At 41.0% G+C, this 60,948-nt stretch overlaps 5 protein-coding genes across 8 annotated transcripts in view; 2 read left to right on the top strand and 3 right to left on the bottom strand.

Moving 5' to 3' along the window:
• Positions 1 to 562: 562 nt before the first annotated feature.
• LOC146665574 (polypyrimidine tract-binding protein 3-like) lies at positions 563 to 16,411 on the top strand. 3 transcript variants are annotated; one of them, XM_085413298.1, is made up of 14 exons: positions 563 to 699; positions 1,394 to 1,457; positions 1,577 to 1,713; positions 4,946 to 5,089; positions 5,219 to 5,380; positions 5,489 to 5,599; positions 5,788 to 5,950; positions 6,511 to 6,570; positions 6,714 to 6,826; positions 12,171 to 12,204; positions 12,293 to 12,385; positions 14,429 to 14,651; positions 14,747 to 14,824; positions 15,234 to 16,411. In XM_085413298.1, the coding sequence occupies exons 2-14, from the start codon at positions 1,433 to 1,435 to the stop codon at positions 15,364 to 15,366; spliced, it is 1,476 nt and encodes a 491-aa protein (XP_085269424.1). In that variant the 5' UTR covers positions 563 to 699; positions 1,394 to 1,432; the 3' UTR covers positions 15,367 to 16,411. The 3 variants fall into 3 exon arrangements, with proteins under 3 accessions (XP_085269424.1, XP_085269423.1, XP_085269422.1); XM_085413297.1 differs by having other exon boundaries at positions 1,547 to 1,713; positions 5,788 to 5,944; XM_085413296.1 differs by having other exon boundaries at positions 1,547 to 1,713.
• An 899-nt stretch (positions 16,412 to 17,310) lies between these two features.
• ugcg (UDP-glucose ceramide glucosyltransferase) lies at positions 17,311 to 29,002 on the bottom strand. Its single transcript, XM_085413308.1, has 10 exons — positions 28,593 to 29,002; positions 23,384 to 23,528; positions 23,006 to 23,108; positions 22,787 to 22,888; positions 22,588 to 22,700; positions 22,328 to 22,506; positions 22,165 to 22,251; positions 21,710 to 21,817; positions 19,860 to 19,938; positions 17,311 to 19,400 (listed from the first exon to the last, which is right to left on the bottom strand). Exons 1-10 carry the CDS (start codon positions 28,688 to 28,690, stop codon positions 19,230 to 19,232), a joined length of 1,185 nt encoding a protein of 394 aa, XP_085269434.1. The 5' UTR covers positions 28,691 to 29,002; the 3' UTR covers positions 17,311 to 19,229.
• Positions 29,003 to 31,356: 2,354 nt separating this feature from the next.
• On the bottom strand, positions 31,357 to 33,485 carry LOC146665572 (molybdopterin synthase catalytic subunit). Its single transcript, XM_085413315.1, has 5 exons — positions 33,464 to 33,485; positions 33,182 to 33,293; positions 32,074 to 32,230; positions 31,850 to 31,973; positions 31,357 to 31,762 (listed from the first exon to the last, which is right to left on the bottom strand). Exons 2-5 carry the CDS (start codon positions 33,291 to 33,293, stop codon positions 31,655 to 31,657), a joined length of 501 nt encoding a protein of 166 aa, XP_085269441.1. The 5' UTR covers positions 33,464 to 33,485; the 3' UTR covers positions 31,357 to 31,654.
• On the bottom strand, positions 33,465 to 39,049 carry mocs2 (molybdenum cofactor synthesis 2). The gene is made up of 3 exons (XM_085413316.1): positions 38,938 to 39,049; positions 33,682 to 33,806; positions 33,465 to 33,603 (listed from the first exon to the last, which is right to left on the bottom strand). Exons 1-3 carry the CDS (start codon positions 38,947 to 38,949, stop codon positions 33,477 to 33,479), a joined length of 264 nt encoding a protein of 87 aa, XP_085269442.1. The 5' UTR covers positions 38,950 to 39,049; the 3' UTR covers positions 33,465 to 33,476.
• Positions 39,050 to 46,315: 7,266 nt separating this feature from the next.
• LOC146665570 (uncharacterized) overlaps positions 46,316 to 60,948 on the top strand; it is an 18,261-nt gene continuing 3,628 nt past the window's right edge. The window contains exons 1-10 of one of the 2 annotated variants that reach the window (XM_085413304.1): positions 46,316 to 46,555; positions 46,660 to 46,772; positions 48,380 to 48,453; positions 52,523 to 52,721; positions 53,195 to 53,396; positions 53,587 to 53,650; positions 56,031 to 56,124; positions 56,210 to 56,245; positions 56,348 to 56,401; positions 56,542 to 56,669. In XM_085413304.1, the coding sequence (XP_085269430.1) occupies positions 52,526 to 52,721; positions 53,195 to 53,396; positions 53,587 to 53,650; positions 56,031 to 56,124; positions 56,210 to 56,245; positions 56,348 to 56,401; positions 56,542 to 56,669 (774 nt within the window). In that variant the 5' untranslated portion in view covers positions 46,316 to 46,555; positions 46,660 to 46,772; positions 48,380 to 48,453; positions 52,523 to 52,525. Of the gene's footprint in view, positions 46,556 to 46,659; positions 46,773 to 48,379; positions 48,454 to 52,522; positions 52,722 to 53,194; positions 53,397 to 53,481; positions 53,651 to 56,030; positions 56,125 to 56,209; positions 56,246 to 56,347; positions 56,402 to 56,541; positions 56,670 to 60,948 lie in introns of both variants that reach the window. The other variant, XM_085413303.1, reaches the window with a different exon arrangement.

Below are 60,948 nucleotides of genomic sequence, written 5' to 3'. Positions count from 1 at the left end.
GCATTGCAATAATTTTTGCGATTGTTTTCAAATGTAGAATTTCAGATTTTTTCAAACACATATTATTTTACATGAATGAAGGCCTAATACATTTCAACATGTATTTTATTATAAATTACATTTTTATTTTACTTGAAGCAATTTTTATTAGTATTTATTTAAATTTATACCATATTTTGAATTTAAGGCAGAAATTAAATTTATTTAATGTGTTTAATGGAGTTATAATTGATAAGCAATTTTAAATTGATTTTATTTATCTTGCTTTGAAAAAAAAATAAACTAAGTACTTTTTATTTTATTCCATATTTCAGGAATTATTTTTCATTTTAATTTATGTTAATTTTACATACAAAACATGCATTTTCTTTTAAATGTCATTTTGTAAAATCTTTTTACATTTATCTGTTTGTAATAGTATTTTTAATTGTACATGTATTTGATATTGTTTTAAATACAATGAATATATTTGACTTATTCTTAAGTCTTTTAATTGTTACTATAATTATGTTTTATAATTATTGTATTTCTTTTTATCTGAGGTGTGTCCTCCAGACGCCATGTTCTGTCGTGACGTCACCAAACGGGAAGTGAGCTCGTTGTTCTCCTTGGTGGCTGCCTGGCTGCGAAGGCTCGCGGACCAAAACAACTCCTTCTCTGCTGCGCTTCCTCCTCTTCCTCAGCACGGACCATGGACGGGTGAGAACGGGAAACCGTCCCGAACCTTCTCGGAACCGTTCCCACCGCACTTTTACCTTCCTTCCTCCCTTCGTTTCCTTGGTGACTGAACCGCACCTGCGCGAGCCTCAGATGCGCCCCTCCCTGCCTGTTTGTTGTTGGTGTTTACTGAAATGCTCTCCCAGAGCCCCGTTTTCCTGTTGCTCGTGCGCTGTGCTGTGCAACTCTGCTCTGTTCTGTTCGGCTCGGCGTGAAAGTGTCACGGGGCAACAGTAGCGACAGCCGCGGTGTTTTATTACCTGAAATCTCGCGATATGTGCGTGTTCACGCAAAGAGCCTCTCTGTCTGTGTACAAACAGAGAGGAATTACTTTCATTTTCTGTTAATTAGTTCGACTTTGGGGTTCTAAAATGTCACCAGCAGAGCCCGAAGCTTCTTTAACTGATCCCGGGAGAAGGTTAATGGTTAAAATGTTAGCGGTAAAGTTAAACAGAAGCTCAGAGCTGAAAATGAAGAAGTCATCAATCATCTCCTGCAGTCTGTCTCAGGAAACAGGCTTTAAAGATCAATCACGTCTCAAAAAAAAATTGCAAAAGAAGACAGGATTTTAAATATGGAGGTTCATGTGCTGCTGATTTGATAAATTCATTAATAAATTGATGAAATGTGATATAACTTTGACATTTCAATAACTGATTATTGTGTTTGTTTCCAGGAGTCAGAGTTCAGCTCGTCTGTCAGCAGCTCTGAGAACATGAGCTCCTCTCACCTGTCCACAGGTGAGTCTATGAAAGTCTATGAAAGGGAAGCTCCTCCCACCTGAACCCTTTCCATCATAATTTACCTGTCTGTTTCTGTCTATCTGCAGTGGATGGCACTGATAGACTGTGTGTTTCAGAGCGTGCTCAGTGCGTCCCATCTCGGGTCCTTCACCTGCGTCAGCTTCCCCCTGACGTCTCTGAACAGGAAGTGCTTTCTCTGGCGCTTCCCTTTGGTCGAGTTAGTCAGCTGATCACACTGAAGACAAAGAATCAGGTGAGCGCTAACGATGCCAGCAAGGTGCGCAGTACACAACTGTCTGAATTCCTCTTAACCTGTTCTTTATTATTATTAAGTCATTGCTGGTGAAAGTGTGCAGGTTTATGTGGTTTAGAACCCTGAGCAATTCAGTTTTACTGTACAGCACATGTGCTCTTGTTAATTGGAGGAAAAGTGAAATAAAAATACACAAAATAAAAAGAAATCCACTAAATTGTTGAGAGCGGCGTTCGGCTGCGACTGCTTGCGACGTCATCTTGCATCCAAATTTATTACTAACACATTTGGTAGCTGTGTGGGGGTTTGTGAGGTTGTACTGAGTGAGTAATCACTGTGTGTCATTATATAGCTCTTTAGTTAGCCACAAGAAGGCACTTTGTTATTCACTTCAGTTCAGTTTTATTTATACAGCACCAAATCACAACATGTCGTAAGGTAAAGACCCTACAATAGACCCTCACTATCCTGTCTCCCTTCCCTCACCCCCAACGCGAGTTGTACCCACCTATCTTTCCTTCGTCTGGATTCACTTACCCTAACATCTGCAATCAGGATAAGCAGTCACACAAAGCTGCAAAGGGAGATAAAGCTGTAATATGAGAAAAATCTAACAAGATTGAACACAGTATACAGATGCCTGCTTAACGAAAGTAGTGGTGGAGGACCAGCGCTTTATGAAGGCGTGAGTGCTTTAAATGCTTCGGTCAGTTAGACTGGACAACAGCTTAGCCTATTTAAAGCCTGGAAAGAACGCCAGTTAAAATGTGACTGTGTGAATGTGCGACTGCAATGTTTTTTTCTGACGAAAACAAGGCAATATCTAAATAAAAGCTTGTGCAGAAACATGAAAATGATGATAAAATGTATCGAGACTTTTGTCAAATAATAAAAACAAGATGACATCCAATCAGAACAAATAAGTTGTGTACAAAGGCGGGACGAGTTTGGAAGGTATCTGTTTAGAAGATGGAAGGCTTTTGGAAATGGCACTGTTTCTCATAAATTCGACAAAATGTAACTGCTTAGGAGGAATAGAAGAGCAGACAGATGAACACGTGCCAGGCACTTTTGATGTCTAGGAAAATAAGACGTTTTGCAAACTGTGGAGCAGCTCTCACTGATAAAATCATCACAGATTTTAGACTATTTCATTCAACTGAATCAACTTCAGATTTAGTCCATTTAATACTATAATAACGTTGTTGTAACTTGTTTGCATTAAACAGGTAAAAAAAAAAAAGAAAAGAAGTAAAGCTGCATCTAACAATCTATGTTTATACTGATGCTCATTGGGGAAGCACAGAGACATTCAGTTTAGTTCAGTTTTATTTGTACAGCACCAAACAGTCACCTCACACCTCGCATATTGTAAAATAAAAACTCTACAATACTGCAGAGAAAACCCCAACAATTAAGCAACCCTATGAACAAGCACCTAAGCGACAGTGGGAAGGAAAAGCTCCCTTTTAACAGGTAGAAACCTCCAGTAGAAACAGGTTCAGGCAGGGGTGGCCATGTGCAGCGACCGGTTTGACAGGACAAAGACATGCTGTGGAGGGGAGCCAGAGATTAATAATAACTAATGATTAATTTCAGAGAGGTTTATTAACACATAGTGAGTGAAGAAGAAACACTCAGTGCATAATGGGAATCCCCCAGCAGCCTACACCTACTGCATCATAACTAAGGGAGGATTCAGGGTCACTTGGTCCAATCCTCTCCGCGAGAGAGACTCTGCGCAGCAGTCTGAGGGCTCTGCCAGGAGTGGCGATGCTGTTTTCCAGAGAATTGATTAGTCAGTAGGTGGGAGTTTCACACCTGTTGATGTGTAATCTGGAACATAGCCTGTTTGCAGCATAAGTAACCATAGCGATATATCCCAGTAAAAAGTGAACCACCTTTGAAAAACAGAAAAAAGAGTTAAACCTGAAGTCACATGGATAAGACCAAATCCTGCTTTGTAGCGCAGGCCTCTGGACATCAGAGTGAAAGAGCGGAGAGACGGAGCAAAATGAATTCCCGCCCACAACACCTCTTCGTTGAATTCAAATTTAGTGGGAAAATGGGCATGTCAGTTTTGTTTCTTAGTAAAAACAGTTAATATGATTGTACCCTGTATATGCAGAGCTCCAGCTGAGCCAACCAGCACACTGTTTATTTGTATTTTATCTTGTCTATGTCATCACGCCGCATGTGACTCAGATTGTCTTTTTTTAATGGCTTCTCATTGCTTTAGTGCCCTCTCAGGTTCTTACAGCTGACCTCTCATCCAGAGAGAAATAATCCTTCATTGATGCATTGGACACTACAAGTTATTTTAATAATCGTCTCATGGGTCTGTCACTAACAGTGACATGTTCATGGAAACAAGTAATGACATGTTTCAGGTGTGAGTCATGGCACCAGAGCTGAACTCTTATTTCAGCTTGTGTTGTAATATGGTGTTGTGCAAAAGTTTCAAGTCAGCCCTCATTTCTTTGTATTTTGATGGAACGATGGGAAATTGGTTCAGTGAAACGTGTGCAGAGATAAATGGTTCCACCTGCAGCTGCTCTGAGGCATGTGGAAGTATCGGGGGGACAGATACTGAACCCTAAATTACCCACGATACATCCATCAGAGTGCAACAAGTGTATGTGAATGTTAGGCAGGGTCTAAGCCACTCTTCCACTGAGTGGTGTGTTTTTATGACAGGCTGTAACAGGCGAGTAACAAAGAGTCTAAAATTATTTAAAGCTGGTTCCTCACTAAGTTTTCTGTTGTACATAGACACTTGTTACTCTTTGTGTTTGGAGCATTTTCATTCTTGAATGGCTCACAGAGAGCGGGTTTACAAACAAAAAACAGTCTTCCAAAACTGGTCAGAAATAAGGGGCGGTTCAAGACTTCTGCACAGCAGTGTGGTTCACTGTGTTGTGTAATTTGTGAGGTAGTGAAAGTCAAACACATGATGGCTGAGGCTTTGTGTTCTCTTCAGTCTCCTTTGTGGTCTGATCTCAGCGTGGATTAAAGTAATGAAAGGCTTTTGTACTGCTCCCTCACTGCTTTATTTTGTTTACACCTGTCACATGATCCAAGCAAATCTTTTTTTCCCTTCTGTGTGAATGGACAAATTTTCTACAGAGAGCAGCTCTAGCTAATGTTAGCTTAGAAAAGATGTCCCACCGTGACAGACTCACACAGAGAGGAACACATGACATTTTTAAGTAATCGTTTTTTTTCTTTTCAGGCGTTTTTAGAAATGGCGTCAGAAGAAGCCGCTGTTACCATGGTGAACTACTACACCTCAGCCACTCCCTCCATCAGGAGTCAGCCAGTCTACATTCAGTACTCCACCCATCGCGAGCTCAAGACTGACAATATGACCAATCAGGTGAGGAGCAGCAGCTCAGGCCCCACCCATGGTGTCTGTTTATTTGTTTGAAGTTTGATCTGTCATCTGTTTACAAAAAGCAGCGAGATGGTCCTTTAAACAATCAATAATATGTTTGTTTGCTGACAGAGGGCTCAGGCAACGCTGCAGGCCATGAATGCAGGAGCAGTACACTCTGGGAACATGGCTTCAGGTGGGGAGGGCCGGGGCATAGCTCCAGGTCAGAGTCCCGTCCTGAGAATCATTGTGGAGAATTTATTTTACCCTGTGACTCTGGAGGTCCTCCAGCAGGTCAGGACTGCAGATATCATCAGTGTTATTATTGTTATTATTATTGAAGTTTTTATTATCATGTCCTTTCTAACAGTTCTTGGTGGTATTAATAAAATTTTTCCACAGATCTTTAGTAAGTTTGGCTCCGTGCTGAAGATCATCACGTTCACCAGAAACAACCAGTTTCAGGCTCTCCTGCAGTTCAGCGACACCGTGCATGCTCAGCACGCCAAGGCTGTGAGTCATACACCTACACACACATTCTCACTCTCTCTCTCTCTCACACACACACACACACACACACACACACACACACACACACACACACACACACACACACACACATTTAGAAATCCAGCTCCAGTTCTAGGTCTGAACTGGTGCGGGTCCAGTCAGATCACAGTATGTGTCCTTCTGTCTGTCAGACTCTAGACGGTCAGAACATCTATAACGGCTGCTGCACGCTGAGGATCGACTTCTCCAAACTGAGCGTGCTCAACGTGAAGTACAACAACGACAAGAGTCGGGATTTCACCAGAGCCGACCTGCCAAGCGGAGAGCTAGAGCCCGCCGCCACCTTCGGTAAGAGTAAGGGCCTGTCTCAATATGCATACTTTTGCGTACTTGTGTTCTCGTGTACTCGTGATAAGTCAAGCCGTAAATATTCCCTGATGCCTCCGACGTCTTCGGAGACGTCTGTTACCCACCAGCTCCATAGCAGACTGGGAGGTCGAGGATCACTAGAGCCGGCGAGAACAGCGGATTCCCGGCACATCATTTTCAACCCCCCCCGCGGTCTTTTACTACTCAGGTTAAACATGATATATAGGTCTCTTAGATAACTTTGAAATGTTAATGTTTGGCTTTTTTCAGTGTTTTATTTGTTCCTGAGTAAATCGAGTTGGCTGAGATTAAAGTTAAGCTTCATAACATATTAGTCACAGTTAAATTAAGAGGGGACGGCCGAAAGAACTCTGGACCTGTGACATCATCAAGTACGCTGGTGTTTCAGTTGTACAAATTCATTACAACTCAATAAGCGCACACACCTCGACTGACCAGCAGCTGTCATTTCTATAACTCTATGCAGACCTCAGAGTCATTGTATGGGGGCGGGGCTAGTGAGCTAACCTGTATGTGTGTTTCAGGTGTAGCTTTGCCTCCGTATGGAGCAGCGGCATTCCCACCCACTTTCCACCAACACACAGGTGAGTTGCACATGAACATCACCTTTGACCATTGACATTTACATGTTTTAAGATGAGTCCATGTTTAATAATCCGGCTGCTGGATGCGCTGAGCGTGAATATGGAAACCACTGAAATAAAGTTTTGGTGTTTTCCGTCCTCAGGTCTGTCCATGGCGCCCGTCCCCGGCTCGCTAGTGTCTCATCCTCGCGTCTCGCTGCAGATGGCGCCTCCTGCTGTCCATTCGGTGCTGCTGGTGTCGAACCTGAACCCAGAGGTCAGAGGTCACACATGCTAGCTCACACAGTCACTGGTCGTGTCCAAATTCATGGGCTGCATCCTCCTGAGGACCCGGCCTTCGCGGTCTACGTGGGCCGGGTCCTCAGAAGGTCGGGTAGGCCGGAAGTAAACGGCCGTGAAATTGGACGGTCTAGCCTTCTGATTAGCGTCACCGCTGTCTCGGTGGAGTTTAATAAACTCAGCCGTCTGCTCCTTGCTATCTAAAATATAACGGGACACTGGCGTAAATTCTCGACTGTCTCATACTTATGTTTAATCAGGTTTCTGTTTGACGTTTAGTCAGCTGTGTAAAAACCAAGGAGGAACCCACCCGGGGGATTAATAAAGTTTTATTTTATCTAATCTTATCTAATAACTTTAATCTCAGCCAAACCGATTTACTCACGAACAAACAAAACACTGAAAAAAGCCCAACAATAACATTTTTAGGTTGTCTAAGTGACTTATATATTACGTTTAACCCGAGCAGCGAAAGTCCGCGGTGATCTGAAAATGATGTGCCGGGAGTTGTGCCCTTCTCGGCGGCTTCAGTGACCCTCGAGCTCCCGGCTAGCTGTCGAGCTGGTGGGTAGCAGACGCCTCCGAAAACCTCGAAGCACTTTTGCAAATATGCGATATCTTGATAAACCGAGCAGATATTTGAAGTTTACACAACTACTTCCTCGCCTGAAAATATGTTAAAAGTTTATTTTGTGACCCAGAAAGATTAGTATGAGTAATTTTAAAACTTAGTAGCGGCCGCCATTGTTGGAAACTGGAGTTTGGCTGGGCCGCGCTATGAATTCTGGGATATGGTGGGCCACGAAGGACACACCCGACCCATCCTTAAAATTCGGGGAAAAGGAGGACGCATTTGTCGGCTACATTCGGATGAGTCTACGAATTTGGACAGCCTTCGGCGCGTCGCTGTGACGTAATCGGTCTACAAATGCGGCCTCAGGAGGATGCAGCCCATGAATTTGGACACGACCACTATCCAATCAGAGCACAGCTCACTGAGCTAACTTGTTTTTTGTTTTTGAACAAAATAACAATTACAGCACTCATTTTACATGACAACAAAAAGTTACATACAAGTACAAGTGGTTAAGAACAAAGCAGCCATCGAATAAAGAACAAAAGAACAGTATAGGTCAGAAATACCATAAAGCAGCATACAAGTACAGTAAGGTGATCTATCATATAAAAGTAAAAAACAAAAGTACGCACATACAATCAAGTAAGGTGTGAGCTTTATTTAAGTTACACTTGTCTAATGAAGCCTTCCACAGCAGCACTTCATTTTTAAATCCAGCAAAAATCGGAGTAATTTTCAATAAGCGACCTTTGTGAATGAAAAATTTTGCAACTAGAATCTAATACTTGAAAGGTTAGAGAAGGGCAGTCAATATTTATGGAGGTTAGCCAGTACTGAAAATCATCCCCAAAAGATCTGGAACTTTCACATGAATAAAAAAGATGCTCTGTAGTCTTAATATCAGTATTGCAGAAAGTAGGGCTGCTCGATTATGGCAAAAATGATAATCACGATTATTTTCACTGAAATTGAGATCACGATTATTTGACGATATTTATTTAACCCTTTAAGACCTACTATAGAACCAAGTCCACCAGAGCTTATATTATTTTTTTACATGCTGTAGTGCCATTTGTGGGAGCATTTCAAGTTGCTATACATCAATACAACTGTTATAGCCCATATTTTAATAATATGTATGCATTAAGTCCATAGTAATTACATAAATTGCAAAAAAGTGCAATAAACTACAAAAAAAATTGAAAATCGCTTTTGTTTTGTTTACATATATTTCTACTTGGAGAAATTTAAGAGGTTTATCCCTCAAAACTTTAAATACAATAAAGTTGCAAAAAATAGTTTCCCACCACAGGAAATTTATTTTGAGTGTCTTCATAGTTTTATTTTGGAGATACAGCAATTTTTATATACTGCAGGAAAAACAAAAAACAATCCTATGATGCAAATTTGCAAAGAAAACAGCATGTGCATCATTTCACTGTGGGAAGTGTTACGAACAGCTGATAGGAACGGCAAAGCGTGTTTCTGGAATATTATGTTTTTGTTCCTGCAAGCGCTTTTTATGCAATTTTTGCAAAGCTATATGTGGAACGAAACCGTGACCGAGGACAAGCTGATGGCATAAGATGTAAGTACAACTCCTCCGGTTTCATATGCAAAACAAATTATTGCGCTAGCTTACATGGTTCAGGTTCTACAGGGATTTAACAATAGTTACGCAAAACGGAGCTTACTGCTCTGACCGGCTTTAAAGGGTTAACAATGACTTTAAAAAAATAATATAAAATAGTGTGCAACACCACTGAAGTTTTTTTTTTTTTTTAACTCTCTTTTCAACCAACGGCAGTCACTCTCCAAATAACTTCTGCTTAGCTTTCCGAGCTTCCCTCGGGTCCTCTTAATCAGCGGTCTCCAACCTTTTTTGCGCCACGGACCGGTTTATGCCCGACAATATTTTCACGGACCGGCCTTTAAGGTGTCGCGGATAAATGAGGGAGGGGCTAATAATCGGCTCAGTCATTTTTAATGATCGTTGAAAGCCCAGATCGTAATCGTGATTAAAATTCGATTAATTGAGCAGCCCTAGCAGAAAGTGCATGCATTCGTATCTACAGGGTGGGCCATTTATGTGGATACACTGTAATAACATGGTTGGTGATATTAAAGTCCTGTTTGTGGCACATTAGTATATGTGAGGGGGCAAACTCCTCAAGATGGGTGGTGACCATGGTGGCCATTTAGAAGTCGGCCATCTTGGATACAACTTTTGTTTTTTCTATCCGGTTGTTCAGTGATGACGCGACGAATCCTACTTCCGGGTCTAAAGTAGTCTGCGTTTAATATGGCTTTTGTGTTGTTAACATGTTTAATGTTATGTATTTTCTTCTATTTGATCTCAAAAAGCTCCTAAAACAGTCAGTGATCACTGTTGACCTCCCTCGGCTTTTATTACCGCTAATCATTTATTTAAGCTCAGTTTTTAAAACCTTAGCATGTAACTACAGCCCAGCCCATGCAGCAGTATATGAATGACTAACCTCATATTATGGATGGATTATCTCAGTTGTTCTCCTGGCTGAAGTTTGGTCCTTTTACAGCATCCTGCCATGTGATTACATTTGTTCCTGACCACCGAGAACACTCACGTTAACTTTTATCGAGCGGGAAAAAAAGTTAGCTTGTTTATATTATGCTAACATAGCTGTGTCGCTAGCGGTCTCGTAGCACATCATTATATACCAGCTAGCCAAACTTCAGTAACCCTACAAACGTCACTGCTGTTTAGTTTTCTGTCTTCATTTATGCTAGAAGTGATAGCAGAGCTGTACGTTTTAATTTGTTTCCAAAACCCCGCAGTGAGGACATGCTATATTGTATTTAGATAGAAGCTAGCGAGCTAACTCCCTGCTAACTTCTAACGCCGTTAAATGTCATAAATTCCGTTTTCATGGATGCCTGGATGTTAAACTCAATTGTTACACCTGGTAGAGCAGAACGCTGATCATTTTATTAAAGATGAAAGACTTTAGACAGTTTTTCAACTCTCAGTAATGCCATAGTGATCGTTTGATATATGGACCTGCAGCGGAGTTTAGACCCAGACACGGCTAGTGACGTCAGACTGAACAATCGGATAGGAAGAGGGCCATGTGACTCATCAAACCTATTGGTAATGTCACAAGAAAAACAATGGTGTGCTTGGTTTCAACGTAACTTTATTCTTTCATGTGTTATTTACAAGTTTCTGACCACTTATAAAATGTGTTCAATGTGCTGCCCATTGTGTTGGATTGTCAATGCAACCCTCTTCTCCCACTCTTCACACACTGATAGCAACACCGCAGGAGAAATGCCAGCACAGGCATCCAGTATCCGTAGTTTCAGGTGCTGCACATCTCGTATCTTCACACCATAGACAATTGCCTTCAGATGACCTCAAAGATAAAAGTCTAAGGGGGTCAGATCGGGAGACCTTGGGGACCATTCAAATGGCCCACGACGACCAATCCACTTTCCAGAAAACTGTTCATCTAGGAATGCTCGGACCTGGCACCCATAATGTGGTGGTGCACCATCTTGCTGGAAGAACTCAGGGAACGTGCCAGCTTCAGTGCATAAAGAGGGAAACACATCATCATGTAGCAATTTCAAATATCCAGTGGCCTTGAGGTTTCCATTGATGAAGAATGGACCCACTATCGTTGTACCCCATATACCACACCAAACCATCACTTTTGTTGTTCCAACAGTCTTGGAGGGACCCATCCAATGTGGGTTAGTGTCAGACCAATAGCGGTGGTTTTGTTTGTTAACTTCACCATTCACATAAAAGTTTGCCTCATCACTGAACAAAATCTTCTGCGTGAACTGAGGGTCCTGTTCCAATTTTTGTTTTGCCCATTCTGCAAATTCTGTGCGCCGATCTGGGTCATCCTCGTTGAGATGCTGCAGTAGCTGGAGTTTGTAAGGGTGCCATTTGTGAGTAGCTAATATCCGCCGAAGGGATGTTCGACTAATGCCACTCTCCAGTGACATGCGGCAAGTGCTACACTGTGGGCTCTTGCTGAATGAAGCTAGGACAGCCACTGATGTTTCTTAGTGAGTTTTCTTGCGTCCACATTTTGGCAAATCCAACACTGAACCAGTTTCACGAAACTTAGCAAGCAGTTTGCTAACTGTAGCATGGGAGATGGGTGGTCTCGTAGGGTGTATTGCATTCAAATCTGCTGCAATGACCCGGTTACTGCGTTCACCAGATATCAACAATTTCGATCCGCTCCTCACGTGTTAACCTCTTCGACATGTCAATGGCTGTGAACGAAGAGAAACTTGTAAATAACTCATGAAAGAATAAAGTTACGTTGAAACCAAGCACACCATTGTTTTTCTTGTGACATTACCAATAAGTTTGATGTGTCACATGGCCCTCTTCCTATTGAAAAAACAAAAGTTGTATCCAAGATGGCCGACTTCTAAATGGCCACCATGGTCACCACCCATCTTGAGGAGTTTGCCCCCTCACATATACTAATGTGCCACAAACAGGACTTTAATATCACCAACCATTCCCATGTTATTACGGTGTATCCATATAAATGGCCCACCCTGTATATTGAATTTCTTGTGAAGAAGTCATTGGACAGATATATGGCATTTAAATTTTTAAATTGATTTTCTTTTGCTTTCGGTGGAATTGGAAAGGAACGATACTTAGTCAAAAACTTCAAGTTATAATCTTTAAACATATATTTTCCACTGAACTAATTTTATTCACCTTCTGCAGAACGTCACGCCTCACTGCCTCTTCATCCTGTTCGGTAGGAAAACTCAGATTTTATTTCTTTAACGTATTTGAAAGGTGTTTCTGTGCTGATTCATTGACAGTTTTGTTTCATGTTTTTTCAGGTGTTTACGGAGACGTTCAGAGAGTGAAAATCCTCTTCAACAAGAAGGAAAACGCTCTTGTTCAGATGAGCGACGCCACGCAGGCTCAACTCGGTCTGAAACAATTCAGTTCATTTAAAAAAAAACAAAATTAATTCATTTTAACATTTTTTTTCTTCATTTTTAATGACGCTGTGAGCGATGATACAGAAGGTCAGAGCTACTTTAGTTTTTAATTCCAGTTCAGTGAATTAATCTGTGATGATGATTAATTCAGCATAATCAGGGCTCTAGACTAACTTTTTGCCATGGTTGCACTGGTGCGCCTAAAAATAAAATTTAGGCGCACCAGCACAAAATTTAGGCGTACCCAAATTTTTTAACTGCATTACTTAACACCGCAGTTTTACATGTTCACGTTTTTTTTTTATTTGTAAATGATTAACTAACAACCTTTCAAAATGATTAACTTGACACCCCCTTTGCTGCCCAAATCAACAGCAGCTCCATCAGCCCCCATAGCAATGATTTTATCCAACCAGTTACTGCACTGGTCCCCAAGAGCAGCAAATGCTTTCTTTGAGGCAGCATAAATTCCTAAACAAATTAAAAAAAAAATACCATTTACTTATCAGATCAAGAGTTTACAATGCAGTCTTTTTCAGTTTGAGTTTCTATATTCATGTATTATTGCTATGTTTAATTTTCAATGATAAGAACATGCTAGATATGGTTAATTCAGTAACACGACGTAATATTATTAATCATATACATAGGCTACGTGACATGACATGGCTTACCTTGGGCATGGGCATGCTGGACCTCAATGTGTCCAATCAGTATATTCGCTGGTCTTCCTTTTTGCAAGATACGAGCGTACACAATGACACATTCTTTTGTGGCGATGTCTGTGTCTCCATCGATCAGGAAGGCCATGTATGTACTGTTCGCAATTTCCACTGACGTCTTTTTTTTCAGTGTGTCAGCGATTACGCCTATAAACTGGGCGCACGCAACATCATTGCTGTATGTGGGGTTTATGTCCAAGCCATTTTTCCTGTGAAGAGTTATTTCTGACTTGAACTTAGTAAACGGAACTTCTTCTTTTGCAATATTGTAGGCGATGTTAAACTTAATGATCATCTCGGCCTCCTCCGATGACCTGTTTACACCTGCCTGCCGCTGAAAGGCAGTGGGGAGCGGGGACATTTTGGCAGAGCATTTATCGCGGCATATAATGTGTCTTCTCGATGCTGTATGCTTTTTCAGCGTTTCAATTCGAAACGTATTAGCACCAGTGACAAATGCTGTGTTGCCGGCCATGGTCTTTCCACACTCGCGACAATAAATGCAGTGCATCATATTGTCAGCTTGGCTGTATCTTAGCCAGGGAAACTGGTCAAGCCACTCGATTCGAAATCTATACATTTTCTCACTTTTACTTTCAGTGGACTCCGGCTGGGAGTCGATCGTATGTGGCTCATTTTCTGATGCCGTCTCCGGACCAGTGTTTGACAAAAACGGAGAGGTTGATGGCTCCGTGTCAGAGCGCTGGCTCAGAATTTTGGACTGATCAGGCCTTAACTTAACGAAAAAGTTATCAATTGTTCTTTTCATATTTTCTCAATACCAACTTCATACACTTCTGACCTGGGCTACTCACCCTTCTCTATCTGCCCGCACTTTCAAACGTAAACACAAGTAGGTCTGCAGGAATATCTGGACCACGGCCAATCACAGAGGTCCCCGCCTCTGAGTATCTCTGATTGGTTTAGAACACGACATGGGCATAATGTGTGTCTGTTGTTGAACACACGGAGACTTTCAGGGTTGCTGAAACGTTTTTTTTCCGAGAAAATACTTGGTTGCACCGGTGTGACCAAGTATTTTTTTTACTTGGTCGCACCGGTGCAACCAAGTATTTTTTATTAGTCGCACCATGGAGAAATTTGGTCGCATTTGCGACCAAATTGGTCGCACTCTAGAGCCCTGATAATAATAAATATTGTCATGAATAATGACTAAATGCACGGGAGTACAGTGGTCAATTGAATTATAATGAATGAAAAGTTCGGAATTGTATTTTTAATGATTTTAATACTGTAATGGATGAGCAGAAGACAAATTCTTGTTTATCTCTTTGTTCTTCAATGACAGCGATGAGTCACCTGAACGGGCAGCGTCTCCATGGTAACGTGATCCGGGTGACGTTGTCCAAACACCCGGTGGTGCAGCTGCCTCGCGGAGGGGCTGGGCAAGAAGAACAAGCACTGACTCGGGACTTCTCAGGCTCTGCCCTCCACCGCTTCAAAAAGCCGGGCTCCAAAAACTTCAACAACATCTTCCCTCCGTCAGCAACGTTGCACCTCTCCAACATCCCGTAAGACCGCCTCGCTTCCTGTTTGATGTGTTTGACTCTTGGAGACTGATATGCATTTAAATATCGTTGTCCTTCATTGTTTCCTTGTTTCCTAGCTCTTCAGTGAGCGAGGAGGCGTTGAAGGATTTATTTTCTTTGAATGGATTTGCAGTAAAAGCTTTCAAGTTTTTCCAGTAAGTAACAAAGCAACTCCGTTCACTGATTTGTGCTTGTTAACCAATCAGAAAAAGGCAGATTATTATGATTTATTTAAAAAGAAAAATACTATTTAAATGAAAACAAAAAACATATTTTTTAAATACAGATGTTACTGAATAATTTTAAATTTAAATTTTTATAAAATATTATTTAAATCTATAATTGTTTACTGTATGAAATGTTTACTTTACGAAATAATGAAAAAAGAAAAAAAATAATGAAATAAACTGTTTAAAAAGTTCAGTTTTCTCTTCAGTTTCTAATGTTAAAAAAAAATATTAAAAATTCTTTAAACTTTTTTTTTGTAAGTGTTTATGTACTCCTTTCCTCTCCCTCCTTTCTGATGGGTTGTGGGTGATGATGTCACTTCCTCTGATGTCACAGGAAGGATAGGAAGATGGCGCTGATGCAGCTGGCTTCGGTGGAGGAAGCCATTGAGGCTCTGATCGCCCTTCACGACCACCAGCTGGACCACAACCAGCACCTCCGGGTGTCCTTTTCCAAGTCCACCATCTGACCTTTGACCTCTGAGCGGCCGCTCAGAGCGCAGGGCTTCTGATTGGCCCGCGGCGCAGACAGACAGACCACGGGGATATCTTTCTGTGCCTACAGCAAGCCTCGTATCATGGTGGCAAATGATGTCACAACCGAGGGTCATGGCCATGGCTACAGAGGTTACAGAGCACATTCCGGAGCAGACTGAGTAGCAGTGCATTGTGGGTAATGAAGTCCATCATGGAGGTGACGTCAGTTTGTGTTTGTTAATGTGATGCAGGAAACGAAATCAGGAAGTAAAAAAAAAAAAAAAAAAAGAAGGAAAAAAACCTGCCTTTTATCAAAGGTTTACTTTAAATTTATCTTTATTTAAAATTACCAAATGAGCATTAAGTAAATTATTATAGATATTATTTTTAAATGAAATGAAATGATTTGACCCTTTTTTATGTTTAAAATTCAGATTCCAACGTTTTTCTTTTTACTTCAGGTTTTTATTTTTCTCGTTCTTCACAAACTTCCGCCTTGTTATTTTTGAATTTTCAGCCTCTCTGCACACTGCCGTCTGATTGGCTGGAATTATGTTAATGATTATTATTTTTAATTATTATTTTAGGGTTAAGCTGCGATCTCAAATCTTCTTCTGTGCCTTATTTTCTGAATTATTATGCTGGGTTCTGGTTTTTTACGTGGTGTTTGGAGGTTTTGGTGATGGATTGTTTTGTGTGTCTTTAGATTTTTTTTTTTTTTTTTAAGTAGAATTTTTCTACTTCATTTAAAATATTTTTGTTGGTGGTCAACATTTTGGGTGGGTTTTTTAATCATGAATGTATTTATACTGTACAACATGTAAGGCTTTCTGTGTGTTTGTGCGTGGGTATTTATGTGTGTGTGTGTGTGTATGTGTGTATATTAAGCTGAGTTGTGAGTGGTTGAGCTTCAAATGTCCCATCTTTTACTGAATTAATTTTATTAATTTCACTCCCTTATTTTAATATTTTTTTTCATTTTCTGTTTGGATTCGATTTTTTTTTTTTTTTTTTTTAAATGGGAAAAAAGCCACAAAATACAGGAAGCTGCCGATTCCCAGTTTGCCTTCTGACCTCAGACCTGCCTACCGCTGCCATTTAGTTCATTTTCTGTTCAACTTTCCCCATTTTACATTTTTAATTTACTTCTTTTAATATTGGAGTTTTTTTCCACTTATTTAAAGATTTTAAGCACTTTATGTGAAATTGTTACAAGCGTTGTGGGTGGGTGGGGTCAAAACAAGCCAAAGTTCCTGTGCCTTTTAATTGGACAAATCCATTTGCCCCCATTATGAAATCACTTCCTGTTTGAATGGCCTAGAAAACTGTTTTTCTTCATTTAAATTTAAATGTAAACCACACCGTTTTTAAAAAAAAGAATTTTGCGATAAACCCACCTACTATTGCCTTTCAAAATAACATTCCCTGCTAATGTTTTGAAAGCATTTTTGTTTACAGTTGTCTACATATTTATTCTAGCCTTGGTTAATTAATTAATAAACAGTTGGGATTAAAAAGCGTGTATGTGAAAACATGAAATCTTCAAAATATATTTTCCCTTTCAGAATAAGGTTAGAAATGGTTGTTTAAAATGTTGGGATTTTATTTTGATTTTTATTTAAACTTTTTGTTAAAACAAACTGTTTTTATACCTGAATGTATCAGCTGATGTAAAGTAGTTGTGGTGCATTGTGGGAGCTGGTGGGACTTTATTGTTATTATATGAAATATTTTTAACATGGACCAGTGCATGATGGGAGGGGGCAGCGCTAAGCTAAGCCGCACTCTGCTCCAAAACAAAGTTTGTTAATTTTTATTTATTCTGAAACTTTGACAGGAAGTTGTAGCATGAATCACTGAATAATTAAATAAAATCATCTGACTGCCAAAGACTCCCCCCACTCAATCAACTGAGCCTGTCACAAAACACTTACAGATTTTAGGTTGAGATAAAACTTTATTGTTCCTATCGTGACACAGTTGTGAACTGTGATTGGTCTGTTCCACATTAGATAAGTCTTTAGAAAAAATAAACAACAACAACAATAAACAAACATGATTCATCTGACTGGCCACGAGGGTTCATCCGACAGAGTGATGTCATCAACCAAACCGCAAGTGGCTACGGTAACAGCTAAACGCTAACATTGAGCTTAAAGAAACACTTTCTCTCATATCCTCACACACATACACAGTGTTCAGACTGAAAACTTCAGAAATGTGGATTTTTGGTCTTTTTTTTTTTTCTTTTTTTTTTTTACATTAAGAGAAATTCTTGAAATGCTACGACCGTTCCTTACAAAAAATACTGGAATTCATTCAGTGCTAGATTCCCAAGTGTTTTCCAGGGTCAGAGATTAAATCAGGGGAGAAAAAGACATTTGAGCTCCCAGAAAAGTTATTGTCTCATTTGGTAATTTAGTTTTTTAATTAAGACAACTCTTTTCCCACTGTAATTTTTTTTGTTTCTGGATTTTACTCAAGAAGACAACAATCCCTTTAGAAGTTTTCTAATCTTTTCAGTTTAAAATTTAGATCAATTTTATACTTGTGTTGTTTTAACAATTTAAAATGAAATGGCAAAGAAATATTTAATTTATTTTTATTTTTAATAATGATGTGCATCTCACATCGGACTAAAGAGTATTTTACCGTTTATGGGTTTTGCAGCTGAACTGATGATTGAACTTGTTGATTTTGTGACAATAATTTGTCACGTTTCCGTACCTTTGCACCTTCACAATGACAAAATAATGACATTCTGACGATTTCATTTCATTACAAGGATTTTTTTTCTTCAAATAACTTAATGATGAATTAAGAGAAAACTTCACTTGTTCATTGTTCACTTCATTTTTTTTCCTAAACGACAGTCAGCGGCCTCAAGTCCTTCAGCTGCTCATGTTTGCATTTTTTTTTATGTTTATCCTAAAGCTGCACAGATTTTATGGACAGAAGCAAAAACCAAGCAGCTGCTTTCCTGTAGTGACTCACAAGGCTCAGAAGCTGAATATAATTCACCTTTCACGTAAAGATGATTCCGGAGCTGAAGATTAGTTTCAGCTGAAGTCTCTTTATGACTCCAGAACCAGAACTGGACGACTTCAGCTCATCCAGTCAGAACCACCCAGGACAGATTTTCCTCTTTTATCCAAAAGGTTTTTTTTGTTTGTTTACTTTTGTAAAACAATGGAAACGGATAAAAGTCGTGATAATCAGAAGGTTTCAGATATTTTACTCTGAAAAAAGCACAGTCCTCCAGCTCCAGCTTTTCAAAAACCACCGAAGAAGAGAAGGCTTTGCAATAGAAAAACAGTGAAAGCTGACTCTTGTTCTTCTGATATGTGAATGTGACGAATGTCACATTCAAGTTTGTGCTGCAGTCTCAAATTAAGTAGTTTTTTTAAATATCTGACAGCACAGAGGACTTTCAGAGTAAAACGTCTGCTCTCGTTCATGCCTATTTTATGCCCGTCAATACCTTCCATGCAAAATAATATCAGCCAATCAGGTGGGAGTATTGTGTAGTCCTCTGTCCTGATTGGCTCACGGTCGTCCTGTTTTCTTGCTCTGATCAGAGACCAGATGATTCAGTGCATGTGTCGCTCACATATTTCCTTGCTTCCTGCTCTCTCATTGGCTTGTTCTGGCGTCTTTCAGCTTTTAGCACCAAAAGAAAGATAAATAGTTAAAACACGCACACACACAGACACACACACGCACGCTCATGTGCACACGCACACATGCACACTCTTCAGTTTTTCCTCATAAAAAAAGAGAAAAACAAAAACAAACATCAGTCTCTTCCTCTCCTCGCTGTAATGAGGAGGTGAGGGTGGAGGGGCAGATGAGGTAACTAGACATCGAGGATCTCCTCAGCGGTGCCTCCGCAACGTAGCCGGTAGCGTCCAGTCCTCCAGCTGATGGTTGGGTCCCACAGAGCCGACAGGAAGATCTGCACCGCCATCGACTCCCTGATGAACCAGGCGACTGCAAAGTCGAGCTTCGAGAAGCACAGAGGGCCGCCCTGTGGTGATGTCATCAACCAGTAATCAGTCACACTTTTAAAAAAAAAAATCTCCTTATTTTTCAATTTCATTTAAATTTATTAACTTTCTTACATTTGTTTGTATTGTTTTTCATTAAAAAAAACAACAACTTTTAAATCTAAACATTTTTACGATTATTTATTGAACTGAACCTTCAAATATTTTAATCTTTTTGTTCCAGTTTTTAATGTTTTTATTTTTTAATTGGCTTAAGTTTTTTTTTTAAATTTAATTAACCTTACTTACTAAACTGTCATCTTTTCTATTTAAAGGAAGAAAATTAAGACAACATTCATATTTTTCATATTATTATTAAATCAATCGGAAAACATCAGTAATTGGCAGCTTCATATTTGTGTTTCTGAATTCTTAAAAATGAAAAAGTAATTGTTGTTGAAAAAAAATATTCCTTTTAAATTAGAAGTATGTGATATTACCTGGACCCCGGTCAGCTGAATGTAGTCAGATATAAACCAGGCGAGACAGTGACACATGAAGAACACCATCATGTCCCATCTAAAGCACACACACACACACACACACACACACACAGATCAATATACAGTGGGGCAAAAAAGTATTTAGTCAGCCACCGATTGTGCAAGTTCCCCCACTTAAAATGATGACAGAGGTCAGTAATTTGCACCAGAGGTACACTTCAACTGTGAGAGACAGAATGTGAAAAAAAATTCCATGAATCCACATGGTAGGATTTGTAAAGAATTTATTCGTAAATCAGGGTGGAAAATAAGTATTTGGTCACCTCAAACAAGGGAAATCTCTGGCTCTCACAGACCTGTAACGTCTTCTGTAAGAAGCTTTTCTGTCCCCCACTCGTTACCTGTATGAATGGCACCTGTTTGAACTCATCATCTGTATAAAAGACACCTGTCCACAGCCTCAAACAGCCAGACTCCAAACTCCGCCACGGCCAAGACCAAAGAGCTTTCGAAGAACACCAGGAAAAGTATTGTAGACCTGCACCAGACTGGGAAGAGTGAATCTACAATAGGCAAGCAGCTTGGTGTGAAAAAATCAACTGTGGGAGCAATCATCAGAAAATGGAAGACATACAAGACCACTGATAATCTCCCTCGATCTGGGGCTCCACGCAAGATCTCATCCCGTGGGGTCAAAATGATCATGAGAACGGTGAGCAAAGATCCCAGAACCACACGGGGGGACCTGGTGAATGACCTGCAGAGAGCTGGGACCAAAGTAACAAAGGTCACCATCAGTAACACACTACAACAGCAGGGAATCAAATCCCGCAGTGCCAGACGTGTTCCGCTGCTGAAGCCAGTGCATGTCCAGGCCCGTCTGAAGTTTGCCAGAGAGCACATGGATGATACAGCAGAGGATTGGGAGAATGTCATGTGGTCAGATGAAACCAAAGTAGAACTTTTTGGTATAAACTCAACTCGTCGTGTTTGGAGGAAGAAGAATACTGAGTTGCATCCCAAGAACACCATACCTACTGTGAAGCATGGGGGTGGAAACATCATGCTATGGGGCTGTTTTTCTGCCAAGGGAACAGGACGACTGATCCGTGTTAAGGACAGAATGAATGGGTCCATGTATCGTGAGATTTTGAGCCAAAACCTCCTTCCATCAGTGAGAACTTTGAAGATGAAACGAGGCTGGGTCTTCCAACATGACAATGATCCAAAACACACCGCCCGGGCAACAAAGGAGTGGCTCCGTAAGAAGCATTTGAAAGTCCTGGAGTGGCCTAGCCAGTCTCCAGACTTCAACCCCATAGAAAATCTGTGGCGGGAGTTGAAAGTCCGTGTTGCTCGGCGACAGCCCCAAAACATCACTGCTCTCGAGAAGATCTGCATGGAGGAATGGGCCAAAATACCAGCTACTGTGTGTGCAAACCTGGTAAAGACCTATAGTAAACGTTTGACCTCTGTTATTGCCAACAAAGGTTATGTTACAAAGTATTGAGTTGTATTTTTGTTATTGACCAAATACTTATTTTCCACCCTGATTTACCAATAAATTCTTTACAAATCCTACCATGTGGATTCATGGATTTTTTTTTTCACATTCTGTCTCTCACAGTTGAAGTGTACCTCTGGTGCAAATTACTGACCTCTGTCATCATTTTAAGTGGGGGAACTTGCACAATCGGTGGCTGACTAAATACTTTTTTGCCCCACTGTAGTTTCTCTGGATGATGTCCAGGTGATAAATGTTTAACCTATTTTTTGGTGATTGAGGCTAAAGAACAATAAACGCCCAGTCAACCAATGACCTCATCCCTGTGTGGTCAACTGTGTACCTGAACACATAATGAGCGGCCCAGCCGATGATGAGACTGGCGAGGAAGCATTCGGAAACAGGCTCAAGCACGGTGCCGGGAAGCATGTTGATCCTCAACTTCGTCCACCTGCAGACATAAAACTTGATTAATATCAGCTGCTTTGAGGATTCAGGTCAAAGAGGAGATTCAGAATTATGAGCTATGGTCCAACAGCTACAACCACTCTTTAGTCAAAAGCCCACGCCCCTAATAACGCTGCTTATAACTAATAATAAAAACTAAATGCTAATGGCTTATTGTGAAAAACAAAACAGGTAAGAAATTAAAGAACACAATAAATGTAAATAAAATTATGTCTTGCTGCAGGTCATGGACCAAAAAAAAAACCAAAAAAAAAAAAAAAAACAGGCAAAATGGAGGGAAAAACATTTAAAAACCATCACTAATCAATCAGTAATGAGTACTGAGGTCACCTGATCATGCGGGACTGGAACTGGCCAATGGAGTAAGATCCAGAATTCTGCAGCGCCACCTGTGTCGCCATTGAGAATTTCCAGCCTCTGCAGAGAGATAGGATAAGTGTGAAGTGAAGCTCTGACAGCAACATCGACAGGGTGCTAATGTTAACGTGCCAACCTGTCAGCAATAGCTTTAGCCATGAAGTAATCCTCAGCAATGTACTGGGCGAAGGCGACCAATCCGCCGGCCTGATCCAGAACATCCTTCCTCATCAGACATGACATACCCGTCACGCACTTTATCCCAGTCACATTAGCCGAGATGTATGAGCGGGGGTGGGATGTCCCAAAGTACACCTGGAAACAGGTTAGTGTTAGCATTTGTTAGCATCAAGACAAGTAAAGAAAATAATTCCCATTACATTAGTGTGACTTTACCTGTTCCAGTGTGGCAGCGAAGCCTTGGCGGTCGGCAACGTACGGTAACCCATGTACCAGTCCCACCTTCTCTGTCATCTGATTAGTCATATCTGTCAGGGTGTCCGGTTTCACTGCAACACACAAACACAAAGGGAGTTAGCTTTAGAATCAACAATGAAAACAATGATAGCCATCACATCAGTGGTGAAGAACTGACCTCTGATGCCACTGTCGCAGATCCACACCAGGCCATATTTAGCTCCTTCGTAGCCCGGCATCAAGTTATTGATTTTGGGGTTAATTCCAACTTTCTTCCCTCCTGAGAACCAGAGACATCACATGCTAATGTTAGCTGCTAACAGATGAAAAACATGTAAGAAAAAAAAAAAAAAGAAAAAAAAAAAAAAAAGCATAATTTAAAGTAATTTTTTCTCACCAATGAATAATCGAGCGTCTACATTCGGGTATTTTCCCAACAACTTTTTGCAGACGTCAACAGCTGGATCGTCTTGATCCTGAATGCACAGCAGGATTTCAAACTGTAAAACCAGATGTTTCAATTAGTCTGAGAAGCGGTACAACAGCAGACAGATGTTTATTATTGGAGCTCAAAGGTTAGTAAATGTTACAGGGTAGACTGAGGCAATGGAAGGTCAGTCTGTGGAAGGACAGGGATGGTAGCCCAGGACAGTGGGATGGTAACTGGGACTGTAGGGTGGGACAGTAGGAGTCTTGGTAGTCAGGCAGTCATGATAGGTTAGCTGGGGGGGAGTACTAAGGGGTAATTATCTGGGTTGGGAGTATTTGGCTTCACCTTTGGGTAATCCAGTGTAAAGAATGTCTCCAGGTTGGAGATCAGGTTCGGGTCAACTCCTTTTAGTGGCTTCAGCAGAGAAACTCCAGCTAGCTGCATGAACGGCTGTTTGACCTCTGGTCTTTTCTTGTGGAGGTGAAGACGTCTGAAAGAAAGAGGTCAAAGGTCAGCAGGTAAAAATCAAAGAAACATTTGAAAAAACAAACAAATAAAAACATTATTTAAAGAGAACATCATAACCAACATATTTTAAAATCTATTTTGAGTCTCTGGGTTTATCAAGAATGGAAAATCTGCAGCACCTGGGTGAAAAAGTTCCTGTTAGCATAATCTGACTGTGATGTATCACTGGGCTAAAAAAATAAAATCATTCATTCATACAGATTGCGTTTTATCTAACGGGTGACCTTTGATTTATTTCAGTGTTTTATTTTATTATTAGGAAATCAGTTTGGCCAAAGGAAAGGTAAAGATTTATAGCTCCAGGTTCTATTTAACTTTATTGTTGTACTGGAAGTAGGGCTGTGCGATATGACCAAAATCTCATATCCCGATATAAGAATTCTATCATCCTGATAACGATATAAATCACAAAAATGTAACATTTTCTGTAAATTCTGTGAATCTCAGGCAGCTCGACTTGCATGAAGTGTTTCCTGCTGCAAGTCATGTAGCTGGAGTCGAGTGTTTTAACCGACGCATGAAACTATACATTTTTAGACATAAGTTGTAACGGCCGCCGTTTTCTTTGTGAGTATTTATTACACGGCGTGCTGTGGAGAAAAGCCTGTTTTAACGTTTGAGTCTACGGTTTAGTTTTTAGCACCTGCCGGCTCTTTTTTACTTCTCATCTGTAAATAATCTGCTCTTTCACGTGATTCAGTTTATTTTGAAAAGTCTCAACAGGATCTTGAGCTTTATGTGAAAGGTTTATGTGGAACATAAAGAAGCGGACACGCGATGCTGTTACCATCGTTGTTGCTAACCACAACGCATAAAAACAGGCGCTTGTCCGTCTCTAGTGTGGTTATATTAAATATAAGAGAAAGAGAGAACTTTAAGAAATTAATATAGCCCCTACAGTGACCACCAAAACGATGAAGAAATATTGCCGTAAACAGTTTATTTTGCGACACCACAAAACAAATGATAGCGTAAAATGCAACGATAGACGTTTTTATATCGTCATCTGATATATATCGTTATATCGAACAGCGCTAACTGGAAGGGAGCTAGTATATTTTCCTGTGTCAGACCTGCTCCAGCAGCTTACTTTAACTATTAAAATTAATGCAAAGTGTTCTGATCCAGGGAGGACAATGATGGCCTTTTAACTGGAAGCACAAACACGATATCCAGACTGAGGTTTTCCTAGTGAGCTCAAACTAAGCCTGTTAAGAGATTTTAGTTACTAAAATAAAAACAAGAACCAGACTTCCAAAGAAATAAAAACTGGGAACTAACTGAACCAAAAACACATTTACAAAATTAGAAAAACAAATTGAAATGAACTTTGTAAAGGACACAAAGAGTTCCTCCCTTCACATCACAGCGTTCAGCGATCCTGTAAGAATGGAGTGGTGAAAAAAAGCAGGTGGAGGTGTCTGTATTTATATTAATGACAGATGGTGCAACAGCTACACACTATCATAGTGATGTTCTGTCCTTGTCCTTTAGACCCATCTATGGAGATTGTAAAGTTTTTTATAGCTTATTTATATTAATCAGAGAGCAAATACTTGGGCTGCAGCAGAGATAAGATACGGTTAGGTAAGTAGGTTACCAAATGTTGTTTCTAATACCCTGTAAACTCTACTGAGGAACTTCAGAGCATCCTACCAGAGAGGAGAGGGACCTGGATTTATATTTTAGCAAATATAAACAAGGCACTACAGGGTTCAGAACACTTCTCTACACACAGCCGCTTAAAACCAGCAAACCTGAGCTTCAATCAGTGAGATAAGAATAATGACAGTGCACTGTCTCACAGAAAGCTACGGCATCTTCATAGGCTCTACAGTTCTCTTTTGATAAGGGAAAGTTTTGACACAACATAGAGATTTTTAAAAGATAAACTATGGGTAGCTGGAGAAGTAAAAGCAGAAACGAGGAAGCACAAACAAGCTGTCTGCAGGGGAACAAAGGCGACTCGCTTCTTTCTCCTCAGAAAGAGGAAATTAGACAATAAACAAACAGATTTCAACACAGACCATAGTTGATATTGTGGAACAATCCTGGCCAGGAAGTAAATGTAAAAGCAGAGGAAGTTTCTCAGACTTTTAAAATTATTAATATTCGAAAAGCAGCAGGAGTGAAAGAGGGTCTTCTTCAGTCGCCTGTTCCAAATCTGATTCATAAGACCTCATATTTGAGGTTCATAAGAACATTCATAAGACCCATCGAGTTCCCAGAGCCTGAAAGTCCTCATTAACAGTTCCTGTACCAAAAATATCAAAAGCACAGGCCATACAGGAAATGCTCTTTTACATGTACCGCACAAAATACACAGTCATCTCGACCAAACCTGTGTGTGCCATGTTTCATCTGCATTTAGTAAGAGCACATATCAAAGGCTGCACAGCACAATCATCAGATGTGCTCAATCCTTTTTAGCTGACTGATCACTGCACGTTAGAGTGAAAGCTGCAGTATCATCTGTTGCCACGACGGCCCTCCGGGGTGTACTGCAGTACATCTCCATTCATTACTCTGTGAATGCAGTACATTAACTCATCTGAAGTCTTTAATTTACTGAAGGTGCAATGATTGGTGGTTTGATGAGAGAAGATGAAACAGACTTTGTTACTCTGTGTTTTCTCCATTTGAAAACAGAAGAGATAATTTTTGCTTTTAGAGCGAGCGGGATGGCTTTGAGTCATTTAGAGAAGGATTACAAGGTTTGTACTTGATGTGGAGATGGTTGGAGGTGGACAGAAGTACAGAGTGTGTTTTGTGCAGACCTTAATATGTCTGTAAACACTGCAGGTTAGGAACAACATGGTATGATGCAACTCTGGGAGTTCCAAGTGCTGGAAAAAGGTGTGACATCCTCAACAATGTCTCACACCCTCCTCATGGTGAATATATCCTCTACCATCAGGACGGAGTTACAGGGCACCACCCTTACAAACGCCTCACACCCAGAGGTCTGTGGTACAGGCGTCACTCGCACATAGCTGTGCATAGAAGCACTTTCTTGCTGTTGATATGTTTATCTGACAGTCAATATCAACATTTTATCGAACCACTCTTTCTGTCATGCTTAAAAGCTCCTTTTTACTCCTAAGTGATACAGTTCATTTAGATTAAAATATGATTCATTTTCTCTCAGCTTCTGTCAGTGATGCTTTCTGTCAGCTCAAGGCATCACTTTAGGTTTAAACTATGTGATGAAGGAGTTTAGCTGGTGTTTTCCTGTGAAAACACTGCCTGTGAGACAAAAGGCTCTTCATGAGAGTCCGTTTCACATAGGCTGCTTCACTCGTCATGCTGACATTGAGCATACGTCCTGTTAATGGTCATGAATAAGACCAAAGGCAGTGACTGTCTGTTTGATCCAAGGATAAGAGTGAGGGAAAGGCGATCAAGGTGAAAGCACATGGCTTTGCTGTCCTTACAGATAATTTTATGTTAAGATAATAAACAAACTAGCTCAGCTTTTAATTAGCCTTCCCAATTATTTCATCCTCATGTTATCTGTATAGATTCACATGTTGTCAAAGTGAACATATAACTTTATTTTCTGGCAATACACATCTTTAGAAGAGCGCATGTGTGATGTGTCATTTTCATTCCAAATATTAATCCCATTGAAAGCAGGCATGAATGCTGCAGTCCTCCCTACATCTTCCAGGGAAGTGTGAACGTGTTGAACACACTGTATGTATGAACATACTGTGACAGATTCCCGGATTTCCAAGAAACTTTGGAAGCATGTTTACCTCCAACAGTTCCACATCCTTGTGCAGATCAACTCGCGTTATCTTTCACCTTTAACAGCCAACTAAAACACATTTCCCATGTTTGTTTGAAGTATGCTCCAATTTTCTTTCCCTACTGAAAAAAAGGAAGCTGTCACATGACTTCTTAAGAATTTCAGGGGAAGCAAATCTCACAAAACCTTCAGTAAGTCAGCTGAGCTGCTTTTTGCTCTTTCAAAGATCTGGAGGGGTTTAAAAGAAACTTCTTTAAGTTTTCTAATCTTTACGAAAACCCGGCAAATTAAAGGGTTTAAATCCTAGACTGCCTGGAACTTTTACTATAGCGGTGGAGATGAACGAACCATGTTCAGACCAATGAATAGGAGCCTAAACTTTAAAGTCCATTTACAGGATATGTTGTTTTGTTTTGGCCAGGTCAGGTGCTGCTATAAGACCTGCAGCATGAATTCACTCTGTTGAGTCCAAATCATTAAAAAAAATTTTAAGCTGCAAAGATAAGTTCCACAAATTCCACAGCACCAAAGCCCATGCTCATTTTCAGCTTCCCTTATGGTGCTGCACAAAGGTATGGCTTCTATGTACGATGCTTATCTTCTGTCCTACTAAAAGTTAACTGATTTAGTCATGCTCTGTGTACAGAAGTATAAACATGACCAAAAACATAGAAATTCATGGAATTAAAAAGTAAAAGATAAAATGGGTTACAGCCGAATTAAACAACGGCTCACAACACTTAAATACAACACTAAACATACACTCCATAATGTAAGAAAAGCGGCTGCTGAATGAAAATTCTAAAATCCTATTTTAATTAAGTGAGATTCTGCGTTAAGAGGAAGCAGGAAATTAGGTGCGTAATAAGCTACAGAAACGTCACCTAAACATCTACCGCCATTTAAAATGTTCTGTACGATGAAATACGGTTACTTCAGGTTCCTTGTTATCGATTCACGGTTTATAAAACTATAATTAATGACGTGATTTAGTTAACTACCACCTGAAAGGACCGCAGTAACCGGAATATCCCGTCCGAGCTAACATTACCCGGCTAGCGGTAACCAGGAAAACGCCCAAGAGCTAACCGTCCAGGCTGCAGGTTCACCTCCTGTCATACATCCACAAACCCGTCCCCAGGAGCAGGGGGTCGGCTTATTTCCGAGTTTAACCCCGTTCACACATAATCACACGGGGACAGACAGAAATAAAGGAAGGAGCTGTGCCGAGGCTAGCTGTTAGCAATGTTTAGCCTCGCTCCGCGATGCACTCACACATAGATGATGGACATGAAGTGCATGAGCCACAGCACGAAGAACAGGATGAAGCCGAACACGGCGAGGCCCTGCATGGCGAGGTCCAGCAGGGCCATGGCTGTCAGCGGAAGCTGCCTGGGAGGTGGGCCGGCTGGAGTCACACGGGCTCGGGATGGAGACGACCAGATGAGCGGTCACGGAAGACAGGGAGAATCCGGCTGTTTCCGCGACTTTGGCGTGTTTAGGCTAACCGTTGCACTTCCGGATCACAGCGGAGGGTGTCAGGTGGCTGCCCGAGAAAGGAGCTCCGATAACATGGCCAGAGCAGGGTTCGGCCCGGTGACGGTAGTCTCCCAGTATCAGTGCAGACTTGGAGGGTTTGACAGTCAGCAGACCGACTCTTGGTCAGCTGACCGGAATAGCGGAGGGTTGGGGGATAAAAACTGTTACCAGACTTCCGGGACAATTTCAAAGTAAAGCTGTTCATTTAAAAACATCAAACGCATTCGTTTTTACTCGTTGTTGTTGGTATTTTTATTTAGACTTGTAGTTGCTGAGCTGTTACATTTAACCTAGCTTTTCTACTTCCTTGAGCGCTTTTATTTGTAGTAACATCTACTGAAAAGTTAATCTAGTTTATTTTTTTTGTTCCTGGTTGTGTTTCCTGTTTTGAGTTGCGGAATTCGGGAATTTCCCATTTTAGGGGTAACTAAAGTTTATTTGTTTATGGTGTTTTAGCAATCATAATTATTTATTATAATGGTTTCATATTGTTGTTCTGTTTAATTTCTATCTCTATAACTTAACAGAAATAACTAAATCCAAACATTGTCCACTGTTTGCTTCAGAAACATTTAATTTATTGCTGAATCGTTTTATACATCATTCATATGGGGCATGTTATCCTCTGAACATGTTAAGAAAAAAAGAGGTTAGATAAAAGGTGCACGATCATTTAACGGCCAACGTAAAGGCTCCTGTGAGAAGCAGGCATGTATTAATTGATCAGGTTAGTTACAGCAACCCAATGCTTGCTTCATTTTCCTCACCCATTTAGCAATGGGTGAAATGAGAGGCGATGACCTATGGAAACCTTTTCTTAAAAAAAAGAAAAAAAAAGAAGAAGTAGTCTAGTTTCACCTTCATCAGGTGACTCAACAGGTTCAGAGCCTGTTGAGTTTGATCACCTGAGCAGGTAACTCGAATGTCTACTAGTTTTCACACACAGCCAGTGAAGGAAAGAGTGAATCACTGAAGGGTAGAGATCAGGTTTCGTTTGAGGAAACATAAAAATTTAAAGACACAGAAATGTTATCTCCTGCTTTCTGCTGAAATTGTAATCCCTAATTTATATTCCCTGCATTTTGTTGTGGAGCAAACGTCTCTACTCACGTAAAGGAAACACAAGCATCAGTTTAACATGATCTGGAACGTAACACAGTGACATACTTACCCCCAGTAGAAGACAGATTAACCCTCTTGAAACACCTCTGGGCACTTATCATGGCGGTATTAAAAGAAACTGAATTGGACATAACTGAATACACAAATGTAATATTCTGTCCAAAAATAACATCTTAAGAGCTTTTTTCTTCCCTGGAACTCGACCTCTTACCATGATTCTGACAGAGGTTTCAATTTGTTTTTCCTGTATTTATAAATATCATAAAAACTGCTCCACTGTGGTAAAATGCAGCTGGTGTGCTGTATGCTAGAGTGTGAGCACCAGCTGTTGTGCAGATTTATTATCTGCTTCACTGTTACACGCTTTACTTCATGTCCTTTTGTTTTTATCTCTGGTGACCACGTGCTCTAGATTTCTTAAGCTTCTTGGATGACGTCGTTGGTTTTACAGGAGATTTTATTGTTTGACACGATCGCAAACATGATTCACATGCAGATACACTCCGCCTGTTAGTCATCATGATCTTATCTCACTGCAGGAGTGCCTGCAGGCACAAGAATGGTTCTTTTAAACTTGCCACAATTAATATTTCCCTTGCTGAGTCAAACATTCAGACCTTCTACTGTCTTTATGGTCTCTTGGTTTCAGAGGTGACGACTGATATCAGGTCATTTTTTATGCTTTTTGTTTGAGAAACCAATTAATCTACGATAAATTCAATCATTCACGTCACACGTGAGTATTTGTAAAATGTTTTTACGAAGCCTGCGTCGCGTCTGTTTGACGCCCGATAACGAGGACAGGAAACATCTTCAGATTAATCAGCAAACTGACAGGAACAAATCTTCACCTCAAGGCACAGCAGTTCACATCTTATCAGATTTTCAGCCTTTTGTCCTCTCTCTAGTTCACGTTCACCACTCGCAGGAATTCTTGGTTCATATTTTGTGCGTGAACCAGACGCCCTGCTTCCTGCTGGAACACCAATACACCAGACTGACCCTCCTCCTGTGGACTACAGAGAAATCTTTCAACCTGTGTGCTTGCCTTCATCCAGAGGAAGATGATGCTTTTCAGTTTAATCTTAACTGCAAAGTTCAGATTGAAAATTTTACCACCAGAGGGCAGCATTTTATCAGCAGGTGTGCGTACTGTTTTTTTTTTTTTTTAACCTTTATTACATCTTCAGATCCTCCGTCTCCCCAAGATTTACTTTTCCCAGCCTTCCACTGTAGATACGAATATAATCTAATAACTCACGTGGTTCACTCAAGGTTACACAGATTTAACCTTAATCACTGCTCCACCTTGTGGTATAAATTGGTATCACACCAAATGACAGCACAGACATGCTTTACCTTCAAGATAACACACAGATATTTTGGACACTAAGTTTTACAGCAGTTTTTTCTTCATGTTCTGATGATGGTTTTTAGTTCATTTTGGAAGATTTTACAGCATTCATACATTTAGTATCTTAGGGGGAAAAAATCTATGTGACCGTCAGACTCAGTCAATACAAAAATACAAATTTAAAACATTTTAAGCTTTACATGATCATTAGTTTTTTGAAATATTGTGTTTTAAATGAAGAGAATTAGAGTTAAACTCAAATGGTCTAAACATATAATTATGGCTCCGCCCACCACAAGTATCTGTGTTTTATCACATTTTTTTATTTAGGTTTTCCCTCAGACAATGTGTTTTCTGGCGGTTTCTTCTGATTGGACCACGAACACTCAGCGTTCTCCTTCCAGTTCACCTCCTGCGTGTCATAAACTTCCTGTTGATCACAAGCACACAATCAATAATCAATAATCATTGACATGATGTGTCGATCGCGCTGATCAGACTGGCTCCGAGGTATCACCTTCTTCCAAATGGGGACATTAGCCTTCAGCTGGCTGATGCAGTGCTGGATCGCCTGCTGGCCGTCATGGCGGTGAGGAGATGAGATCGCCATGACAACACTGGTTTCGCCCACCTTCACCCACCTGATGGTGGAAGCTATGTGTCATATTTTTTATTTAAGTTAAAAACTACAAATGTAACACCAGCGTGGCCCCGCCAACCTGCCACATTTAGCGTCCTCACCCGAGCCTGTGGTGGACGCAGATGTGTGTCACGCTTTGCCAGCGCGCTCTGATGTCAGCACACAGCTTGTTGAACTCTGATTGGGCCATGGGCTCATATGCCTCGTACTCCAGTCCAACCACCTTCCTGCCGTCTGCCTCGTCCTCGCGGGTGGTACCTGTGTACACACATAGCACGCACAGGCGCATGCACAAATTTGTATAGCCAGCAATGTGAGGACTCATGTCTTCCCCTCATCCACACCTGGTCCTGAACCACTAAACAGCTCTTTGTAGTCTGACACACAGTGAGGAGGAGCTTGATCTCAAAAGGACGACTCATTGCTGTGACTGTTACTGGTTATTGATCTGCTTTAACAAACCTCTATATTATTTTTTTTAAACTTTAAATACAAAACACTAATAATATCTTTGAGAAATACTTGTAGAAAATATTAAGACTGAGCAGGAAATCTGACTGTCATGCTTCAGAAATAAAAGCTGAGTATTTTAACCCTCCGGGGTCGACGTACTCACCAGCGTGTCCAAATCAAACAACAGATTTAAAATGACATAGCAACAAGATGTTATTATTAAGTAAAGTATTTTTATCTGGCTTTTGCAACAGTTACTCCAATTATTGTAAAGCATTACCCTGAAGTGTTGTAGTTTAAAAGAAAATAAAAGAAAACATACTTTGTTTTGAAAACAAAGTAACTAGAAGAGCTTCCTAAAATAATGGAACTGCAGCTTTGTCCTCAAATGTTTCTACTTTACCTTCTTTCTTAAATACTGGCATTTCACACAATTTTACATGAAATGTTGAAATGCTGTATTGGAACATTAAATAAAAATTCAGCTTTTGTTTTTCTAAAATGCCTTTACACAAATTTGAGTAGTTATAAGAAGTAAAATTTTAAATATTTTATCAATATGCTAGATTTTCTTTTCCTCTCCAGCATTTGACACTTTACATCCCCATCCTATATTAAATATATCACTTTCCCCTTTATCAAATGCTTCTGACTTATTTTCCTCTAAAATATTTAAAAATAAAAGAAACGTGCCATATTGCTTCTTGATGCATGCTCAGTCATCCAGGTAAGTAAATAAAGTAAATGGGAACAAACCTATAAATACTGAAATGGCTCCACACGAAGGGCTGCTGACAGAGTCGACCACTTCCTGCACAGACAGCCAATCACGGCTCAGCTTGAAGACATCGCTCAGCTCCTTCGACATCTTTGAAAAGAAATGGTGGTTTAGATCAAACTTGTTGACTCTTTATCATTAATTTATTGGATTTAAAGTCACAACAGGAAAATATGCTTTGATTTTTAAATTGTGCAGTGAAGCAAGAGCAAATACCTGACATGGACCTTTTTCTTGATCTCTGATCAGTAATTACTTACAGTCTCAAGTCTCTTAGCCCCCGCTGAGCGGCGGCACTACGGCGACTTCGTCTCCGTCTCCCAGAGTCAGCACCTGGTCGCCGATGGGAACGTACTCCTGACGCACTGCCAACACGACGCCGTCCTGCAGCTCGCACAGTCTGGACACACAAACACTTGTTAGACCTTGACTCGTCTTCACACGTATGTTCATGTGCGCTTTTTTTTTCTTTTTTTACCTTGGGTGCCGCTGTAGCAACAGCTTCCAAAGGTCGTGGCTGCTGATTGGTGTTGGCACGGCAACAGTCTTCTCTTCCTTCACACCTGCCAGCTCAACGCTTTTCGCGAAGTACAACACGCACACCTGAAGGAGAAAAACTATGAATCCATCAGATTATTTACCGTTAAACAGTGAGTTCTGAGTCATTCTCAGGGTTTCAAACTTCCTGTTTCCTGTGTGGAGTTCGTGTTATATTTATTTATCTGAAGCTCACAAATGTGCTTCATAAATAAAACAGGAGCTTCATTAAAAGATGTTTTTCCATCACATGAAGCTGTAAATGGAATTTGCCAGCTCAAAATGAAGACTTTCTTAAAGATACTGTGATGTAACACTGAGGCTACACGTCCCAGGAAACCATGAACAGGAACACTTAAACGTTTGGGAAATCTGTTCATTAATCTATTTATTGGAGACTAAACATCAAAAAGCTTCAGGATCAAAGCATTTCTAATATTTTTCCGATCATCAGCGTGTACATTTCTGCTAACACGGGAAAACTCAAACTGCTTCCTGTTTGTGTTTGGAGACATGATGAAGACTTCCTCCTCCTACTCTTCATCGTGACAGCTGATAATGAATAATGATGATGGAAGATATTGATATCAAAGTCAGCTTTGAACCACACAATTCTGACTTTTGGCAGTTTTTTTGTGTTTTTTTAACATTTTAGTAAATATTTATTTATTTTTTGTTTTTTAACCAAAAACTGTCATTCTGAATTTATTACATACTTTATCCCCCAAATACTAAATAAATATTTTTTGAGACTTTTGTGATTTGGTTCCCTTAAATACCCTCTTAACTCATCAATTCTCCAGATTTATTACAAATTCTGAGACTTTCGCTAAAGAAGCATCATAAAAACATAAACGGGGGTCAAGGCCCATCCAAAAAAGTCACTGTGGCCTTCAGCTGATTTCTAATGATACCCTTCAACTGTAAATCACATGAATTCATACAGTTTGGTCATGAAAAAACTTAAACGCCCACAGAGTTAATGCAGTGTAAGCTCAGTTGAATTTGTAGTAACCAGCATGAGTGAGGAGGCCAGAGTGGCTGGGCCTGTGCAGCCCAGACTCTGGGAAATACCCGTCGTGTCTCTCTGAAACTGAAGAGGTCGTTCTCCAGCCTGTGCAGCTCATCTTAAAGCATGACAAACTCAAACACTGCAAAACAAATGGACACGTGTTGGGAATTTTCTACCCTAAACGTCAGCTTTACACCTGTGGCTACAACTTAAAGAAGTCCAGACGCTTTTCTTTGCAAGCTCCTTTGACTACGATGACCTGGATGACTGAGAACCTTCACAGACATATTGCCGTACATTTTTGGAGGAACACCCTTCAACTGGTGCGGGAGTATGAAAGGGAATCAAGGAAACTAGCGGATCATAGGAACCATCTCCGTTTCAACCTAAGATGCAGACAAAGCAGAGTTGTTTCTAAGAGCCTGCGCCTTGGATCCACTGTCAGGGGATACAGAGCAGACTTGATTCTACAGAGAGCACAAAATCACTTTTTAAGTGAAAGGATAAGACAGGTCCATTTCACCATAGATGCCCTCCAGATCAAGATCAGCCAGACTCTGCAGGAACTGGAAACCCTTCTACCCTCTCCAATCTTAGAAGAGGTTTACAAGTTTGTGGACAAGGCTCAGCGGGCCCAACACTCTAAAGGAAAAGAAAGACAACGCAGGAAATTTCACACCTTGCTTTCAAAAACACACACTCCTCATCCTGAACCTACACAACCCAGAGAAGAAAACACACCTGATGCCAGTCAGGAGAAATGGGTTAAGAACTTTTCAGACAGGATTCTCACTGAACCTGAAAAGAGAGTATTAGCCAAAGGACTCAATTTTGCCATTTCTCCACAACAGTTGCCCATAGTGGACCTCATCACAGCCACAGAATCTGCCATACGGATTAATAAATTATCACAGACAGAAGCAGAGCAAATCAGGATGAAAGTCTCAGCCACGCTCTCCAGTGCCAAAGTCCCTCCATCCAACCTCACAATACAGGAAAAGAAGGCCGTCGCTTCCCTGAGCAAAGACCACAACATCACTGTTTTACCAGCTGATAAGGGAAGATGCACCGTGGTCCTAAACACTACAGATTACCATACAAAGATCACTACTCTCCTCAGTGACAACAATACCTACGAAGCCCTAAAGCGAGACCCCACAAGCAGCTACAAAAAGAAAGTTATAGCTTGCCTTCAAGACTTTGAAAGGGACAAAATTATTGACCGCCTTACATATCACCGCCTTTACCCAGGGGATGCCATACCCTGCATCTATGGACTTCCTAAGATCCACAAGGAAGCTGTCCCACTCAGACCCATAGTCAGTAGCATAAACTCAGCCACGTATAACATTGCAAAACACCTTGCTACCATCCTTGCTCCTCTCGTGGGGAACACCCCACACCACATCAAGAACTCCACCGACTTCACCGACAAGGTCCAGAAACTTACCCTGGATCCAGATGAAACCATGGTGTCCTTTGATGTAGTCTCTCTCTTCACTTGCATACCCACCACGGAGGCCATGGAGACTGTCAGAAAACGACTACAAGAAGACAGCTCCTTGGAGGACAGGACCAACTTCACACCCGATCAGATCTGCACACTGTTAGACCTCTGCCTCACCACTACATATTTCAAATACAACGAAGGCTTTTACAGACAAAAACATGGCTGTGCCATGGGCTCCCCCGTGTCACCTATTGTAGCCAACCTTTACATGGAGGAAGTGGAAAGGAAGGCTCTTGGCTCTTTCAAAGGAAGAGTACCCAGCCACTGGTACAGATATGTGGACGACACCTGGGTCAAAATCAAGACACAAGAAGTGGAATCCTTCACTGCGCACATTAACTCTGTGGATAAAAACATCTAGTTCACCAGGGAAGACACAAAGGACAACTGTTTGCCTTTCCTGGACTGCGCTGTGCACATTGAACAGAATGGCAACCTCGACATCGAAGTTTACCGGAAGCCCACACACACGGACCAGTACCTCCTCTTTGACTCCCATCACCCTCTGGAACACAAACTTGGAGTAATTAGGACCCTACACCACCGGGCAGAACATGTTCCCTCTAAGAAGGAACACACACATGTAAAGAAGCACTCAAAACGTGCGGCTATCCTAAATGGGCGTTCTTAAAGTCAGCAAAGAGGCACAGAAAAGAAGACCAGACACCAGCGAGGGAGGATAAGAAGGACAGACGCAACAACATTGTCATCCCCTATGTAGCCGGTGTATCAGAGAAACTCAGGAGAGTTTTCTCCAAGCATGACATTCCAGTGTATTTCAGACCCAGCAACACGCTCAGGCAAAAACTGGTTCACCCGAAAGACAAAACGCCAAAACACAGACTTAACAATGTGGTGTATGCTGTACAGTGCAGCGAGGAATGCCCAGACCTCTACATTGGAGAGACCAAACAGCCACTTCACAAGCGCATGGCACAACACAGAAGAGCCACCTCCACAGGACAAGACTCAGCAGTCCATCTGCATCTTAAGGATAAAGGACACTCTTTCGAGGATGCCAATGTTCACATTTTGGACAGAGAGGACAGATGGTTTGAAAGAGGAGTGAAAGAAGCCATCTATGTCCACTGTGAGCGACCATCTTTGAACAGAGACGGGGGTTTACGACACCAACTCTCTGCCATCTATAATCCAGTTTTGAGTTACCTCCCCAGACGCCTGAACGCCCACTCACATCCTGGGCCATCTTGAGCTCGCCCGAAACCCTGGCTGATTGGGACCCACGCCCAGTTTCACACCTTGGCTCAGGCGATTAGAGGATCATCAGGGGTCCTTTTGTCCCTCTGTGGGGGGGTCACTCCCACTAGGTTTATATCTGGGACTCTCCACCATTTGACCTTAGAACTGAAGAAGCTTCTCGGATGAGAGGTGAAACGTCTTCAAGCAACTTAAAGAAGTCCAGACGCTTTTCTTTGCAAGCTCCTTTGACTACGATGACCTGGATGACTGAGAACCTTCACAGACACCTGTGGCTACATTTCTCTGAGGTGTACTGTGTATACATTTTTGCTTACATACTGGTTTAAAGTAGCTTGTTTATCCTTAAATAAGCCTGTAAATTTGACCCAGAGTTCAGGTTTAGTAATCATAAAGGACTGTAATCTTTAAACTGTGATTGCTGACCCCTTTTTAAAATAATACAATAATAATAATAGTAAAGTCCCCTTATCCAACCCACCCTTTAAAGGGGCTCTGGTGCTGATCCTGCAGAATGTCTTTTAAAATTACATTTAATCACAAATGAACCTGAAAATTAAAGTTAAAAATCACATTAGGCCTTTGTTGTTTACCGAAACTGTTACAGACGTGTTTATTCATTCAGTGCGGCTCGCATCTGAGCATGCCTCAGATATTGACTCCTACACTCTCGTATGTTCAGCAGCAGGAGGGAGGACAGAGCATGGAGGTATTCAGGAGACGCATGTTCCTGGAAGTTAGCAAACCGGTATTTAGGTCAGATTCTTCATTCAGCTCAGCAGATACCCAACACTTATGGTTCTTATTCTACCGACAATGGGAGAATAAATCACTTTAATGCCTTAGATGTTTTTAAATATTAGAAATGGTTTAAATATTAATGACAGTTTTCCTTAAAACCATCTAAAAACTCGTAAAAAATACAAATGTTACAACTTTTTACCGGATATGTTTTTCCCCTCAACATGACCTGATAAAATACTCAAACTAATTTTGTGTCTTTATCCTTTTAATCCTCTCCCTTCATCTCCAGATTTCACCATCAGCGCAGACCTGCAGACACACGGAGGACAGACACCACCGCAGGTGTGCTGGCTGAAAGGGGGAGGAGCCTTTTGGAGGATCAAGTTTGACCTTTCGTTGTTTGATTAACCTTTTCCTGCTGATCAGCCATGGCGCCCTTAGTTCGCCTCCAAAAGTCCGTTTGAAAAACATCAAATCTGAACATTTTTCACCCCAAACATACGCGTTTCAGTCTAAACACCGCTGATGACGTCATCGTGACATGAGCCGGAGTTCGGCTTCGGTTCGGCTTCGGTTTCCGATCACATGTCTGAGTTTTGTTTGAATGTTTGTTTCCTGCAGCTAGTCTGAACTTCTGTTTCTCTGACAGGTAAATGTGATACAGTCAGCGTGGTGTAACGTCAGAAAACTCGCACAGGTGAGAAAAGACTCACCTGCGCAGTCATGAAGAAACGTGCAGAGGTCAAGCATGTGAGGAAGGTTTCCAGCTGTCGGTGAGCAGCAGGAGACAGGAACGCGTTTGCTTTCCGCAACTTCCTCTTCAGCTTCATGAGCGGTCTGCAAACAGCACAGAGCTGCAATGCTGCCACCTGCAGGTGTAGATGCGAACATAGAGCTTGTCCTGATGGAGGTGCTGTCTCTAAAACAGCAATAAGGATAATTATTAGGCCATATGTAAATAACAAAATAACTTTACAACTTAAAGTAAAATTGGGAAACGTAAAGTCTGGAACAAGTCTTTATATTAAGGGCCATCAGTCAAACAATATTGTTTTGTCTCTGGGCCTAAACAGCGCGTTGTGTGTGACGTCTTCTTTTTGCGCATGCGGCCGCTTTGAGGGTTCACACAGGGCTCAAGACTAACCTTTTGCTACGGTTGCACTGGTGCACTGGCGCACCCAAATTTTTTAACCACATCGCTTAACACCGCAGTTTTACATGTGCACTTTTTTGCGGGGAAAATTGCTGTCCATAAAGACAATATTGATTTATAAATGATTAATTAACAATCTTGTGCTTGTGCATTGGCACTCTTTGATAATATTGTGGGTAATGTTAAACTTATTCATCACGTCGGCCTCCTCTGACGACCTGTTTGCTGCTGCCTGCCGCTAAAAAGGCAATGGGGAGAGGGGACACTTGGGGAGTGCATTTATCGCAGCGTATAATGTGGTGGAAGCAAAAATGCGTCTGGACGCTTTTCTTTTCAAGATCCTTAGACTACGATGACCTGGATGACTGAGAACCTTCACAGACAAAAATGCAAAAGTAAGAAGGAATTCATGAGGATGTTTATCAAATGTGAAGCGTAGTTTGCTGCTGGTTCAGTGAATTTTGGTTGGAGAGAGACAAAACCTGCTGCTCAGAAGCTAGCCCAAAAAGAGTATAGCGTGGACCCGACGCACCACAATCAGTGAGCTGTCGGCTTTCAGCCCCGACGGCGTGTCCGTGTACGGCCATCGGGTGAGAAAGCCGAGAAAGAGAAAGGTAATTCTGATGCGTCGGGTCCGCGCTCTGTGTTTACGTCCTTGTGCAGAATCCATTTACCTGCTCTCATTTACTGTTTGTTGAAATTGTTTTGTGAGCTTTAACCTGAGATTCTGGTGTTTCTGGCCAAATACATTATATTTAAAAGTCAATTCAGGATTTAATGAATCGATATGGCTTTATTCAAGTTACTCACCTCTCTATCTGCCTGCACTTTCAACTGGACCACGGCCAATCAGAGAGGTCCCACCCCTGACTATCTTTGATTGGTTTAGACCACGATAGGGGCACAATGTGTGTCTGCTGTTGACCACACGGAGACTTTCAGAGTCTTTTGTTTTTCTTTTTTTTTACTCGAACATTTGGTTGGACTCTAGAGCCCTGTCACACTAGAGCACGTTTGCTGTCACATTTTATTTGTAGTGTGAACAAGCAGACAAAAAAAATCGGATTTGATCAAAAAATCGGAATTGAGCATTAAGACCTGCAGTGTAGCCTAAGACTCATCATGATTCTCTGTATTAGAGCTCCTGAGATCCCGAGGAGTCCTCGGACCAGATACAGCATCCAGGCACTCATCCCAGTTTGGCGTGCCTGGAAAAACCTCCAAAGGAAGCTCCACCTTTCACCTGAGCACCACATTAATCCACCTTCAGTGTTAAGATGCTGAGACTCTTCAGCTACCTCGCTTCAGGCAACTTCTAAGACGTGGAGGGCCATTTACCAGTAAATAAGTCATGTGCAAAATATGTTTACTCTCCCCCACTATTCACACGAAAAGCCCTGCCTACTGCTAACTGGAGAAATTAACACTCACTGCCTTATAATATTCATTTATTTATTTATTTTTGTGTGTCTAATTTTCACAGCGCCTCCCTGCAGATTTGAATCTACTCTGAAAAGTCAAATCAGATTGTCTGAAGTAAAAAGGAGGCAGAGGTATTGATAACCATTTATGTAGATTAGAAATTTCACTTGTATATAGTAAATAGTTCCCCCCACACACACACGTTTTCCTTTTTTTTCGTGACATAACTCTAACTCACCTTTTCTTGCTGACCTCTGTGCTTCTGTAACACGAGTGAGTTTCACCTGTGTGGCATTAAGTCTACATCTATCCTCTATGCTTGTTTCTGTCCAGCAGAGGGCGCTGACAGGTCAATGCAGCAGCTAAACTCTGTGGAAATGAACACCAGGAGAAAAGTAGCAAAACCACAGCCTGATCACAGGTTAATTTCAGAGTGCACAGATAGATGAGGACACTGACAGACCTCTAGCTCCTTAGACTGCGATGACCTGGATGACTGAGAACCTTCACAGACGCTCAGACTTGACCTTCAGAAGCAGAGCTGAGGTTTCTGACAGAACCTGAATTGAAGAAGACAAAAGTCTGAAGAAGTCAAAGCTCAGTAACACGCAGAGTATAAAGAGAATTTTATTGTTTCATTCTATTTATTATTTAGCTTGGCTCTTCATCGTAAAACCCATTACAGACAGAGAGTAGAAAACTATAAACCACAAATGATAAAGATCTAACAACAAGGCAGCAGCACGACTATGAAACTAATTCATTACTTCATGAAGTAAAACAGTAAATAACAGCAAGACAAAAACACAAACATATAAACAATAATCAAAACCTGAGCCAGATGAGCAGAGCTTAAAGAAACTTTCACTTTACAGGAACTGGGCCCTGTTTCAGGAAGCCGGTTTAGTGGAAAAACTGAGTAAGTATACCCTGAGTTAACGAAAACTCTGGGTTTTCGGTTTCACAAAGCGAGTTCAGCTGCAGCCTGAGTGAGTCACTATGACGACACACTCCGTGAAGCTAACCTGCCCCCTAGCAGGTTTACTACAACTAACCCTGACTGTCTCCGCCCCTTTGTCGGAAACCTGACAGTAGGAAGTGTCGGACATGGCGTGCCACTTCCTTGAAGAGCCAGTAGATCGTGAAGCCCAAATTCTCCGCAGAGCTCTCCGCCGGGAGAGAGTGATCAGAGCGCGTTTGGACATTTTATCATTTCCTGATGATTTTCTGTGCGAACGTTACCGTTTTTCAGCACAATCTATAATTTATTTGAATAACATCCTCAGGCCATATATTACGCATGTGACACATCGCGGACATGCTCTCAGTTCATTGCATATTATTTGTATTGCACTTCGGTTTCTTGCAAACGGGAGCTTTCTGTATAATATTGGTGACGCTGAGCACGTTTCCAAGGCTACCGTCTGTCGGGCAGTCAGGAATGTTACAGTTGCACTGAAACGTCTCCTGTACTCGTCTGTGGTGTTCCCCGGTCACAGACCCACAAGATTTATCAAAGAGGGATGCCACAAAATTGCAGGTATCAGGATGAACAAAACTTAATTTATGATGTGGTGATACTTGGACTACTACTTAAATTGCACATTTATTTTCAGGGTTTCCAGGCGTGATTGGCTGTACAGATGGCACTCACATTCCAATCATTGCTCCTTCAGTAAATGAAGGAGACTATGTGAACAGGAAGTCTTTCCACAGCATTAATGTGCAGGTACATAGTTCCCTGTAGCATGTCAAACTAACAAATTATTTCATTATAGTAATGGATGCTAATTTGTGTTCTCTGCACTGTGAAGATCATATGTGATGCTGCCAACATTATCACAAATGTGGAAGCCAAGTGGCCAGGCTCTGTTCATGACTCACAAATATTCCGTGAATGTACACTGAGCACAAAATTTGGACATGGTGAGTTGAGAATACTTTAAAATATATAAAGACCAATTGCTTCAGGGACATTTGAACTGAAGTGTACCCTTCTGTCTTAGGAGAGTTCACTGGCTACTTGCTTGGTGATAGGGGGTATCCATGTTTACCCTATTTGCTTACCCCTTACCCTGACCCTGAACCGGGCCCACAGCAGCGATATAATCTGGCTAATTGCAGGACAAGAGCCAGAATTGAAATGACTATCGGAATGCTTAAGGCCCGGTTCCAGTGCCTGCAAAGACTCAGGGTCACCCCAGAAAGGGCATGTGACATTATTGTGGCATGTGTGATTCTTCACAACATTGCCACAATTAGAGGAAAACACTGTCCTTCTGAACCAAACATCAGCAGTGATCCAAACCATGAACATCCTGACCCTCCCACGGACATACAAGATGGAAGTGCAGTCAGAGACACCATATGTCACAATCATTTCTTTTGACCCATCACCTCAACATGTTGAAAGAAGAATAAACAGATTTTTTGTTCAACTGGCTTTATTGGTCGCCTGTATTTCCTGTACACAAAGTATTAAAAGATGTAAACCTCATAAAGTGTCTCTGTTGCTTCCTCCTCTGTAACAGCTGTCAATGTTTCTTCATTATTTTCCTGTAGTAAAGAAATAAACAACATTGCTGTTCTACTGTAAACTCATATAATCTGTGGAGTATTACTCACAACTGCATGTTGGTCTGGCTCAACAGGAGGCTGCACCAGATGCAGTACACCACCACCATCAACTGATAGAATATGAGGTTTATACAGGTCACTTATAACTTACAAGGGACCAAATGGCAATTAACAAACATACCAAGCACCTTACACTTCATTGTCATTATGCTCTCAAAGACAACCAAGACTGAGGGAAGGCAAAATCAGTCGGAAAATAACTTCACTACAAAATAATCCATTATGGTAAAGAGTTTATCAAATGAATGAGCAGCACTGCAAAGGTGACTGTGAAGAAAGGATGTATGCACATCATGTATTATTTTGAATTTACCCCTTATGTAGGCACTTGTGTCTTGCGGGGTTATTGCCTCAGAGGATGTCCCCGCAGAGATGCCTTCGGCCACAGGGCGCCCACTGTTTTGGCTGAGGGCCAACTGCTCAGCCTCTGTGAGTGGTGGTGGTGGAGGACCCCCACCTGTTTTTCGGGCCTCCGCTTTTTTTCTGTTGGCTATAACGGGTCACATTTGAGCATACAGAGTAAGCAAATATGTACTTGTAATGTGCTCAGATAATTTCAATAAGTGCTTACAGAAAGAAAATTAATGTAGCCTCTAACTGCAATTGATTTACATCGGACAAACAGACCAAGCACTATGGCTCATAATACAATTACACCTTACCTGTTTGGACTATATTTTTATATTTCATTTTTACTTGCTGCCAGGCACGTTTGGGGCCTGTTGGGTTGCACCTGCGCTCACATCACATCACAAAATAAAATGTATAAAATAACAAATAAAATAACATATGATAAAATAACGTGTTAAATGGGTGGAAATCCCTCGATCAATGTTTAAATTAACACTCACGCATTGACTCTGTCGGCTATGTTTTGCCATGCATGCTTTTGCAGCTGAGGCTGTGTTACTTTTTTTCCGCGGAATTTGCATGTTATCGGCATATGCTGCCATCAGAATTTCGGCCTCAAGCGCTGTGAAATACATTGACCGCGCCTTCTTTCCCTCCGTCTCCATGGTGACTCGCTTAATCTGTGCTCCGCTTATCAGGGCTTTATGTATCCTCGTCCGCGCGCTTCACTTGGGGTTAAAGCAACTCCGCGTTGACTGAACTAATTGTTATCAGCCTTTCTGAAACGGAATATTCCGAGTTGGACAGTTCGGGGTTACTCAACCGTGAGTGTCGTTTTTCACTCTGAGTTTTCCAAACCGGCTTCCTGAAACAGGGCCCTGACTTCAGCCTGAAAGACGTTTTTACAATAAACCACAGTCCAGTTTTCTTTCTTGTCAAGAACAAACACAGAGCTAAGAGGTCTTTAAGAGGTTGCAGATGTGAAAAAAGAACAACTATGTCGACGTTTATAAGCCTCCATTTTCTTCAGTGTTGCTTCATTTTAACCACACATCAAAGGAAAACTGACGCGTGGTTAAGAAACGAGAAGGTGTTATTTTTCAGATGAAGCTTCCTTCACTCACTTTGGCCTTTAACACAGTTTTTCTATTCAGAGATTTTCCCTTCGGCTTCACAAACAGGCAACAATTCTGTGTAAGCCAAACTGTGTCCCTAACCCAAGATGGAGGGCGATGTTAATCTTACATGCCCACATATATGAAAAAGTTTTTACTGGTTTTTATTACCCCAACACAAAACTCTAAAAAGCAGAAACACGCACTTCAAAGAGCTGTCAGCTCCTCAAAGTGCATGTGTCAGCTAAATAACAGGTTAAATACACCACATCATCTCTATCAAAGTCAGCGTTAAGCCTTTATTTAGGAAAACTTCATCATAAAACAGTTACTGTCCACCTCCTGCTGCGGTGGGTACAGAAATCTTTGTTCTGGCAGGCGTTCCCGTGACACTGTCCCTGTAGCAGGGTCCCTGTGTCAGGTGTCTTTTTGTTTGCTGTCACCATGGTTGAAGCTCGGTAATGCTGCTAACCTTCACAGACAGCAGAACATCATCTCTGTAAGGTCAGGTCACAGAGCACACAGACAGACACAGGTAAAGCGTGTCAGGGTGGAGCAGGTAATTGCACAGCAGGGCAGGGAGGAGGAAACAAAGGGGAGTAAGAAGCAGAAATCACTGCTCACTGATATTTAGTTAATCTTCTTCTTTCTGCTCCTTTCAGGGATCGCCACAGCAGCTCATTTGCGCATTAAACAACAGCAGCACTTTTAAGCTTGATCAGCTGTTGTTAGAATTTATTTAATATTACTTTCTAGTATCAGCTGATGTTTGCTGGAGCCACAGCTGTAAAAGCTGCTGGTCATGATGTCGGTTTGAATATGTGGTGAGAGGGAAACATGAAGATGAAACCAGGAGATGTCCTTACTGAATCATCAGAGCTGTGATGGAGAAACAGGTTTACCTTTTAGGTGACATGAATGAGTTAAAGGGAAGTTATGAACTGTTTCTGAGAGACAAATAACACCAGGATCCTTTTCTAAGTAGCTGACAGCTGGTAACTGTGCAGGGGCGGGTCTAGCACAGTGTTGCCAGGGGGCCAGGTAGGGCATTAACAGGGAAAAGGGGGGCACAAAGAAATATGTTCTTATTCTCATTTAAAATGTCTGTTATTAAATAATTATCTGAAGATTACAACCAAAGTTTTTATCTGACGTAAAATGTATAGAAATCATACATATACCAACAAGACTGTACATCACTGTCACAACAGTGTCTGTTTTCATTCAAAGGCTTTATGGCTTTTCCTATAACACCTGGGGGGCCGGTCTCTAGTCAAAATGCCCGGGCCAATTTTTTGTCCCAGTCCAGCCCTGGTAACAAGCAGAGCAGCCGCAGGGCTGGACGGATGTGATCGTTGATAATAACATGAGCCACTTTTTCCTGTTTACGGCTCAGTCCATGAGCTGGCAGCTTACAGGGAGGACTTTGTAACGTCCTGTCTGACCGCCTCCTGTAGGAAAAAGGAAAATCTGCTGATAGCTGATAGTATTTTGGAAAAAGTTTCTTCATTCTGACTCTGTTAAAGTCTCCCAACACAATAAAGTCTCACTCTGGGTTAAAATCCCTGATCTGCTAATGACGCTGCACCTTCATCCACAGCGGATGTCAGCTTGTGATGGGATGTAAAGATGGGAGAGGAGAGCTGAGCTGAGGTAAGCGGGTCAAACTTTAACACTATGTTACTAACACTCAAACGTCTGTGGCTCAGAGTTCCCTCCCTCCTCTTGATTTGCATAAGTGCTTCTTTCTGTCTCAGATGGATGATAACACTGTCCAGTGTGATGGCAGCTCCTGACGTGTCTGCTTCTGCCCGATTCTTTCTGTGTTTGCTTCGAGTTTAGCTGAAGCTCGGACATCGCCTGCCTTCTGGTATGTTTTCCTTTTATTGATTCATTTTCACCATCATGTTTCCTTTCAGTCAGCCTGGCGCAGCATTGTATTCAGACCTGCTGACATCTTCTGTTACCTGTAGTCTACTTTTCATACTTAGATGTGTGCAGGTGTTAAAAAAATGAAAATAACACAGTGACTCTACACAATTCTGACACCAATTAAAATCATATCATTTAATTTGATGAATGTTTGATAGAGACTAAACGTTTTTTTTGGTAGTGTTTGTGGGTGTGCCGTCATTCTGTCTGTAACACGATGAGATTTTAATGAATTCTGATTAAAATTTGCTTTTTTCCCCCACAAAAGTGGACAAAAAGCTGTTGAACTTAGAGGCTATGATTCTTACAAGTGTGCTGTGTGTTGTCATTATATAGACATTTAAAACATCATGTCACGTCATTTGACCTCTGACCTCACTTTTACATTGCACATGCGCCTTTCTTTCAAGTTTCTCGAAAATGTGTTAAATGTGATATATGTTTAAAGAAAGCAGAAACAGAATGAGCTTCCTGCTTAGGTAGAAATATACTGTAGTGTAATATTATTAATCAGTACCTATCATCCATCACCTACACCCACACGATATTTGTGTGTAATGTTGTTAATGTTATGTGGTTCATCCTGATGTAACCTGGTGTCGATAGTCAGACAGTAACTGTGTTTGTTACATTCAGGCGCTGATAGAGTCTGTTTAAAAAGACAAGAGAGAACAGATGAATACTGTTTCCTTAAAGGGTGAATGCTGCCCGCTGGAGCTTTGCGCTCTCAGCTTCTTGTTTGCTTTATTTTTTTGCCTCAAAGGAAAGTTTTAAGTTGCTTATTTGTTTGCTGACAAACAATATGAGTCCATCATCAGAAATATTTACCATGCAATAATTCAGTGACAATACTAATAATTGGCCTTTGAAATGTAGTATTTTCTTCATCATACTAGTGAGCGGCTCCATTAACAAGAGTCGGAAGCTCATTAATCAAAGAATCCATGATGAAATCAGACGCCACATCCCAAACCACGTTTCTGAAATAAGCAGTTAAGCGTGCAGTCAGAGGATGTTACTGACTGTTTAATGGTGTTCAAGCATTTCCTATTATGTTGGTGGTTTTTTTTACTTCCTGTTTTTAAAGTTTATTTAGAAACTTTTTTTTTCATATAACCACTCAGGTTCCCTTTTTCACGCGAACACCCAAACTGTGAACTTTGTGACTAATTTTCCACACCCAGCCTTTTTTTAAGAACCCACTGAGTGAAGGCCATGCATCCTCCTCCTAAAAGACTCGTGCACTTCTTTGATATGCAGCTGATTATCAGCAGTTAATAAACAACAGGCAGGCGAATTCAGTTGACAACTTCTGTTTTCTCTTATCCTGATAAGAGCCACAGATAAAAGAACCACTGCAGGCAGATTATAGCAAGGCTTTTATATGATTTCTTAGCATGGCTTTTTATATGATCAGTGCAATAAGGTGTCATTTATAATAAATTTATAGCCTTTGAGGGTAGCTGTTTTTGAAAAGTGTAACTTTCAGCTGTTGAACTCTGCAGGCATTGAGGTTAAAAACACCACACTACTCATTTCCTGTAGGTCGAGGACCCTGATACTCCTGAAGCTGCAGAGAAAGTGAAACAACAGTTTAATTGGCATTGAGGACGAGCACGGTAAGACTAGTGTTTCCTAGCTCTGTGTTTCAGCTTACCTCGTGTTATTTTAGGCAGCAGAGTGACACCAAAACAACAAGGTGTTTTAGTGGTGTCTGCGCCCACCACTGTAAGCTACAGTCGTAATCCTGCAGTGCAGGTGAAACAGCGCTTTATTACTGAAGGATCAGTGTGTGCATCCCTGTTGAGCTTAAGCTTGTTTATGTCTGTAGTGCTAATGGGTTTCCTGATTGCTGTGTGATCAGTGAACACATCATTTGAGACACTTGTATTTTGTTAAAAACTAGTTCAGCTGATTATAAACTCTGTGTCTGTAAAAATGCGGATATCTCACCAAAGATTAAACATGAGATAATGAAGATATTTGTGTGACATCTGCATAGGAAACACTTGTATGTGCAGATTAAGTGACAAAGTCTCTGCTCAGAGCAGACTGTACATATCTGAATAAGATGAGAAATTATTTAGAATTGAAATAATTTAGTAATAACTACAGAAAACCTTCAGATCACACCACCATGAGGTCATCGCTGAAGAGAATGAGAGGGTTCAGTGTTTGTAGGAATCGATGCAGCACCATACATTTCTATTTTTAAGAAAGTAGTCTTTTTAGAACCAGGGGCGGAGCCAGACATTAGAAACACCCGGGGCTTAGCCCTAAAGGGTAGTATGCATGTGGGATTTTTATTTTTTATTTTTTATTTTTTTGGGGGGGGGGGGTCAGAAATGACTGAAAGATTAATAGGCTCTGTTTTGAGTTTTGTTAAAAAAAGAATGACTTCATATAGGGAAAAATATATATCACACATGCAGGACACCTTAAACTAGTTTTTTAATTAAGCAGCAAGGCAGAACAAAGTCGGGGCTGTATCAAGACACGAGGACTAAACCCCAATTCAACCAGACCCAGAACTGATCCGGAATTAAAACAGGACTACAACAGTTCAAACTCATCACTACTTAGGATTTAACCAAGACAGAACCAGAATCAGAACTAGATGATAGTAGCACTAAAAATCATCATAGACCTGGGCCCTATTTCAGGAAGCCGGTTTAGAAAACTCAGAGTTAAAAACGATACTCAGGGTTGAGTAACCCCGAACTGTCCAACTTGGAATATTCGGTTTCAGAAAGGCTGATAACAATTAGTTCAATCAACGCGGAGTTGCTTTAACCCCAAGTTACGCGTGCGCACGAGGATACATAAAGCCCTGATTAGTGGAGCACAGATTAAGCGAGTCACCATGGAGACGGAGGGAAAGAAGGCGCGATCAATGTATTTTACAGCGCTTGAGGCCGAAATTCTGATGGCAGCATATGCCGATAACATGCAAATTCCACGGGAAAAAAGTAACACAGCCTCAGCTGCAAAAGAAAGGGAGCATGCATGGCAAAACATAGCCGACAGAGTCAATGCGTGAGTGTTAATTTAAACATTGATCTAGGGATTTCCACCCATTTAACACGTTATTATATTATATTTTATTTTATTTTATATTTTATACATTTTATTTTGTGAAGTGATGTGAGCGCAGGTGCAACCCAACAGGCCCCAAACGTTCCTGGCAGCAAGTAAAAATGAAATATAAAAATATAGTCCAAACAGGTGAGGTGTAATTGTATTATGAGCCATAGTGCTTGGTCTGTTTGTCCTATATAAATCAATTGCAGTTAGAGGCTACATTAATTTCCCCTCTGTAAGCACTTATTGAAATTATCTGAGCACATTACAAGTACATATTTGCTTACTCTGTATGCTCAAATGTGACCCGTTATAGCCAACAGAAAAAAAGCGGAGGCCTGAAAAACAGGTGGGGGTCCTCCACCACCACCACTCACAGAGGCTGGCCACTTGGCTTCCACATTGGTGATAATGTTGGCAGCATCACATATGATCTTCACAGTGCAGAGAACACAAATTAGCATCCATCACTATAATGAAATAATTTGTTAGTTTGAAATGCTACAGGAAACTATGTACCTGCACATTAATGCTGTGGAAAGACTTCCTGTTCACATAGTCTCCTTCATTTACTGAAGGAGCAATGATTGGAATGTGAGTGCCATCTCTACAGCCAATCACGCCTGGGAACCGTGAGAATAAATGTAAAATTTAAGTAGTAGTTCAAGTATCACCACATCATGAATTAAGTTTTGTTCATCCTGATACCTGCAATTTTGTGGCATCCCTCTTTGATAAATCTTGTGGGTCTATGACCGGGGAACACCACAAACGAGTGCAGGAGACGTTTCAGTGCAACTGTAACATTCCTGACTGCCCGACAGACGGTAGCCTTGGAAACGTGCTCAGCGTCACCAATATTATACAGAAAGCTCCCGTTTGCAAAAAACCGAAGTGCAATACGAATAATATGTACAGAACTGAGAGGATGTCCGCGATGTGTCACATGAGCAATATTAGGCCTGAGGATGTTATTCAAATAAATTATAGATTGTGCTGAAAAACGGTAACGTTCACACAGGAAATCATCAGGAAATGATAAAATGTCCAAACGCGCTCTAATCACTCTCTCCCGGCGGAGAGCTCTGCGGAGAATTTGGGCTTCAACATCTACTGGCTCTTCAAGGAAGGGACACGCCATGTCTGACACTTCCTACAGTCAGGTTTCCGACAAAGAGGCGGAGAAAGTCAGGGTTAGTTGAAGTAAACCTGCTAGGGGGCAGGTTAGCTTCACGGAGTGTGTCGTCATAGTAACTCACTCAGTATTAATCTAAACTCGCTTTGTGAAACCGAAAACCCAGAGTTTTCGTTAACTCAGGGTATACTTACTCAGAGTTTGCACTAAACCGGCTTCCTGAAATAGGGCCCTGGTCAAACTTAAGCTCTCCTAGTATGGCTGGCTCCGTTTCTCCAACAGCGCACTCACAGGCAGCAGCTGCCCCGCCCTCTCGCTCAGTCGCTTAGTGCCTGAGCTCGGATCATACCAATATCAGGGGGGATTCACGCACAGTCGTAAATTCCCACAGTGTGCACTATGTGCTTCGAATATTGCTTGCACTTTTTGTTTTATACAGTTGTCAGCCAGGCATCTAACTATGAAAAATTACACTCCAAAAGACCCCGGGCTTCTGACAAAAAGACCCGGGCTTAAGCCCAGTAAGCCACCCCCACGCTCCGCCCCTGTTTAGAACACACAGAAAAAGCACTGTACAACAAAATAGAGTAAAATAATATATTATAGAAAAACAAGTTGAGCCGCAGAATAGAGTGAACATCAGAAAAACCTGACTAAACAAAAATGTTTCAGTCTTGGAGCCACAGACTGAAAGGCTGCGTTCTCCTCCAGCTTCCATCTGGTACGATGAGTCTGTGAGCAGCAGAGTGTTCAATAAGGCTGAAGCCTGGCCGTGGAGTGCTTGGTATCTCTTCTGGGAGTCAATGTAAAGAGTATAAAACAGGACTAATGAGTTTGCTTACTGAACCTGTTAATAAATTTACTTAGATTTGATTATAATTTCAACTTCCTATCACAACATTCTGATGTTTTTAGTGAACTGTGGATAAATAAAATAGGCGATTAGGAAAATACTGATGCTGATGAAAACAGTTCACTGGAGGTTAACTCCTATTTGTATGAAATGGTCGAAAGAATTGGAACATTTTAGAACAACTGTCATAGAGAACGGGAACACTAAAAGTTTGAGAGACACAAATAGAAATATTTAAATGGTTATAAATCGTGTCTGTTTTTCAGATGGTTTTGAGTGACGTGCTGTAATCAGATACCTTTCACAGACACAACATTTCTCAGTTTCAGTGTTTAATATGTTGAACTTTTAGCATTTTGAGTGGCTCCATACTGCAATGTTTTGGTAACGATCAGAGAAACATAGCTTTATTTTTACTCTTTTATATTAAATATTGGGTTATAAGGATTTGCAAATGGCTGCATTCTTTTAGATTTGCATCTTAGACAGCGTCCTATCTTTTCCTGGACGCAGGAAAAGTTGATCATTTTTGCAGCATTTGGATAAATCTGCAAATTAACCATTAAGAAATCCATGCAGTGAATTGAAAACAGCTGTGTTTGTTTTATTGTCTCCACAGAAGATGTTTGCAGCTGAGGCCAAAAAACTGATTGACAAGGTGGGAGATAAAGAGCTCATCTATAATGAGAGCCTAATCAAGAAAGTAGATCTGCTGACTCTGGTCAAAGTCAGCAGAGGAAAATTCTGGCCAATGCAAAAGTACAAGATAATGCAACTCAGTCTGCCCGAGCTCATGGAGGTGGAAGACTTCAGCCCAGGTGTGTATTCAGATGCATAAACACACACATATTTTGTGTCACACAATATAAATACACCTTTTTTTTATGACTGAGTCCCATTGGCCTGGTGATGATGATATAATACTGTAGTTCACATGCTGACCTTAATTCACAGAATCTATCTTATTCATCTCTGCCCCTCATCGTCCATACTTTTGCCAGAAAGAAAGGAAGGGTGATAAAGTAAGACAGAGGATGATGGGTTGTGACCTGCAAGGCAAACAGGCTCACCAGTGTCACAGTGAACTAATACATTCCTTAATCCACAGAAGGGAGAATCAGCTGGGAGTGTGTGTCTTTATGCTCCAGTTATACCAGAGGTGGCGGTGGGTGTGCCTCTGTCTCCTAAATAACTCCCCCTCATTAAGCTGACCTGTGTGTTGTGGTACATTGACCTCATAATATATAGAACGACTGTATCATGTGTAAGTGATGCTCCTTTCTCCCTCCAGAGTGCACAGATGAGCCCTTTGTGAGTAATTTCATGACTTCAACAAAGACGAGCGGGAGAGGAGGGTTAGGTGGAAAAGACATTGGTGTGTATGAAGCTGAAGTGAATGCAGGCGCTGACAGTATGGATGGACTAGTTCAGCCCGTCAACATGATGTCGAAGAAAGTCGACCTTAAAGCCCTGAGGAGCGCGCTCAGTGACGGGTAGGGCTCTGTCTCTGCTCAGCGATCGTTGTTTTCCAAACATGCACTAACCTTTTTACTCTCTGCTGCTGCTTCCTGTTTCCAGGACCATAAAAACAGACAAAGTGAACCTGCTGGCACTGAAAACGAAGGATAAACTGGCTTTTGTTCACCAGACAATTTACAACTCTTCTCCTGTCACACTTATTAGAAAGTGCACGAGGGATGGGTCCTTGTTAGCCTCCTGCATAAAGATACTGAGTCTGTTTGCAAAGGTGAGTGAATCTCCAAAGGATGAAGACATTCTGGGCTCAGCTTTGTTTTCAGTAACTCATGTTTGAGCTGTATTGGTAATGAATTGATTACTTGTTTGTGAAGAACAAACTGTCCAGAGTGCAGGTGCAGCATGATTTGTCTGTAGTGATTAAAGTGATCGAGTTAATGAATTTGAATCAGGAATTCTTTACGTATTCAGTTCCTCTGTTTGTAAGTTACGTGAATGGTCGGTTCTTCAGCATTTTGAAAATTTGCCACAGTTCTCCGGCAGATTTAGACTGTTGGTAACTTCTGCCTCATTGTTTAATCAAAACTGATTCTGCGGACATCAGGACTCTGGGAATCCAATCCACTTCCGCAGGACTCCACTAACTTTGTTCCACTTCAGGAACTCAAAGGCTATTTGTGGTCATAAACGTCCCTGGCAGGCCTATTTCAAGGCCACATTTGAGGAAGAAACAAGTTCCTGTATAACCCCCCAAAAATAAACTCCTGAGTAGCAGACTGGTTAAAGTCATAAAAATAAGTATTGTGTAAAAATTCAACAACTATGAAGAGCATAATTCCCAAATTACTATTTAGAAAACAGCATTTGCCACAGAGCACGGTTTCCACGGTTTCCTGGTTCCTACACTGCAATGCTAACAAGCAGGCAGAATACCCAGCACTGTAAACCCTGGCACCAGGCCTGACCCGTGGTGTAGCCAGGTCATTTTATTAGAGTGACGTGATTATTTACCGGAGAGTGGCACATAAACAGATGCTCTGCAGCAAGAACCATTGTAGACATCATCTGATGGAGCTGTGTGTAACATTTAAGGTCAAGGTCAAGTTTATTTATATAGCACATTTCCAAACAGTCCATGCTGCACAAAGTGCTTAACAATGTAAAATGCCACTAAAATAAATAAAATGCAGTGATGCAGTAAACTATAGAAAAGCAATTAAAAAAACTAAAACAACAGCAACAACTAAGGCTGTTAAAACCAAAAATGTTTAGGTCAGAGTGTGTTAATAGCCAGACTTAAGTGTGTGTCTTTAGTAACGATTTAAAATGTTTGAATGTTTGTGCAGATCTAATATTAAGAGGAAGGCAATTCCAGAGTTTGGGACCTGCCGCACAGAAGCCTCTGTGTCCACGATAGTTAAGTTTAGTCTGTTGAATAGTTAAGGTTAGTTTGGACCTCATGGTTCTTTCTGGAGCATAAATATAAAGGTGGTCAAATAGGTAAGAAGGCGCTTGGCCGTTAAATGATTTAAAAACAAAAAGTAAAAATTTAAATTGGATCCTGTAAGGAACAGGGAGCCAATGTAGAGAGGCCACACCCAGGATAATATGCTTCTTCTGTTTAGTGCCAGTTAGCAGACGAGCAGCTGCATTTCAGACCAACTGGAGACGATAAAGAGAGGCCTGGTCCAAACCAAAGTACAAAGAATTGCAGTAGTCCAGTCTGTAAGTAATGAAGAGATGAATAACACGTTCAAAGACATTAGCTGGAAGGTACGGCTTAACCTTGGCTAGCTGTCTTAAATGAAAAAAGCTGGATTGGACTACTGAACTCACCTGCCTACACAGTTTAAAGCAACCATCAAGGTACACACCGAGGTTTTTAACCACTGTCTTACAATAGGAGGATAAGGGGCCTGGACTGCTGTCAATGGGCTTAATGAAGCTACCAAAAATGACAGCTTCTGTTTTGTTTTCATTTAATAAAAAAAATAAATAAAAAATTAAAGACATCCACTGTTTAACACTATCAAGGCAACATAATAATAACTGAAGTGGGCCTGTCCCTGCTTTTAAAGGCAGATAGATCTCAAAGTCATCTCCAAAATAGTGAAAAAAGAAGAAAGTGAAGAAAGGTTGAACTGTGAGAAAACGGATCCCAGTGGCAACATATGCAGTGCAAACAAGGCAGGACCCAAACTAGAGCTTTGAGGTGCACCATAATTAAGGGGGGCTATTTTGGAGCTGTGATGGCCCATGTTGACATAAAAAGTCCTTCCAGATAAGGACCAAAACTACTGAAGAGCAAACGCTATTAGGCCATCATATGATTCCAGCTGTGATTGCAGGATATCATGGTCGACCACGTCAAAGGCTGCTGTCAGTTCCAACAACAAGAGGGCAGCAGCTTTAGAATTTGGGTGTTCACGCTGCAGCAGCTCTTTAAAATGTTTGGAAGAATTCAAGCAGTCTGTTGTAAACCTGATCCCTTCACCTCAGCAACTTCAGACCAAAGGTCTCCAAAACTCTTGGAAATGGACTGAAGATCATCTAAATTGTGTGGCAAATGGAGAACAATGATAGTGTTTCTTCTATGCTTGTGTATTGATTGTGCAGTTATGTGTAATTTAACAAAAAATAAATGTTTTTAGGGCCACAGAAAAGAGAAGACAAGCTTCACTGTTCCAGAAAAATCCACCTTTGCTTACGGCCTGGTGGAGATAAAGATAGAGGATGAGAAGCTAAGTAAGAGCACAACACTGTGTTGATTGCATGTGTGTGTGTTTGTGTGTGTTACTGAGTATAATTTCTGTCCTTTGCTCTCATTTAGAGATCTCGTGTGAACCCTGGACTCGAGGTGCCCTCGGTATGTTGCTGTGTGTGGTTGAAGTTGATGCCATGTTTGTCTTAATGTTCACATCAACATGAAGTCTTTCTCACTTTTAATAATCTTGAGGTCTGTTTTCAGATGGACTCTTTGGCGATGACATAGAGAGTGCGATGCTACAACAGATTAAAGAAGGTGTGTCTGACAGTTTGAGCTTTTCCCTGTTCTGAATTAATCAGAGTGAAGCTTTTGGAGTTTGGGACCTACAGCACAAACTCTGCTTTAATTTATTGAGTGTGATCGTATCAGTTCTGCTATTTCTGTGTTTGCCGCAGAACTAAAGATGAAGGATGCTTTTCTGCAGCCGCTGGCAGATCTTCCCGAGTCGACCCGTCATGATCTACTGAAGAAGCTCAGCGAGCTTGCTGAGGATGGGGATACTCTCTCTCTGCTGGAGCAAACAGTAAGAAGAATGTTTACAACATCTGAAGCTTCTTTGTGCTCATCATGAGGTTTCATCTCCCACTGATCTTAATTCTTCAACTGATGCTTCATCAGTTACTGCAAGGAACAAAAAGTGAAGAGATGGTTAAACAGGCAGTCACGTGAGAATGGAGGTTCCACAAGAATAAACAAGCATCAGTCTAGCGGATTATCAGCAAAGGAGAGTGCCTGTATAAAAGCAAATGTTTTGGCAGTTTGCTGATCTGGTGCATTCAGGTGTGTTAACACAGTGCTACAGTTACCCCACCAGTGGACATCCCAGGTCAGACCATGTAACCTCAGATAAACTGCAACAAACCCAAGAGCTACATCTCAGACTCCACAGGCCTTAGGTTAAATGATTAAGTTCATGACAGCAAAATTAGAAAAAGAATGAACATGTGGGGTTTGTTCAGAAGGGTTGCCTGAAGAAAGCCTCTTCTTTCTAAAAAGAACGGAAAAGCTCAGCTTAGGTTTGCAAAGTTGTTTCTGAACAAACTCCAAGACTCCAAGAACACAGCTGAGATGTCTAAGCAGCTGAACAGAGTAAACTGTAAACTGCTCCATAACCAGAGTATTCAAGATTCAAATGTGAGGCCATCTGTCCCACAGCCAAAGCTTAGATCAAAACTAGGTCAATGATCAGAGCACATCAGCACATCTCTGAAAACTGTAAGAGTGGCAGGATCTTAAGAATCCTGTGCATAAATAAATCCTCACAAACCTCAGTGCACTAAGAAGAGTGAAGCAAAATTGCTCCACTTCTATGGAACGCCAGGACTGCCATAATGAATTAATTAAATACACCATTAAATAATTAATTAAATGTGTCAATAATTAATTAAAATTGGAATTAATTAATTAAATAAATAGTTATGATACATGTAATTAATTAATTATTGACACATTTAATTAATTAATTATTGACACATTTAATTAATTATTTAATGATATATTTATTTATTTCATTTTGGCAGTCCTGGCGCCTGGCTCTCATCATGAAATAATTTTATCTGTCAGCCTCACCCATCAAACTCAGGGGGCGGGGTTAACGCTGCCCATGCAGCTTCTCTAACATTTGATTGGTTGCCGTGCAAAGTAAGTCAAAACAGGTCGATCCTAGATAATCGATTGCTTGTGTAGACTTGGGGCAGCCAGTTATCCCAGAATGCAGATCAAATCACAAGCAGCAATGGTGGTGGTGTAGTTTTAAAATACCCCGTTTTTCTGTCACCAGCTACACTTTTAACAGTGTTTTAGCTGCGAATGTCGCGACGTATGTCTGGTCAGGTTGTCAACATAGAACATGTTTGCAAAAGTGCTCAGATGTTTTCAGAGATTTCACTAGCTCTGCTAGAGTGCACCGAGGGGGTTACGTTAACCGGTTTGTTTACATATTCCACTCTCCGTGTTCCACATGTTGCATTCACAGATTCTCATTTTCACCTTGTGTCTCTGTGCTTCTGTAACATAAAGAACGAGCTGACATTTTTCTCATGAAACCAGCGATCAGCTCAACAGACTCTCAGTTTACCTGCATGCATCCTCCTCCTCATCTGTCAGCTGTTTAACACCTGCTGCTAATTCAAGAAACACGCCTACGTTACCTGGTGATAGTCACAGTTTAACTGGGCAGCCGGTGCTCGATATAACGCAATGTCAGTGCATTTTTCTGCACAAGATAAGTAAATATAGTGTTTTCCCCGAGCGCAGAGCTGCTGGAGCTTGTTTCCTTACAGAGCACTTTATAGGCGAACCAGCTTCATCAGCGGCTGATGTCCAATCACCGGCACACAGCTTTGAAACCTCAGCTGAGTTTTAGCTCTCAGTGGTTAAACGCTGGACTTCATTCACTCAGGTTCTGTCTGTCGGGTCACGTTTACTTCGCTGTTTTATTTACAACTGAGCAAATCGGTTTGGCTGAGGTTAAAGTTACGTTTCATAACTGCATAGTTTCACAGACGTTTAATGGTTCACTGGCACATGTGTGAGACTGAACTATTCGCTTTTCTTTATCTGGTGTGTTTTGGATTTAACTGTGAATTTTGAGATTAAACTGACTTTTAAAATGTTTTTATACAAAGAGGAAAGAGAAGGCGCATTTCCACCGAGAGGAGCAGAGTTTGCAACAGCATGTTCATCATGAAGTCTGCAACCTGGACAGAAATATTATATCATCTGTTTTTTAATAGTTATTCAACTGTATTCTAAGCACCAGCTGTCTGTTAGAATGTGATTTTTTTTTTCTCTCTGTTGGCAGAGGTATAAAAATGCGCAGGAAAATCTGACGTGCATGGCGAACTTCACCGACGATATTTAGGGAGGAATAAACACACATCAAACATAAATGAACCATTTTTTTGCTTTTTCGGTCATGTTATGTTTACCTGTCAAAGGCTTGTTACAAACTATGAAACACATCGTGCAGACTTCTGGATGTTAGAAGAAAACTAATACTGCTCATGAAGGAGACTAAAGGCAGGAAGGTGTCCTTTAAAACTAAACATGTTAATAGGACCTCCCTATTTATATCATAGTTTATGATATAGCACGTGTATTTCAGTAATAGCCTGCTGATTTCAGTGTAGTGGTGAACAGTCACACAGCTCACGTAGGCGTTATCTGTGATACTCCTTAACTATAATTTATCCAAGTTAACTTCAGTTAACCATTCAGACAGTTCTTTTGCAATGAAAAACATAAACACCCATGCTGCCGGGAGGTTTCCTCAGTGCCAGCTGTTAATATTATAGCTGCTTATGCAGTAACCATGGTAACCACGGACTCTGAGCGGCTGGATCGACGGAGGTCAGACAACAATTTTACATGTATGATCTTAAAACAGGACACAGCCACTATACGTGCTGGCCTCATATCAAATGTGAAGGCAGACTGAGTCTATGTTTGACGTTTGTTCTTATCTAATCTTCCTTTTCAAACATTTAAACAGCAGCGAGTCTGCAGCTGAGGGAATACAAACTCAAATTGTCGGAACAGGTTTGCTCGTTTCTTGGATTCATTTGGTGATTTATTAAATGTATAACTGTTATTCTAATCTGCTGCTGAGTCTCTTACACTTTTCTTTATGCTGTATATTTTCATGTCTCTGGAATAGTTGGCAGTTAGATAGTCAGCTGGGAAACTCTGTGTTAACTCATGGAGCTGAGGATATCGTGGATATGCTGACCTCGCTCCGTGGTGTACAGGGCCGTTTACCCTCATGATTAATATTCACAATAAGAATATTAGCCGAACATCATGAAGTCTGTATGTGTTTCATAGTGTCGAACAACCTTTGTACAGTTAAAGCCAGCAGTTACTACATGACGGAAACACCAACGTTATCTGTTTTATGCGTTTATACACAGGTCACACTGATTACTGAACAAAAACCCAAAGATCAGATGTTAAACAGATTTATTTGCTCTCTCTCCTCCTTAAACATGTTTTTAATGTTAGTTAGAATTCAGAATTGGCGACTGAAACACGTAGGACACATAAGAACATCAGGAAATAAAACACCGAAGAAGTCAGCGGGGGTTACTACAGCTGTGTACCGGGGCCTGCGCTTTGTCGGTGGGATTGCTTGCGAGGCGAGCGGGTCTATCCCACGCTTTGCCGTGAGACTGGGCAGACATCTCCGAAATCATCGAAGCACTTTTGCAAAGAGGCTGTATCTTGACAAACCGACCAGACACATGAAGATTAAACCACTACATTCTCGGCTAAAAAAATATTAAAACGGTATTTGGTGACACACAAACAGGGTTTTTCAAAGTTCAGTTCTGTTAGCTTCCACATGCCGGTTGTTGTGTGCTAGAAACAATGGCCAGCAGGCCAAAGCAATGGTTTTGACTCGATCAGCGTTAACCCCGCCCCCTGAGTTTGATGGGTGAGGCTGACAGATAAAATTATTTCAAGATGAGAGCCAGGCGTCAGGACTGCCAAAATGAAATAAATAAATATATCATTAAATAATTAATTAAATGTGTCAATAATTAATTAAAAATGTGAAATACATAAATAATTAATTAAATTTGTCAATAATTAATTAATTACATGTGTCATAACTATTTATTTAATTAATTCCAATTTTAATTAATTATTGACACATTTAATTAATTATTTAATGGTGTATTTAATTAATTCATTATGGCAGTCCTGGCGTTCCATACACTTCAACGTGAGAAACTGATTAAAAGGATCGCTTAAAGTTATTGCTGCTTAATTATATTTCTAAAAGCTCTTTACTGATATTT

This window comes from Rhamphochromis longiceps, linkage group LG7, assembly GCF_057381845.1.
Source record: "Rhamphochromis longiceps isolate RC_006_pf linkage group LG7, R_longiceps_female_GT1.1, whole genome shotgun sequence".
Lineage (NCBI taxonomy): Eukaryota > Metazoa > Chordata > Actinopteri > Cichliformes > Cichlidae > Rhamphochromis > Rhamphochromis longiceps.
The sequence above is the reverse complement of the archived record's forward strand: the minus strand, read 5'-3'. Positions and strand labels throughout refer to the sequence as shown.

Bases quoted from the DNA above. Each gene is read 5' to 3' on its own strand.
- LOC146665574 (XM_085413296.1), top strand. From the start codon at position 1,433: ATGAGCTCCTCTCACCTGTCCACAG. The intron at 5,951-6,510 runs GTAAGGGCCTGT...TGTGTGTTTCAG, and splicing joins CGCCGCCACCTTCGGTAAGA to GTGTAGCTTTGCCTCCGTAT. The intron at 14,652-14,746 runs GTAAGACCGCCT...CTTGTTTCCTAG, and splicing joins TTGCACCTCTCCAACATCCC to CTCTTCAGTGAGCGAGGAGG.
- ugcg (XM_085413308.1), bottom strand. From the start codon at position 28,690: ATGGCCCTGCTGGACCTCGCCATGCAGGGCCTCGCCGTGTTCGGCTTC. The intron at 23,529-28,592 runs GTGAGTGCATCG...TCTTTCTTTCAG, and splicing joins TTCATGTCCATCATCTATGT to ACGTCTTCACCTCCACAAGA. The intron at 22,889-23,005 runs GTGAGAAAAAAT...TCTGGTTCTCAG, and splicing joins AGACGCTCGATTATTCATTG to GAGGGAAGAAAGTTGGAATT.
- LOC146665572 (XM_085413315.1), bottom strand. From the start codon at position 33,293: ATGTCGAAGGAGCTGAGCGATGTCTTCAAGCTGAGCCGTGATTGGCTG. The intron at 31,974-32,073 runs GTGAGGACGCTA...TTCCACCATCAG, and splicing joins TGCGTCCACCACAGGCTCGG to GTGGGTGAAGGTGGGCGAAA. The intron at 31,763-31,849 runs GTGATACCTCGG...TGTGATCAACAG, and splicing joins ATGTCCCCATTTGGAAGAAG to GAAGTTTATGACACGCAGGA.
- mocs2 (XM_085413316.1), bottom strand. The intron at 33,604-33,681 runs GTAAAAAAAGAA...TTGTGTGTCCAG, and splicing joins TTGCTACAGCGGCACCCAAG to ACTGTGCGAGCTGCAGGACG.